This window comes from Microtus oregoni, unplaced genomic scaffold (genome assembly GCF_018167655.1).
Source record: "Microtus oregoni isolate MIOR12 unplaced genomic scaffold, Mior012 000047F_ref0000412, whole genome shotgun sequence".
NCBI lineage: Eukaryota > Metazoa > Chordata > Mammalia > Rodentia > Cricetidae > Microtus > Microtus oregoni.
The window spans coordinates 2,246,767-2,318,855 of NW_024543221.1; the positions used below are offsets into that span (position 1 = coordinate 2,246,767).

At 41.7% G+C, this 72,089-nt stretch overlaps 1 protein-coding gene across 1 annotated transcript; it reads left to right on the forward strand.

Annotated features, from left to right (window-relative positions):
• Positions 1-1,222: 1,222 nt before the first annotated feature.
• Desi2 (desumoylating isopeptidase 2) lies at positions 1,223-47,119 on the forward strand. Its single transcript, XM_041635324.1, has 5 exons — positions 1,223-1,511; positions 30,934-31,006; positions 36,804-36,897; positions 37,817-37,958; positions 43,775-47,119. The coding sequence occupies exons 1-5, from the start codon at positions 1,470-1,472 to the stop codon at positions 44,006-44,008; spliced, it is 585 nt and encodes a 194-aa protein (XP_041491258.1). The 5' UTR covers positions 1,223-1,469; the 3' UTR covers positions 44,009-47,119.
• The last annotated feature ends 24,970 nt before the right edge of the window (positions 47,120-72,089 follow it).

Below are 72,089 nucleotides of genomic sequence, written 5' to 3' on the forward strand. Positions count from 1 at the left end.
TTTCACACACTCATCTCACCCTTTGACCCAAACCCTACTACCAAGTCTTCACTTAAAAATCCATCTCAGGGGTGGGAGAGAGGGAACACCCACGAAGAGTCCTTGCTGCTCTTCCACAGGACTTGAGTCTGGTTCCTGGCACCCGGATCAAGTAACTTACAACTGCCTATAACTTCAGTTCCAAAGAACATCAAAGGCCTGTATGCTTCCTTAGGCACCTGCAGACCTACCTACCTTCTTCTCACTCTCTCTCCCTCCCTCCCCCATCTCTCTCTCTCTCTCTCTCTCTCTCTCTCTCTCTCTCTCTCTCTCTCTCTCTCTCACACACACACACACACACACACACACACACACACATACACACACACACAAATCTGAAATAGATATTCAATCTCAATCATAAACTGAAACCTCAGGACCTGGCATTCCTCGGTCTACCCGATTGAATGGCTTATAGCAGGAACACACACACACACACACACACACACACACAAATATTTGCTTGCTGAATGGGTGCACAAACGCTTTCTGTGTCCTATGACTGAGCTGATCTATGAATTGCTACACTCTTCCCACGTGAGCAGGATACTCACAGAAAACGTGAATTCCATATTGAGGGTAAACTGGGTGTTTCTTACACCCTACCTTACAACAGTAACCTTCCTTCATTTCCTCACTCCTATACTTGCAAAAAAATTAAAAATTAGAAAGGTTTTGGAAAACTTAGTCATCACTTCTTCACATTCCGTCGGATTCACGTCTCACTCTACCACTCACTCTACCAGCACCAGACGTAGCGCTGAAAGATACAAGGTATTCGACTTTTTCGCTCGCCAAGGACGAACAGTCAAGGTTCCGCGGACAGAACTATAGAACGGCACGCTGGGAGCTGTAGTCTCCCTGGGAGACGCAAGACGGGGGGGGGGGGGGGGGGGGGGGGGGGGGTGTGTTCCTGGAGCATCCTGGGAGATGTAGTTAAGCCTATACGTCCAATAGGGAACGAGATATTACGCGCTGCATTCTGGGAAGTGTAGTCTTCCTGCAACCTCGCGCCTACGAGGCGAAGAGGCGCCCAGCCTGCCGCCATTTTAGGTCTCGAGGAGCGGCAGCGGAGAGAGCCAGCGCGCAGGCGGGCTCAACCCCGGTGCCGGGCGGGCCCCGCCTCCAGAGCTCCTGGAGCCCGCCCCTCGCCCAGGCTCCGCCTTCCCCCACGTGTCTGCGGCCGAGGGGAGGCGCCTGAGCCGGAGCGGGCTCTCCACCGGTCCGGCCCGGTCCTCACACAGGTCTCCGTCAGCGGCTCTCGGGAGCGTCCCCGGCTGCCGGATGCTTCCGCCCCGGCTGCGGCGGGCCGGGCTGGACGCTTAGTGCCCGGCTCGTGCCCTGCCAGAAGCGCCCGCGGGGGTGGCAGCGGCCTCCGCCCCGCGGAGACCGAGCGGCTGGAGGACGAGGCGGCGGCCGCGGGGAGGAGGATGGGGGCTAACCAGTTAGTGGTGCTCAACGTGTACGACATGGTGAGTGCGGCCCCTGGCGGCCCGTGCGAGCCGGCCGACCGGCCCGCTGGGACAGGCTGGGACCCCGGCCCCTTCCTGCCTGGCGTCCCCGCCTCCGGCTTAGTTCTCCGGGGGTGGGGGGAGGGGACCGTCGCGCTGTCTTCTAATCCCCAGACTGGCCGGCGCGCCTCCGGGAGAAGCCCAGTCGGCCCGAGGGAGGGCTGGGGCACGACCCTCCTCCGAGCTCGGGCTCCCCTGACTGTGGGCCCGACCCCTGGGCGGGTGAGCCGTGTCCCCTCCGAGGCTTCCGTCGCCGTGCGACCTCCGCGCCACCGCCTGGCCTCCGAGCTGCCCGCTTGCCCCCTCTGCCCTGCTCCTGCTGACCCTTGGCCGCCTCCAAGTGCTCAAGTCTCCCACCAGCTCCCAAGCCCCTCGAGTCTAGAAAGTCACAGCTGCGACGCGGACGCTAGCGTCTCCCCAAAGGTGAACCGGAGCCAGCACACCCTCGCCTCCGAGGCCGCCTCATTAAAATGAATGAAGCTAAAATTTATCTAGAAAATAGCCCGGTTGAATTATTTAGAGACCACAGAGGTGCTCCTGGGCTAAGATTCTAGAGACCACTTTGCAGGTGACGCAACAGGTGGATGACATGACCACTAGAGAGGGAAGGGAAGCCCTGTTTATTGTGTCGTCTAACTTTGAAGAACTGTAGACCCCCAGAGCAGGGGCCAAAGACTGGCCCCCCGTGGTTGCACTTGCAATACCCATAGAATGGTCGCCACAGTGAGATGCAAGTTTGGGTTTGTTCCCTTGCCTTTGGTGACTTCATTTTTTTTGTTTTTTGTTTTGTGGAGGATTACCTTAGCTTGAAAAGCCTGAAATTTTTTGTATGTGCATTGACAGATGAGAAATTCTCCGTCATTATTTCTGTTGGCTTAAAAAATACTGAAAGAAATTCGGCAGTAGGGAGTCTTGGTTCTTATTTACAGCTCTAAGCTCTTTGTGTTGTTTATACACGTTTTTTAATGAAAAGGGAACTATTGATAGCTAGGGATGCCTCATGCCATATCTAGGAGTCAGCATTGACAGCCTGTAACTACAAGTGAGGCTTCTAGGAGGTTCCAGTGTAAGTCTGGAGATGAAAGAGGTGGGTTAATAGACGAGGAAAAGTGAATCATGATTGAAAAAGTTGAATAACAAGAGATTCTAGAAGAGCATATGACTAATAGCCTACACTACTGGTTAAGAAATTATTCTCTGGATTTAAGCTTTTTGTGTTCCATTCCATGGGAATCCTTTCTTCACACTTAATATTGCACTTTTATTATTTCAGTGCCTTCTGCCTATCAGACTCTGAATTTTTTTTAATTGATGGAAACTATTATATACTCTCCTTCTGGATATGTTTGACTCTGGAGAATATATATTGAGGTATCATCTCTATTTTTAATAAATTAGGAGTATACAGTGGCCATGGTTATAGAGTTTTGCTTTTTAAATTGAAAATGCATTACATGACATAGTGTGTGTGTTCTGTGAATTGGGAAAATTGTTACTAGTTAGTGAGGGCTAGGGAAGATACTCAAACTATGTTTCTTAGGGGAAGAGTGTTTTAAGTGATGATAAAATATGAAGCAATTAAAAAAAATTATTGCTCCTATCTCTAGTTGCAGAGAAAGCAGACAGAAAAAAAGAGTGAGTGACCTTCCCAGGTGACTAAAAGCAGGGTCTAGAATTTCTAGATGACAGTCTTGATTCAGTATTGTCTCTGCTGAATGAGTCCCTTAATTATTTCTTACATGTTGCTTTATTTCATCAAGAGGAAGAGAAGCATTTGAATAAAAATGTTTTAGAAACTTGTCCTTGGGCCGGGCGATGGTGGCGCACGCCTTTAATCCCAGCACTCAGGAGGCAGAGGCAGGCGGATATCTGTGAGTTCGAGACCAGCCTGGTCTACAGAGCTAGTTCCAGGACAGGCTCCAAAGCCACAGAGAAACCCTGTCTCAAAAAACCAAAAAAAAAAAAAAAAAAAAAAAAAAGAAACTTGCCCTTGTATGTTCTTTTGAGGAATTTTGATCTATGACTGCTTATATCACTAATTCGGAAACTTACCGTTACTTAATTTTGACCCTGTAGAATCCACAGATGGGATCTGTTACCTCTCTGCTCTAAGGAATTTGGGATAGCATAAGGAAGACACAAGAAGGGTTATCATTTGAAGCAGATGAGCATTATTTTACTAAGAGCAGAAGAGGGTGCAAAGGAGATAGTTTTGTAGCTGTAGAATTAGGAAATGCTGAAAGAGAAAAAGGGGTGAACTAGAGGCAGTGGTCGGATCAGTCAGCATGAAAAGGACAAGAATAGGGAAGCACAGGCTGACCTGGGAACTTTTAGCTGGAAGGTAGGATGCTTGAAAGAAAACAACTGGAGTGAGGGAAGGATTGTGAGGACTCTGTGAGCCAGGGAAAACACTTGTTTTCCTCGAGGGGATCGATGTGATCACAGACTTTACCACAAAGCCAAGTGGATTAAGGTGTACATTTTTCTCATATCAGTTTTACTTTTTGATGTGTTTTGCTTGATGTTCAGGGTAAATTCCTTTTATCTTTGGTTATAATTTCTGTTTTTTGTAGATGCCTTTGATGATAATTGTGTTTGTTTATAAGTTTGGTATATCAACTCTTCCAAAATCAACCACTGGGTTTTCCTGTTGCAACCATTGATCAGTTGCCATGTATCCTTGTATCTCTTTGTCACCTGCTTCAGCTGTGACCATTTTTCCTGTTCACTAGATTGGATGGCTGTATATCCTTCCTCCTTTTCTACACCTACCACATATATGTAAATAATGAGCAGGGTTGCATGCTGCCTTTCTTTTTGTGGAGGACTAATATGGTCCTCAAGAGCTTATGCTAAATTGTTACTTATTTTCTTTTGGTGATTATAGTTTTCTGTATACTTTGGGGCAACCTACTACCAATTAAATAGGGCCAGGTGTAATTCTCTGAAACTTGAGAATGGATTATTCATATATCCCTAATTTATCTGTATTTATAGAAAGTCAGGCAAATCAGATTTCTTTCCATTACTGGAATAAGTCTGTTATATTTGCTTTAACTTAATCTTTATTTTTAATAGCTCCAAAATTTCTGTATTTCAGGCTATGTTAGCTACTAAGGAATTTCTTAAAAATTAAAATTTGCAAGTGTTTGTGTTTATCAATTCATCCTATATACAAGTTTCTTCCTTTTAAAAAATAGTACCTTTAAAAAACAGAAAAGAAGCCTGGCAATGGTGGCGCATGCCATTAATCCCAGCACTCAGGAGCGAGAAGCAGGTGGATATCTGAGTTCCAGGACAGCCAGGGCTACCCAGAGAAACACAGTCTTAGTGTTTCTAAACTAAGAAAAAAGAAATAAAAATCAAAACAAAATGACAACAACAAAAAATAGGAAAGAAACATCCTAGAAGTCTTCCAGTTAAGGCATTTTTATTTGGCCTGATTCACAAGCTCCTCCAAGAGAGGAGCAAGTATGATAAAGCCTGACTTTTCTTTCATACATTTGTTGATTTAGTTCAGGCTTTTTTGGCTTGTTGTTGTTTGAGACAGGGTTTCTTTTTTTTTTTTTTATTTTCGAGACAGGGTTTCTCCGTAGCTTTTGGTTCCTGTCCTGGAACTGGCTCTTGTAGACCAGGCTGGCCTCGAACTCAACAGAGAGCTGCCTGCCTCTGCCTCCTGAGTGCTGGGATTAAAGGCGTGTGCCACCACCACTTGGCTTAATTAAGACTTTTAAAATGACATCCATGTACACTCATTTATTATATACTGAGTACACTCTTCACTGTACCATCTCCATACAGTCTGAGTCCATATATATAGTAGCAGACTTTGCCCTTCCTTTCTTTGCCTCTTCTATGCTTCCCTCTCCCTTCGTGTACAACCGTACCCCTGCCAAATCCCACCACTGCCACTTTTGATAGCCAGTACTCTACTCAGTGTCTCAAATCAAAAATTTGGAAGTAAACCTAAATCTCTCTTTTTTATAAACCCTTCTTCAGTCAGTCACCTGGCCTGGTCCTGCTCTTAGTTTTGGTTGATCTGTGTGAAAGTAACAGAACTTGACAATCAGTAGCTTAAATTGGCAAGATAATGTCTTAAATCCAGAGATTAAAAAGCCCCTGAGATAGTTCAGCAGCACAGTCATGTCATTAAGATTTTGCAACCTCCTACTCTTCTGTGCTCAGCTTGCTGGCATTTGTCTTTGTGTCCTCAGAGTTGCAAAATCACTGCCATAGTACTAAATTTGGTGTCATCATAGAACAGAATGTGGAAGTAAGATGTAGTGGGATGCAGGGAGGGTTCTACTTGCACCCACACTCTAGCAGAAAGGAAAAGCTTTGGCAGAGCTACCCTCTTTCCCTCCAGAGAGTGTTCAGAATTGGCTCACATAAAACTATACTGAACCTGAATAAGTGGATCCACTGGCTTTCTAGTCTTTATAGGCAAGTTGTAGATAGTCGTAATTTAATTAGGGTGTCGGTTACACATTTGACTTTCTGAATTATTTGTCCATGTGTGGAAATCAAACAACCTCAGGTGTTTCTTGGGTGCTGTCCACCTTTTTTTTTTTTTTTTTTTTTATTTCTGATGGGTTTCTAACTGGCCTAGAACTCACCCAGTTGCTAAATTGGCGAGCTTTTGAGCCCCAGGAATCCACCTGTTTCTGCCTGTCCTGTGCAGATATTACAAATACTATCATGCTTGGGGCTGGAGAGATGACTTCACAATTAAGAGCACTGACTGCTCCTCCAGAGGACCCAGGTTCAATTCCCAGCACCCACATGGCCGCTCACAACTGTCTGTGACTCCAGTTCCAGGGTATCTGACAACCTCACACACACATACACGCAGGCAAAACACCAATGCACATATAAATAAATATTTAAAAACAAAACAAATACTATCGTGCTGGACTTTTTAGGGGGGTGGGGAATAAGAGTCCCTCACTATGTAGCGTTGGCTGTCCTGGAACTCAAAGATCCTCCTTCCTCCGCCTCAAGAGTGTTAGGGTTAAAGGTGAGTGCTGCCATGCCCAGAAGCTTTGTTTTTGGTCATCATTTTGGGTTTTTTCCCCAGAACATAAATTCTGGAGATTGAACTCAGAGACTCATGTTTGCAAGGCAGCCACTTGATCAACCGAGCCACCCTGCTGTCCCCAACTTTTTTAACGTTTTAAAATTTTTCAGATTAGATTAATTCATTTTTCAGTGTGTACTTGTGTTTGGTTGTTCTGTTGTTTAGTTTGTTGATTTTGAGACAGAATCTTATGTTGACCATGCTTGCCCTGAATTCCTGATCTTAATGCCTTTGTCTTCTGGGCCTTTCCTCTTTAAGTTGCTATGTCTTTTAAAGGCTCATCTCACTAAGTGGGAACTCAGGCAGATATTTCAGTCACTTAACTATTTTAAAGTTAAGACTTTTAGTTACATCTATAGTCTTCTGCCATATTATATAGTCACAGATTCTAGGCATTCGGTTGTGGTTATTGTGTGAAGTCATTGCACCTGCCACAGCGTCAATAAAAGATACAATTATAATCCTCCCGCCAATGATCAGTGTTTCCTCTTAGCAGTTCCTTGACTTTGCATAGAGTAACTGTTAACTTAGTGACTAAAAATAGAAAATTTGAAGCATACTAACAGTTAAGTGTGGAAATCTTTTATGGTTGGGAAATACTCAGATGTCAATTAGATGCAAGCATATTAGTGACTGAAGGTGTAGGGGTCTTTTATTAGTTAGTTTTCCCATTGCAGTTTAAAATTCCTAACAAAAGCAATGTTAGAGAAGGATTTATTTTGGCTCACTGAAGATACAGTCCCAGGCATGGTGGCAACGATGTGAGTGTCTGGTCACATTTCATTTTCAGAAAGTAGAGAGAGTGAATACTGGTGTTCCACTTCTTTTGACTTGGTCCAAGAGCTCAGCCCAAGGAATGATTCTGCCCACTTTAGAGTGGGTCTTCCTTCCTTACTTCAACCTCTCTGGAAATGCCTTCAAAGATGTGCCCAGAGGTGTAGCTCCTAGCTGATTCAAAATACTCTCAAGTTTTGATAATCAAGATTAACTATTACAAGTCTACTTTTTGTCAACATGACACCCAAACATATGTCATAGCTTTCTACTCGTGGAACCCATAGGCTCATGCCCACCTTAATGCAAAATGCATTCATTCTGATTTCACATGTCCCGTAGTCTTAAATTTCAAAACTGTTAAAAAAAATTCTAAAGTCTCGAACCTGGTGTAGTAGCTCATGCCTTTAATACCAGCACCTGGGTGTAGCACAATTAATAAAAACCCAGAGATATATTAGGGTTCAACTTGAAGATCAGAAAAGCAAAGCAGTCAGCCATTGGCTCTTATCTCTACGTCAGTCCAAATTGGCAATCCTGCTTCCAGAATTCTCAGAATGAGACTGTGTGTGAGAGCTATCTCCTCCTGTCTTATATTCCTCTCTACTGCTGGAATTAAAGGCTTGCACTACCACCCAGTTTCAGTGGCAAATTAGTGTGGCTACTGGGATTAAAAGTATATGTCACTATTGCCTGGTCTGTAAGACTGACCAGGGTGACTGTTTTACTCTCTTATCTTCAGGCAAGCTTTATTAAAATACAATGGAATGTCACTACACTTGGGAGGCAGAGACAGGTGGATCTCTGTTAGTCTGAGGCTAGCCTGGTCTACAAATTGAGTTAAAGGACAGCTAGGGCTCTTGTTACACAGAGAAACCCTTTCCCCGCCCCCCCCCCCAAAAAATTCCAAAGTCTTTTCCGAGACTTTTGATTATTTTGTGATCCCCCACAAAGTTAAAGAACAAGCTATATACTTATACTTCCAATAAACAGTGGTACAGAGTTAAAAAAAAAAAAATCCCTTTCCAAAAGGAAAGAATGGAGCACAGCAAGGAAAGATCAGGCTAAAGCAATACTGAAACCAAACACCAAGCCCTGAGGCTCTGTTCAGTGTCTGGAGATCTGCTGGCATCATATAGTGGCTTGATTGAGATGATCCCCTCCCCCATATTTTGGGGCATTTGAATACTTGGTCCCCAGTTGGTGATGTTGTTTTGGAATGTATAAGAGGTGTGGTATAGTTAGAAGAAGTATGTCAGTGGAGGTGGGCTTCAAGAGTTTTAAGCCTCATGGCAGATTGAATGTGCTTGCTGCTTACAGTTTTAGATAATGAACTTTCAGCTGTTCCTGCCATCCATCCTGCCTGCTACCAAACTCCCCCCCCCTCCCCCCCGTGATGGTAATACACTCTTATTCCTCTAGAACCATAAGCTCAAATAAACCTTTCTATAAGTTACCTTGGTCGTGGCATTCTATCACAGCAATAGAAAAGTATCTAGTATAGAACAGAATTTGGTGCCAGGGGATGGGCTAGTACTGCAAAGAACCTGACAATGTGGAGTCTGGGTGGAATGAGGAAGACTTTTGGACATTGTACTAGATAAGCCATAGAATAGAATGCTGTAAGCAAGGCTTACCAGGTCATCCTGGTAGGAACCTGGAAGGTAGTGCATAGAGCTATGCAGACTATGGAGGTCCAGCTCAATAAGTTTCAGAAGGGAACAGTGTAAATAATCATTCCTGTGCTATTTTGGGGGATGGTGGTGGGAGGACTGCTTTCTGCCCATGTCCTAAAAACTTACGTGAGGTTAAATTTAAAAGCAATGGACTAATTTCTTTGGCAGAGGAGCATTCAAGATAGCCTAATATTGACTTTGTCATGCAGTTATTAGTAATTACTCTTAAGCAAATCTACAGTGAAAAAAAGCAACTGAGTAAAAAGAAATACAAAACATACTCTTGAAGAGGAAAAAAAAGCACCAGCGAGACTTAATGTTTCAGCATGTGATGAAGGAGATAAGGGGGTTAATACCTGATCTGCATTGATTGAATTGAAGGGAGGGGTACCAACTTGTAAAATAAAAATGCATAAGCAATTTTCTGCTCCTAGAAAGGATAACGAAAACTTCTGCATTTTAAGGGACAAATTAGCTATCCCAAACCAATGCCACACTTGGCAGTGTCGTCCCTGTGGTACTGCTTTTAGAGTAATGAAAGATAAATGGCACGATACTGGACTCTTCCTCCACAGTTTGAAAGGTCAGTGAGGTCAGGCAGTATGTGACAAAGATGTTCTGTTTGTTTGAAGCTGTGGAAGTGGAGCTATGTTGTGTTGGAGATCCCCAGATTTTGGAGCTGCCAGAGCCATGAACATCTTTTCTTAGAGTTACAAGTGGCAAATCTGGAAGGGCAAAGTAATGTAAACCCTTTGACATCAGGCATGGAGCTGCAGGACTTGGAGTTTGGCCTGCTGGGTTTCGGTTGGTCTTCCTTTGGTCAGTATTTCTCACTGTGTCATGATCCCTCCCTTTCGGAATAGTAATGTATATTCTGTGCCATTGTATTTTGGAAGTATGTAATTTGCTTTTTGATTTTACAATTAAGAGATTATCTGGAGTCTGAGAAGAGACTAGACTTAAGCAGTGTTGAGACTAAAAGACTAAGGGGACTTTTGAAGTTGAACTAAGTATCTTTTGCATTATGAAATGGCCATGAGCCTATGGGGGCCTAGGGAGTGGAATGTGGTGGTTTCAATGATAGATGCCCCTCCATAATCTTAGTTATTTGAATACGTAGTCCCCTTCTGTGGCACTGTTTGGGCAGGATTAGAAAGTGATGTTGCTGGAGGAAGTATGTCACTGGGGGCAGGCTTTGAAGTTACAAAAGCCACATGCCATTTCCAGTTTGCTCTCCCTGTTTCCAGCTTAAGGTTCAAGATGTGAATTCTCAGGAGCTCCAGTCACCATGCCTGCCTGCTGCCACGCTTTCCCACAGTGATGGAGATGGAGTCTTATCCCCTGGAACCATAAACCCAAAATAAATGCTTTCTTCTATAAGTTGCCTTGGTCATGCTGTTTTATCACACAATAGAGAAGTAACTAAAGCAATCTGGGTTTAACAACCTTGAGTAGTCCCTTCCTTCCAGTTCTGCCTACAGCTTATATGACCTTTTTCTCTTGGGCCAGCTATACTCTGCCTGCAGCTTTCTTTGGTGGCCATCCCATTGTCTAGGGATCTCTATTGGAACTAGCTCCACCTTCACAGCTTTGATACTGTGACCTCTCGGGGCCTTGCAGAGACTCCAACCCTGCCACACAATTGCCAGGCCTCGGGGCTTTCTGAAACCATGATACTAGTCTCATATTGCTTTCTTATTTTTACATGCCTACAGAACTAGTAGATAATGACGCCAAGTTTCAGGTATAGCCTGGGCCCCTTCTACCACAGTTCAGCCTGAGGCAGCTATTTTCTTGATTTTGATCAGGAAACCTCTTCCTCATTCTCAGTTCAGACTCTCTTCTATTGAATTTGCATTTTTCACAATAATCTTCAATAGGCAGAGGTTGTTTATTATTATCACTGTTATTATTATAAACCTTTCCTATTGCGTCATTACATAGTGCAAAGTTTCTCTTAAAAGGCACTAGTCTCCAGCTCCTGCTGTCTTCACACATGCCTTTTCTGCATCTTTATCTATTTTTTAATGTGTGTGTGTTGCATGATGGGTTGCATGTGGTGGCATGTGCCACCACACCCAGCTTTAATTTTTTTTAATTTTAATTTTTTAATTAAAATCTTTTAGCTTGCCATAACCTGTAGTCAACTGAGAAGAGAGCCTCAGCTAGGAGGAATTAATTTTCTAGATCAGTTTGTCTTGTGAGCATGTCTGTAGAGATTATCTTGTTTGTCAGTTGAATTTGAAAGATAGAATTGTAGGGTGACACTGTTCCCCTTCTGGTGGTCCTTAGCAATATAAATTAAAGCTAGATGAGAGCAAGCAGATTATCCATGTGTTTCCTCTGCTTCTGACTGTAGATGTGTGTGAGTTCCTGCCTTGACTTCCCTGAACCTGGGATTGTAAGCTAAATAAATAAACCCTTTCCTCTATGAGGTGCTTCGTGTCAGGGTATTAGTCACAGCAACAGAAATGAAAGTTTTAGAAATAATCTGTATGCTTATCCTCAAGTAGGGTACCACTTGTTTCAAACTGTTTATGAAATAATCTATACCCTTATTAACATGGCCATAAGCTAATTGAAGAAGATCGTAAAAAATGAAATTTTAAGTGTAGTAATATTTAATGATTTGAGGAGGGAGAGAATTGATAGATATAGGACATTGATTTTTCTTATTAAAAGAACTAAAATATTTAAGGGGTTTTGTTTACCAGATATTATAAGGAGAAAGGAAGTCACATGATACCTCTTAATAACAAAGGAAATCAAAGGGGAAGGAGAGAGAAAAGAGAAAAACCTGCCCAGAACGTAAGTGGTAGAAGAGCATAGACGTAACTAAGACTAAGCACTCTTAACACTTCAGCTCTACTCTCATCCAGCATGTTTTCTCCTTATAAGGCTAGGGATAGTCTTAACAGTGGTTCTCGCCTTCCTAATACTGCAACCCTTTAATACGGTACCTCATGTGGTGACCCCCAACCATAAAATTTTCATTGCTACTGTTATAAATCGTAATATAAATATCCTATATGCAGGGTATCTGATATGCAACCCCCAAAGGGGTCATGACCCACAGGTTGAGAACCACTGACTTTGGGCATCTGCCTAACATGTGCAAGCCTTGACTATCCTTTGCACTGAAAAAGGAAAGGACTGTGTTTCTCTGTCCTGTTCTCACATTTCCTCTCTGAACTTCAGTTTCCACAGTGTTCTTTGTAACTTTCATGAATGGACAGTAACCAATTGATAATGATAATAAAGTAATAAGATATATCCTAAACTGTTTTTGTGTGATGGTTATTTTTGTCCCCCTGACTAGGCCATGGTAGTGTTTTATGTTGCTGCCCTAGGTCCCGGACTTGCTGGTCTCCACAGTCTCATGAGCTAGTTCCTTTAAATCATTCATTCTACCCCACAGTCTGGGGTTAAATTCCAGTCTTTCATCAGTCACTCCCTGCCACACTTTTGACTGCTCCAATTCAAATAATTGTATCTCCTCCACACCTCAGAAGCTGAGTGTGGTTAGAGAGAAACACAACCAACCACTCAGACTGATCTCACTTAGAAGTTGTGACCACATATCCCAAGAGGGCCCTTCATGCTATCTGGCAGTGCTTCCTCCTTCCTCTGGTCAATTGACTTTTCCAGTCTCCAAGACAGCTACAGTATTTCATACCCTCTTTCCTACTCCTTATTCTCAGCTCACTTTCCAGGATGACCTCACAGTTTATGTCACTGAAGGGTGAATTTTTTAAAAAATGGAAATGTTTTCTCCTCTTTCCACTACCACTGGCCTGTTATTACCCTCTTTGTTTCCATTGCATGGAGTAACGGACTGCCTATGCTGGGGCTGGAACATGGCCCCTCTTTCAGTTACATCTTCACCAACTTTCTGTTTTCGATGGCTGCCTTCACTGCCTAAACTTGGCTGTCCTTGAACTTGTTCTGTAGACTATGCTGGCCTCAAACTCAGAGATCTGCCAGCCAATGCCTTGAGTGCTGGGATTAAAGGTGTGCCCCACCACATGTGGGTAGGGTCTTTATTCCATTTCTTAATCCATTATCTCCTTGAGCATAGAATTTAGCTCTGTTCCACTTCTAGTGTTTGCTTTCTCCTCCAAATTTACATTAGGTAATTTACCCTGCTCAGCTTGCTCCTTTTCATTATAAATCTTCATTAGAGTTACCACTAAAACCTAGACTTTTGAGATTTCCTCTGCCAATGGAATTAATCCTAATGTTTCATGTTAGCCTCAGGCAGACTTTTTGGACAGGGGCAAAAAAATATCCATATTCTTTACCAAAATCTCACTAGACCAGTCTCTAGACCACATACTAACATTCTTCTTTGAAACCTCTTTATTCGGCCTTCCCCTCCCTGCAACAGTTTAAATCACATTCAGCACCACTGTCTTCCATGTCCCTGTTCATAAGGCCCATTACACAGCACTTAAAGCATTCCACTGCTTTCCTAACCCACAGCCCCAAGGTCCATATACTTTCCAACAAAAGCATGGTCAAGGTCTAACACACTAATGCCCCAGTCCCTGGTACTGCTGTCTTTAGAGTTTTTATTGCTGTGAAGAGACACCATGACCATGATAGCTCTTATAAAGAAAACATTTAAACAGTTCAGAGGTTCAGTCCATTATCATCATGGTGGGACATGGTGATGGAGAGAAAATTCAAAGTGCTATATCTTGCACAGGTGACAGGAAGAGGTCTGAGACACTGGGTGTGACTTGACCATATATAAGACCTCAAAGCTAACCCTACAGTAATACCCTTCCTCCAGCAAGGCCACACCTCCTAATAGTAGTGCCTCTCCTTATGAGCTTATGGGAGTCAGTTACATTGATACTACCACAGGCAGAGAACTTGAGGGCAGAGCCCAGATCTTAACTGATCTTTTTCTTCCTTAAAAGGGTTTGTTGGAGGCAGATATGGCGTGCACTTATGAGGCAGATGCAGGTGGATCTCTGTGACACAGGCCAGTCAACCAGCCAATGCCGTACTGTGAGACACTATATTAAAAGGAGTGGGGGCTGTTGGGCTTTCTCCTGAAGCTTACAGAAGAGTAAAGCAGGCATGCTGATGGAGACAGGCGATGGTGCTGTTTTTCTACCGTCTCAGCTATCTGTTGTTTTGATGGGTCTTCCCAGTCTGTCAGATGGGAAACTGAAAGCCGTCAATCATCTTTGTTGATTTGGTCTAAGAGGAAGAACTGAGAAGGGAGCAACAGGTAACTATATTTGATCTCCTTCTTAGTCAAGCTTGCTGCCTGGTATCTTATCAGGAGTAGTATAATACAGATCTTTGTAAATAGCCTAGAATTGGGCAACATGGTTCATATCCTTAGGTTTTATGGTTGTGTGGCCTCAGGGAAGTCAACTTCTGTGTCTGTGTTCCTCTCCAAAACAGGAATCACAGCAGTGTCCACATCATGAAGTTATTACAAGGATCATGAGTCGACTAAAATGCTTAAAATGATAGCTGGCACCTAATAAGCACTAGAAAGTGCTAGCTGTTATTAGTAGTGTTATCATTTGCAGGTCTATGTAAGCTAAGTAAGCCACCATTTATCTGCTTCAGCAGTTACTTAGTAACTGCAGTTTAGCTATAGCTCAGTGATAAAGCATTTGCCTAGAACGTGAGGCCCTATATTCAATCTCCAGTGCTGCCTGGGAAAAAAAATCTTAAAAGTGCAGCTTAACTGCACTTTATTTAAGGAAATGTTACACTACAGAGAAAGAACAGTGCTAACCAAATTGAAGTACTAAAGGTATGATTGTTATTTTGGACGCTACCTTCAAAGTCTCCATAATACATGTGCAAAATTAGGGTTAATTAGGCATTATAATGTTCTCAATGAATAAAATGGTTCAGTGAGTGTGGTGGTTTGAAAGAAAATGGCCTCCTAGGCTCCTAAGGAGTGGCACTATTAAGATGCATGGCCTTGTTGGGGAGTAGCTTGGCTTTTTGTTGGAAGAAGTTCATCACTAATCACTAGCAGGTGGGTTTTGAGGGCTAAGTGCTCAAGCTAAGTCTAGTGTGATGTTCACTTCTGTTGCCTGCCAATTGGATGTAGAACTCTGAGCTACCTCTCCACCACCATGTCTGTCTGCATGCTGCTATGCTTCTTACCATGATGATAATGAACTCTCTGAAACTGTTAGCAAGCCCCAATTAAATGTTTTTTATTGCTGGGGCACAAGGGATGACTCAGTGATTAAGATCACTAGCTGTTCTTCCACAGGACCTGGGTTCAATTCCCTGCATCCACATGGCAGCTCACAACTGTCTGTAACTCCAGTTCAAGGGAATCTGACACCACCACAAAGACATACATGCAACAAACACCAGTGCACATAAAATAGTTATAGGTAAATGTTTTTTTTTTTTTAAAAGTTGCCATGGTCATGGTGTCTCCTAATAGAAAGTGCTTGCTATGCACTTGAGTGTGCTATGCACATGTCAACCTAAGTTCAGTCTCCAGAACCCATAGAGGAAAAAGAGAACTGACTTCCAAAAATTATCCTCTGACCTCCGCATACACCATTTTACATGTACACTCTTGCACATCATACACATAGTATTTTTTAAAGGAAGAGGAACTTAGCCTGAGAAAAGCTCATAATACTATAAGGTAATTATGATTTCTAGTTTATTGTCCAACAATGTGAAAAAGAACTATTGAGAAGGATCTAACATGTTTATTGTCTCTAGCAGGTCTTAGTGTGGCTGAATTATGTGAAAGTTGTATGGCTCACATACATTTGAAATTCTAATTTCCAAAAAGATGCCTTCTTGGTTTTGCCTGCTTTTCAAATTGGAATTTAAGTACAGTACTAATAATGGTGTTTCTCCGTTACTGAGTTAATGACAAAGTGAGCACATTGTGTGATGTTCAAGCAATAGAAAGCCATAGCTGTTTCTTTTTTTTGTGGTAGTACCTGAAGGCGCACCATAATTTCATGTTTTAGGAGGAGTGATAAATAAACCTCCTCCTAATTCTGAAGTTGTTGAACACATTTCAAGATCATATAGAAACATGGGGGCCAGTGAGGATGTAGAGTTGTGTGAGAGAGGATAACAACTGGGGTCTGTATTGACAGCCACTCATTTCCCTAACATGGTCTACATTTCTTTTTTCTTTTTTTCTTTGCTCTCCCCCCACCCCCACCTTTTGGTTGGTTGGTTGTTTGAGATGGGGATTTCTGCATATCAAGCTCCAAGTCAACCATGCTTGGATTACACAGGATTTCTCTGGGTATCTCTGGCTGACAAAGCTGCATCAAACTCAGAGACCCACCTGCCTGCCTCTGCCTCCTGAGAACTGGGATTAAAGGCTTGTACCTCTTCACCTGCCTTACAGTTTACCTATTTCATACAGAATAAGTGAATGTATACTTTAGAAAGGCCTCTCAGAAAATTGTCCTGTGTTTCTATTAACACCAAATTGTAACTGATGTATGCTCTTTTCTTTGTTGTTGTTTTTTTTAACAGACTTAATTCACTTTTATTTTCCTTGTATAAAAACCGTTATGTGGTGGTGTTGTTTTTATTTTTATTTTTTATTTTTATTTTTTTTTTAGAAGACGTTTATTTGTGTAGCATTGGCTGACCTGGACCTTGCTTTGGCGGCTCACACCTGGAGTCCCAGTACTTGAGAGGCTCTGGCTCACCCATGAATTCGAAGCCAACCCTCACTACATTCTGAGTTCTGAGCTAGACTGGGCTACAGAGTTGAGAACCTATCTCAAAACAATATAAACAATGTAAAATAACGTTTAAACTGAGGTACAATTTAGAAGCCTCTTCTAGAACAATGTTTCTCAAATTTATCCAGAATCAACTAAGAAATACATTTTATATAATAACCACTGTGCCCACATGTAATTAAGACGATAGATAGATAGATAGATAGATAGATAGGACCTTATCACATGTCTTCAATGAGTACTACTGTGTGGTGTTCATTTAAAATGCTGGTGTAACCCACTGAAACCAATTCAGGAATTCACTAGTGACTAGGAATCTTCAGTTTAAGATATAGTCTCAAAATCAGAAAAAAAAATATAAAAGTTTTTCAGAAGCTTAAAATACTACAAGAAGTTGCTTGCTAATCCTTTATAGGAATATAGTACTTTTAAACTTCAAGGCTTTTAAGTATTGACTGCTATATAAGTAGAATGAAATGATTTTATGTAATGACTGTAAAATAATGCTTTGATCACCAAGAACAGCTTATAAGAGACAGTACTGTGTAGTTTCCGTTATTCGTGGTTTATTTGAGAATTTAAAACTTAGTAAATGATATACTTTCTATTTCCTGAGCACTCTTTTTTGGGGGGAGAAACAAGTCAAGCATCCCACTCAACATGTTACATAAACACTTGCTGTAAATTTGGAGGAAAACAGCCATGCTTTACACTTACTCACTTGTTTGACACTGTTGTGTGCAGAAGTTGGTGGTTGTATTAAGTATTCAGGTTCCAGACCAGGGAAATAGCACTTATCATTGTTGATCTCAAACTGGAAGCATAAGGGTTTATTAAATTGATAAGACAAGTTATTAACTAAAGTGAAGTTTAGTGAAAGGTCTCTGAGAAGGTGGTCAATAACTCAATTTATTTGAGTATACAATAGTTTAAAATAATAAATAGTGTTTAGGCCAGTTTTTATATTGAAGCAAAATTGAGCCCTAAGTAATTATATATATTGTCTTCCTACATAACTTTCCCATTGTTTCCTTTCCATTTGTTAATACTATGGGATGCTTTTTTAAAGGTTTTCTAGATGTGAATAAATAAATAAGATAAATGTCAGAGGAGGTAAAATGTACATCAGTGGCCCTAGTCTGTGTGTTTACCATTTCCTTGGACATTAGGAAGTAAAGATCTTGGGGCTGGAGAGATGGCTCAGCAGTTAAGAGCATTGCCTGCTCTTCCAAAGGTCCTGGGTTCAATTCCCAGCAACCACATGGTGGCTCACAACCATCTGTAATGAGGTCTGGTGCCCTCTTCTGGCCTTCAGGCATACATGCCAACAGAGTATTGTATACATAATAAATAAATAAATATTTTTTAAAAAAAAGAAGAAGTAAAGATCTTGTGCCAAAATGAGATTTGGGTCTCTAGGCCTCTCATGGCCCTCACAAATACAAACATCCTATAAAATACAGCCCTCCTTCAAGAGCCCATGCACTCACCCCTGTGCTGCTCCAGAATATAAATAAATCTTGTAGGAGTCTGAAAGTAGAGTTATATTAACGCTAGCATTGTTTTCTCTTCAATTTAGTGAGTCATCACCCTGGTAATTTGACTTCAGCTCTGAAAGAATCATGAAAATTGTTAAGAATTCACAGATTGGCAGATAACCAGAACTAATCTACTTGTTTACATATGCACTTTCTTGTCTGCTGAAAAATCATAGTCCATTTTCTTTAGTAGATAAATGTTTAGTATAGAAAAAATTACTATCCTTTTTTTTTTCTTAATCATCCTCCTTCCCCTTGTTTGTGACTGGCTTTGTAGCCTCAACAGCCTTAAACTCTCCTGTGTACTGGTAGTACAGGTTTGAGGCAAGTTCTCTATTTCTGACACTAATGTTTTCTAGGGCTCATGCACTCTTCTGAACACACATGGTGTTGATTCATTTAACCCTCACAGCAGTCTAAGATAGATTCTGTTTATTACCTCATCATATACACATGGACATCAAGAATCAGAGAACTTAGATACACCCCCCAATTTGAATTAGTGAATAATTAAGCCAATATTTACACCAAAGCTCCAGAATTTTGAATTAGCACCACATTAGCTTTCTTTCCTTTTCTCTTTCTTTCTTTCTTTCTTTTTTTTTTTTTTTAGACAGATTGAATACCTTAAAAAGTTACCAAATCCACTAACAAATGAAGGCCAAACAGCTGAATCCTCACAGAATCCAGAGTCTTCTCTGCTATTTCTGTTAGTGGTAATATTTGGATACATTTTCTAACTTGATCAATTCAAATACAGTAGAAGAAAGTCCCCCATGTTCCAAACTAGAAGATCGTCTAGGGAAACTGTAAGTTTCAAATTAAAATGTTTGCCACCCTCCCCCCGCCCCAGTATAATTCCTGGGTGATCATGTTGTGAAGCCAGCACTGTATAAACTTGAATCTGGAGCCTCCTTACTTGATCTGCCCCGAGTCCTGGTTCATCCCTCCCTTGTATACAGCACACCTCTCTGCTGGGTTTTGTCTGTAGGACTGACCCTGGTGTCACATGTAACTCATCATCCCACTTTTGACAGTTGTCTCAGAGCAGGTGTTCTTAGTCCACTCAACTCTGGTGGGCTCACACCCTGGGAATAGACGTGGCCTTCCCTGGTTCAAGTAAAAAGCCAACTTCTAAGACTTTGTTTGAATAAAATATCCTGGATAATCCATTTTTCCCTTGTGTACGTTATGTTTAAACTTTTGGCATCTGTTACTATTTAGACAACAAAATCAATAAAGACACATTCAACACAAATTAACAGAAATCTTGCTAACATTCAGTCATAATCTAGTTCAGCAGCTTGTTTTGTTTTTCATAGATGCTTTTTCTTGGCTGTCATTTCATTTTGCATATTTATAATATTTTCTGTTAGAAAAAAATGTTTCTAGTTTATAAAATGGAATTAAACAGATACATTATACTTGCTGTTCTACAAAAGCAGGAATTTTGCAAGTTTAAGAAGCTCTGTGAACAATGGCAGTGGGTTTTCGATCCTACTGCACGTACTGGCTTTGGGGGAGCCTAGGCAGTTTGGATGCTCACCTTACTAGACCTAGATGGAGGTGGGCGGTCCTTGGGCTTCCCACAGGTCAGGGAACCCTGATTGCTCTTTGAGCTGATGAGGGAGGGGGACTTGATCGGGGGAGGGGGAGGGAAATGGGAGGCGGGGAGGAGGCAGAAATCCATAATAAATAAATAAATTTAAAAAAAAGAAGCTCTGAACTTTGTAGGGAGATTTTGCTTTAGATGCTATATAAAATAAGTTTTGGAGGTAGCAAAATAATTTTTTAAAAATAATGGTTAAAAAAAAAAAACTGTGAAGCCAGGCAGTGGTGGTGCACATCTTTAATCTCCGCACTCAGCAGACAGAGCCAGGCCAATCTCTTTAAGTTCCAGACTAACCGGGCTACATACACATAGACAAGGAAACCTTGTTTTAAAAAGGGAAGAGTACGATTTTAGTGGGATGGCTTTGAGTTTTTCTCCGTTTAATTTAATGTTAGCTGTTGGCTTGCTGTAAATAGCTTTTATTATATTTAGGTAGGACCCTTGTATCCCTATTCTCTCCAAGACCTTTATCATAAAGGGGTGTTGAATTTTGTCAAATGCTTTTTCAGCATCTAATGAAATGATCATATGGTTTTTTCTTTCAGTTTATTTATATGGTGGATTACATTGATAGATTTGCGTATGTTGAACCAGCCCTGCATCCCTGGGATGAAGCCTACTTGATCATAATGGATAATTTTTCTTATGTGTTCTTGGATACGGTTTGCCAGTATTTTATTGAGAATTTTTGCGTCGATGTTCATGAGTGAGATAGGTCTGTAATTCTCTTTCTTGGTTGGGTCTTTGTGTGGTTTTGGTATCAGGGTAACTGTAGCTTCATAAAAGGAATTTGGCAATGACTCTTCTGTTTCTATATTGTGAAATACATTAAGGAGTATAGGTATTAGTTCTTCTTGGAAGTTCTGGTAGAATTCTGCATTGAAACCATCTGGTCCTGGGCTTGCACGAGCAAGGAACTCAGGACCACGAGGGGTGCACCCACACACTGAGACAATGGGGATGTTCTATCGGGAACTCACCAAGGCCAGCTGGCCTAGGTCTGAAAAAGCATAGGATAATTCCGGACTAGCTGAACATAGCGGACGATGAGGAATACTGAGAACTCAAGAACAATCGCATTGGGTTTTTGATCCTACTGCACGTACTGGCTTTGTGGGAGCCTAGGCAGTTTGGATGCTCACCTTACGAGACCTGGATAGAGGTGGGCAGTCCTTGGGCTTCCCACAGGTCAGGGAACCCTGATTTGCTCTTTGAGCAGATGAGGGAGGGGGACTTGATCGGGGGAAGGGGGAGGGAAATGGGAAGCGGTTGCGGGGAGGAGGCAGAAATCCTTAATAAATAAATAAATTATAAAAATAAAAAAAAATAAAAAGGGAAGGGGCGGGGGGAAGAACTGCTTGCAATGGAAGCCCAAAGACCTGACTTTATATCTCCAGCACCCATGTAAAAAAGCCAGGCATGCATGTGTAGTTGGGGCTCAGAGACAGGCAGGTCCCTGCTGCTTTGTCAGCCTCGGCACATTTGTGAATTCCAGATTCAATTCAGTTCCTATCTTAACACACTGCCTCTGATCTCTTCATATACCATGCACCCACACACATGCCATAAAAGAAAAAAACAAAAAAACACTGCACACAGAGACACATGCATATATAAAATAATAGGAGTAATAAAAGTAGCTGAGCAGTGGTGGCATACACCTTTATTCCCATCCATTGGGAGGCAGAGGCAGGTGGATCTCTGAGTTTAAGGCCAGTCTGGTCTAGAGTTAGTTCTAGGACAGCCAGAGCCACACATAGACCCTGTCTGAAATAATAATAATAATAATAATAATAGTAATTAAAAGAACTGGGCCTGGTGGTACATACTTATAATGCTAACACTCCAGAGGCTCCCTAGGCTACCTAGTGCATCCGAGGAATGTGAGGCTTGCCTGGAGTCCATAACAAGACTGACTCCATAAAAAAGAACCAAAAATAGTGACAACAAGGAATAAGCACCACGTTAGGGAAGCATTGGAAATCACCACTGCTAATTTTACAAATCTTACCTGTGAAAGGGTGTTAGTTACTTCAGCATGAATAGTTAGTGATGATAAATCACTGTAGGAGAATTTCACAACTGATCATTCAGTAAAAGGCTCAGTTCTCCTAGCTTGTTTACAGTTATCTCAGGAAATTTCAAAAACAGGGCCTTATCCGTGCTGTCTGCGCAGCAGAGGCAGGACTTGATGAAGCATGCTGACCTTGAATTAAATTCCTGTCTTCCCAGGCAGCCTCCCCTGTAAGTAAAGAGTGAGCTCTCCAGGCTTGTTCTCTAATAATAGATCAAGGAAGCCTGAACAGGGGCAGAACATTTGGAGGACATCACGCTCTGACCAAACCTCCAAGGAAGGGCTTGCCCTTCTGTAATGAATATATTCAGGGAAATGCTCACACAAAGAAAAAGCATCTGTTTACTCTGACTCATTTTGTGATGAAAACTCAGTTTCTTCAGAAATGTCCTGCTGTTGTGTATGAAGAGGTGGTGACCAGACTATGTACTGAGTTCTTTCCTGCTGCTGTTGAAGTAAAAAAGTGCTACTTTTTTACATCCTGTTTTCCTTGTAACCGAAAGTACACAAACCTAGAAGGCAGCTTACAGTTAGATATGCACACTGTGATTTAAGAAGTAATTTATTTGAAGTTTGGTTAGGAATAGAAAGTTCAGGAACTAACTGTATTTCCTTTAGTGTAACATGAATTCTAATTGGTATTAATTTTATCCCAGAGTCAGATACAGGGGTTAATTCTAAAAGATCAGAGAAGCAGAGCAACCAGTCACTATATAGTTCTTACCTCTACCAATGCTCAGACCAAGGAGCAGTTCTGTCTCTATTTATCCTCAGACTGCATCTAAACCCTGTCTCCTCTTGTCTTATATTCTTCTCTCCTCCCAACTATATCACTCCTGTCTCCATTCCCTAGTGCTGGGATTAAAGACGTGGAATGCCAAGTGCTAGGATCACCTTTGTGTGAGTTGTTTTTCTTTAGACAGATTCACTCTTGTGTGGCCCAGGGCGGCCTTGAACTGACAAGAGATCTGTCTGCCTTTGTCTCCTGAGTGCTGTGGTTAAAGGTGTGTGCCACACTACCTGGCTTCTGTGGCTGACTAGTGTCTTAGCTCCGCACTCTGATCTTAAGGCAAGCTTTATATGTTAGATCACAAACAAAATATCACTACACTTTATTTAGTGTTGCCCGAAAAATTTTTAGGGTATCTAAATGTATTTTGCATTTTTTGTTTGTTTTCATTGAGAGTCATATCCATAATCTATATAAAGAGAAGCATCAATTAAGGTAGGACATAAATCAATTACCTATTTGTTATCAGTTAATTTTTTTGTACATACTTCATAGAATGTAGTTATACAAACCTACACGATATCGTCCGGTCACCTCACGATGGCCTGGTGCTGTGGTTGAATCCCAGTGCACAGTGCATGTGACCTATGAATACAGTAAAAGGTGAGATAAACATGAGGTGCTAAAAAAAACCTCCTGCCCTCCTAACACAGCATCTGGCTTTACAGGGAGCTTTTCCTCCCTTTTCTTTAATAATATGAGAAGTACATTGTAAAATAACAGCAAAAACCAGCAACATTTATTATTATCAAGTCCTTCGTACTATAATTATATATACTATAGTTATATAAAATGTTATATCTTACATATACTTCTAAGTTTGTTTATACATACCAGCATCACCACAAACATAAATAATGTGCTGCACCATTACCTTAATTATGTGTCATTAAGCAATAGGAACTTTTCAGCTGTTATAATCTTATGGGATCGTCATATATGAGAACTGTCACTGACTAAGAATCATTGTGGCATGTGAGTTCTACATGATGAGATGTTCCTCTCAAAGTTTTACTGTATATCATCTCAGAATAAGGAACAGAAACTTATTTCCTCGTTAATTTCTTTGTTCTCAGTTTGCTAACAAGGAAGAAATTGGCATTGCCAATTAAAAGAATAAAACCTGTTTTATACTTGGAAAAATTGCTGTTGAGGGATTCATGGCATATATAAAATAGTTTTTGTTTATTCAAAACAGATAACTATAATTTATATCTATGAAACAATATACGCGCCGGGCAGTGGTGGTGCGTGCCTTGAGTCCCAGCACTCAGGAGGCAAAGGCAGGCAGATCTCTGAGTTCGAAGGCCACCCTGGTCTACAGAGCAAACAAGTGCCAGGACAGACTCCAAAGCTATACAGAGGAACCCTGTCTCATAAAACCAAAAACCAAACAAAACAAACCATACTCAGCCAAGTATAGTATTAAAATACATCTGTAATCTCCCTACTCAGTAGGCTAAGGAAGATTCTAAGTTCCAATTAGGCTGGGTAACGTAGTAAGACCCTTGTCTCAAAATGTGCTTGCAAATGCATTCTTGTGCCATTTGGTAGAAATTAGTGGAGCCTTTACTATATTGAGAACATTACAAAATTTCAATTATTATAAGCAGAAAACACATACCCGTCAGCAGTGACACCTCACATTGCCAGTCCCATAGTCATAAGCAGTGTGTGACCTGCTGTCTGTCTATAGATTTGCCTGTTATAGGCTGTTCATATGAGTCGTGGAATGTGTTATGTGGTTACTGCAAGCAGTGTTTAAGCAACAATATTAGTTATTGTGCCTTACACAGTATTAAAAGCCTTCAAAGAAAAAGATGTTAGGAATGAGAATTGTACTTGTTATTTAATTCTGTCCAAAGGAATATTTTCGCTTTAAAAAAAAATCTATTCCTAGCAACTTGTGACTTTCTAGAACCTTGAGCAAAAGCAATTGGATTGTCTGATTTTCCATTTGAAAGAAGCTACCACTTGCACAGAAAGCTACTGGTATTGGTTTATCACTGTGCTGCCTCAGCAGTTCTCCAGGTGCTTTATATAGGCCACATTCATTATTGTGAATTCCAAAGTTCTGATCAGATTTTGAAGTGATACATGATTCTTCTTTTTAAGATTCTCTCATTTTATGGAAAAATGTGTCAAAGCATAGCCATTTACTTTTAGTATATAAAGACTTGAATTTTAGACCGAAGTAATGAATCCACAAGTACATATTAGTTCTAAGTTTTTAATCCTTAAGTATGGAAGGAATTATTTTCATTTGTGAAAAGAGAGAGTTCAGGGGCCTTATTCTGCCAAGTGCCTCCCGGCCTTACTCTCTTGTCAGCAGTCATCATTTAAGTATAATCTTTTTCATAAAATTGTTTCTCTTTTTAATAAAACGCTTAGATTCCCCATTCTAGAAATGTGTTTCAAAGCACTTTTGGAAGACTATTTACTGTCTACCTAAAAGAAAAGTTATAATTAATAGTGAACATTAGATAGAAATATTCCATTTAGTACTTGCTTAAAATCTTTTTGAGTGATACAAACATATCAGCGGGCAACAGAAAAAGAAAGACACTGGGCCTGGACTTGGTCTTTTAAACCTCAAAACCCTCCCCAGTGACACTTTCTCCAACAAAGCCACACCAACTCCAACAAGGTCACACCTCCTAATCTTTTTCAGGTAGTACCACTCCTTGATTAACTAACCATTCAATTACACAACCAGTTGAGGGCCATTCTTATTTAAACCACCACTAGCCGGGCGGTGGTGGCGCACACCTTTAATCCCAGCACTCGGGAGGCAGAGGCAGGCGGATCTCTGTGAGTTCGAGGCCAGCCTGGTCTACAAGAGCTAGTTCCAGGACAGGAACCAAAAGCTACGGAGAAACCCTGTCTCGAAAAATCAAAAAAAAAAAAAAAAACCACCACAACTCCACGGTTCACCATTAAAGAGTTTCTGATAGTCAAGTCCAGAAGCAATGGTGCTTGCCTTTAATCCCAGCCCTCTCGAGGCAGATCTCTGAGTTCAAGGCCAGCCTGGTCTACTGAGTAAGTTCCAGAACAGCTAGCATGGCATAGTAAAAAAAACCCTGTCTCAATTTTAAAAAAAAGTTTCTGATGTTCAGATTTTCCTACAGTTGCGAAATAGAAACCATCTGTGGTCAATTTCTGTATCATTTTTATGTGGTTCCATCAGACAGTGCCCCAATAAAGCTGCTTCATCGGTGAGTTTTTGAGTTCACAGTGGTCAGTGGTGCAAAAGCAATGTACAATTAGTAGAAACTAGACTTGAAATTTTGAACTTTCAACAAATTGTAGTAGGCCAAAACTCCAACCATTCAAATGAACCTGTGACTGTGGCTAAGCTATTATGTTCTGGAAGATAGGATTATTCAAAATATTACTAAATTATCAGAAATTGAGCATTTGTAGTATTCGACTGTAAAATACCTAATTTAGATTCTAAAGTTTAGAACCTTTTTCAAAAAATTTCCTCCTTTCCAAAACAGGGTTTCCCTGTGTAGCAATAACAGCCCTGGCTGTCCTGGAATACTCTTTGTAGACTAGGCTAGCCTTGAATTCAGAGACCCACCTGCTTCTGCCTCTAAAGTGCTGGGATTGAAGGCATGCACCAACCACTATGCCTGGCACTTTTTCCAGTTGTTAAAGTAATGCATATAACACCTATATAAAAAGTCCTGATATAATTAAAAGTGAAAAGAGATTCCTCTAAATATCATTTCTACCCTAGCCGTGTCTGTGTTCATCACTGAACTGCTAACAATTGGATATATTTCAAGTCTTATTTATTTTTGAGACAGGGTCTCACAAAGCCCTGATAGCCTCAGATTTACTATGTGACCAAAGATGACAGTGAATTTATGGTTCTTCATCCTTGTGCCACCATGTCCAGTGATGCTTGGGATTAAACAGGGGGCTTGTGCACATACCAGACTCTACCAACTGAGCTACATCCTCAGTCCATGGCCCTTTCTTTTGGTAGAGCTTGTTAATCGAGCTACAAATATTTATAACTTGCTTTTTTTTTTTACTTTATATTAGTTTTTAAATTTTAATACAGAGTATTGGGACAAAGCTCCCAGACAACCATGCAAATGAGCAACAGCCAATCTGTAACTATATATATTCTATATATTATTATAGAATAATATTATAATATATAATATAATTAATATATATAATTATATATATTCTATAAAGCATTACCTTTTTAGTAATTGTTTAATTCATAATACAGATTTTTTTCTAGTTTCTTTAACCATTTGTCTTAATTAGATTTCTATTGTTTGGATAAAACAACCATGAGGAAAGGGTTTTTTGACTCTTCCATCACTGTCCATCATTGAGGGATATCAGAGCAGGAATTCAAGGAAGGAACCTAGAGGCAGAAACTGAAGCAAAGACTACTGAGGATGCTGCTTGCTGGCTTGCTCCCCATAGCTTTCTCTGCCTATTTTCTTACACAGCAGAGAACTACCAGCCCAGGTGTGACATCATCTGTAATAAGCTGGACCCTCCCACATCAGTAATTAGTCAAAAATTGCCCTGCATACTAGTTTTATGGAAGCATTTTCTCAGTTGAGAGTCCCTCTTCTCAGATGACTCTAGTCTAGCTTGTATCAAGTTGACAAAAAAATTAAATACACCATTCCTCTTCTGATACTTGTTATATCAAGTTTTTTGGGGCATTATGGACAATAATAAGATTTTATAACATTCTTTTGTATATGTATAGGTATTTCTATAGAGTAGATTTCTGTGAGTAGAATAATTAACTACCTAGGTTGATTCATAAATGTGCAATCTTCCTCTTCCTCTTCCTAACAAAGTTTTGACAGTCTTAGGCAAAAAAAGGATAAATTATAATGAGTATTTTCCTGTTTACTAGTGAGATTATTCATGTTGGTTGACTACAAATTGTTTCTGTGGTTGCTTACACATCTTTGGGGATTCTTTTTTTTCAATGGAACTTTTGTTTATTAGTATACCTGGCTGTCCTGAGCCTTTGTTTGCTTGGACTGTAAGGATAGATATATTTGGGTAAATGTTTTTTGATCTCTTGAGTTTGAGGCCAGCCAGGGCTACACATAGAAAATCTATCTTGAAAAAGAAGGGGGATGGGGTGAGGGTGTTCTTTGCTTTTTGTTGTTGTTGTTGTTGTTGTTAGATTAGCATGTAAAATAATGAGTTTCATCTGGTATCTTCATATGTTCTTGCTTCTCGCTCGTTACCTTCCTCGCTGCCCTCTCCTCTGTCTCCTACCCACCCCTAGCTGGGTACATTCTTTCCCTCCTTTTTGCTTTCTTGAGAGGGTTTTGTTGTGTTACAATCCTGGTTTTATATTCACCAACGTCTGCCTCAACCTCCCAAATGCTGGTATTACTGGCAGTCACCACTAAACTTAGTTTAATAATTTATCCACTGTTAATAATTGGTTTTAAATACTACCTTTGTCAAACAGCAACTATTTGCATATATAAACATGTGTTTCAGGATATTCTTGTTATATCCTGTATTGTCGTGATTAATTTTTCAGTGTTAGGAACCCAGCACAGGACCTGGTACATGATCTGGGGTTCTACAATTCTGCTACCTCCTCAGCTATAGTGAATATTTGCAGCATAAACAAATGTTACACCTTTACACAGTTAAAGTCATATTCTGCAGCATAAACAATGTAACACATCTTTACATAGTTAAAATAATATTCCACAATACTACATGCCCCACAGACATAAAATAGTTAAAAAATAAAGACAAATTATCAGTCATCTAACCCAAGAGAAGTCCAGTAGGTTTATAACACTTGGAATTACTGCCTATGTATTTGTTTAATGCATTAGTAACTCATTTACCTCTTTCTAAGTGCAAGCTTCGCTAGCCTACCCTTTTAAACCCTTTCACAGTCATTCCCTGTAGTTTCATACCATGATTCTGATATACATCTCCTTTCCCCTTCCACGGTTTTAGACTTTTCCTTTCATTTTCTCTTCCCTGCCCAGTCCAAACTTGGTACCTGAGAAAATCTTATTTGTGCCTATAGACCCATTTTATATACTAACTACCTTCTCTAGGAAGTTTGTCTTCATGGCGCCTGTAGGAGGGTTGTTCTTACCCTCAGTGTTCCTATGTGCTTCATAGTACTTATTCCTAGTTTCGAACTTCAGGCTGAATTGGGGTAGTAAACAAGCCATAAATGTTAACAAGGAATAAAGTATGCCTACTTGCAGAGAACTCACTAGAGTATGAAAAAGTTTAGAAGAAAAATAGATAGGAACTAAATATGCATGTCTATATGTGGTACTTTATGTTTGGGTTTTCTTGTTGTTGTTTTGGTTTGTTTTTTTTTGGGGGGGGGGACACAACAGTTTCTTACTGTATAGCTTCCGCTAGCATGGAACTCACTTTAATGACCATACTGGCTTTGAACTCATAGAGACCCATCTGCCTCTGCCTCCCAAGTGCTGGGGATAAAGGCATGTGCCACCATGACCTGTCAGAGGTCATAAGAGTTACAACAGGTGACAACTAGTGTTTAGATATCAACCCACCAGAGGAATGGTTATCTGATGGAGGTTAATCCTGTGCAGATGAGTCTGCAGGACCATTGACTGAAAGTGTTGCTAAGGCACTTGGTGTCACCCCAATGTCTGCACTGTAAAGTATAATCTCATGTGATGTGTATATTTAATCTCATGATTGCATCTCAGTCTATTGGGTACATATGTCTGGGGAAAAAGGCTTCATTTAGCTATATAGCCTTGATATATAGAATATATACTGGGACATGCTTTATAATTGGATCTATTTGTCCTACAAGGACTATGAAAACTTTAAAAAACTGCCTTGTTCTTTTGCTTATTGGGTGACTTTCCCCCAATATGTGGGACCCCAATAAGAAAATTTGGTCACACAGTCAAAAACCTTGGTTCCCACAGTCAAATCTCTGCTTCATTCCCTGTTATAAAATTTATACGCCAGCCGGGCAGTGGTGGTGCACACCTTTAATCCCAGCACTCGGGAGGCAGAGGCAGGCGGATCTCTGTGAGTTTGAGGCCAGCCTGGACTACAGGAGCTAGTTCCAGGACAGGATCCAAAGCTACAGAGAAACCCTTTCTTTAAAAAAAAAAAAAAAAAAGCCAAGTCTTTCAAATAGATCGCATTTGGGACCTTCAAAGATATGAGTATAGCACATCCACGCTTGTTTGATTCTTAGTCTTTCCTGATAAGGAGATTAGGTGTCCCAAATTCTCCTACAGCTGACTTGGGAAAGTGCTAACCTCAGTTGACCCCCAGCTCTAACCCTACAAAAGTTATTAAACTCCCTACACTTACTCGACTTACCGATACAGGATTTTAGTATAGAAATGTAGTGCCGCACGTGAACTCCCCCTCTCCCTTCCTATAATTTAAAGTCTCCTAAATCACCTTTTTTGCCTCTTAGTGCTGCCCAGGCTTCTCTCTAGCCACGCCTCCCTGAAGCCATAAAGAAGCTAACTGTCACTTGGGACAGCTCTTATCTGTTTTATGACTTTGAGAAATTTTGGTTCTGTCACTTGGTGATTACCAGAGAATTGCCTTTGTTTGTGTGTGTGTATAAACTGGAAACTTTGCAGCGGGACAGAACAATAAACTGGCATGAAGAAGTACAGAATGGGAGAGTTTGTTCATTCACCTTCAGATAGCCAGAGGAAAAAGAGTCCTTTTCACTTCTTGTAGATTCTAATCTGAATCCTGAGAGGGCTTCGAGGTTGGCTCTCCAATAGCCCTTGTTAGTGACCCGCTATGTGTGTGCTATTTTAATCACTAATGGCACTTTTATGTCAATTTTTGTTACCAGCCTGATCCAAACTTAGATTTCACTCATTTAAATTTTATTTATTATGTGCTGAACCTTAAATAGTGTGCTGGACTTAAGTTGAATATTTGTCTAGACACAGGAATGCCTTCCAGATTAGATGTGTGAGAGCCGACTAGGCTACTCTAAGTAATGTTTCATCATTGTAAGGCAAAATAGCAAGAATTGGGTTTCTACTCCACCTGTTCTATACAGTTGGACTATAAATGAATGGATATTCAAAAGTTGTTTTTTTTTTTTCCTCTCCTTAGTACTGGATGAATGAATACACATCATCTATTGGAATTGGAGTTTTTCATTCTGGAATTGAAGTGTATGGCAGAGGTATGTGTGCACATAGTTTAAATATGCTTTCTGGGGTTTCTTCCAGTTTAAAACAATACAGAATCAGTTGGGTGTTATTGGCACACGCCTTTAATCCCAGCACTTGGCAGGCAGAAGCAGGCGGATCTCTGTGAGTTTGCTGTCAACTTGGTCTACAAAGTTCCAGGACAGCTAGGACTGTTTCACAAAGAAACCCTATCTTGAAGAAAAAAAGAAAATACTGTTAGATCTTTTTCTTTGTCCCCTTTCTTTGAAGTGACTTACATATGTTATTGCAAAAAGTAGAATAAAACGCATTTGTTTATACTGTGCTTTGAAAAAAATGCCTGTGGTAGAATATAAAAGAGTACATTCATTATATTTTTTTCTAATTATTGTGTCTTTTAAAACATTTTTTTAGCCAGGCTTGGTGGCAAACACCTTTTTGCCCGGTACTCAGGAGACAGAGGCAGGCAGATTTCTCTGAGTTCAAGGCCAGCCTGGTCTACAGAATTTCAAGACAGCCAGAGCTACAAGTGAGACCTGTCTCAAAACCAAAGCCTGCCCAGACAGTGGTGGCGGACACCTTTAATCTCAGCACTCAAAAGGCAGAGGCGGGTGGATCTTTGTGAGTTCGAAGCCAACCTGGTTTACAGCTACACAGAGAATTCCTGTTTTGAAGAAGGAAAAAAAAAAAAAAAAACCAAACGCCTTCTTTCTGAAGTTGTTAAGTCATGATTGTTTTTCTCTAACATGTGTAAGAGTTCCTAAGAAACTTTTGCACTTTGAAAACTGCATAACAAAAATAATCATTTTGGTTAGTGGTAGAAAGTGTCAAATTGTTTTTTGGGTTTTTTTTTGTTTTTGGTTTTTCGAGACAGGGTTTCTCTGTGTTTTTGGAGCCTGTCCTGGAACTAGCTCTGTAGATCAGGCTGGTCTTGAACTCACAGAGATCCACCTGCCTCTGCCTCCCAAGTGCTGGGATTAGAGGCATGCGTCACCATCGCCTGGTGAAAGTGTCAAATTTGAAATACCAATTCCTTAGGGAATTTCAGTAAACATTGGATTTTGAAGGTCTATGAGTATCGATAGTCTATGCTAAGCACTCTTGCCTTTAGTAACATCTACCATTTTGCTCAATTATCGTGATATATCACTATGAATTGTACGCTTGCCTTTTATCGAAGTTCCTATATTTGCATAAGATAGGCAGTCTTTGTAACTTCCTAGAGTACATTATCTAATTCACCCAGGATAAACTATGTACCTTCTTGTTCACTAATTTTAAGTAAGCTCCATTTACTTAAATATTTCAAGAAGATGTTTCTGCTGTCTTTGTATCTGGGTAGAGAAGTGCTGATAATTAAATCCGTAGCCTCAAACTTGCTAAGCAGGTGCTGCACCTCTGGACTATGTCCCTAATCCCTATCATTCATATATATATATGTATAGGTTGCTTCTAGCTGCATCTCTGGACTATGTCCCTAATCCCTATCATTCATATATATGTATAGGTTGCTTCTAGCTGCACCTCTGGACTATGTCCCTAATCCCTATCATTCATATATATGTATAGGTTGCTTCTAGCTGCACCTCTGGACTATGTCCCTAATCCCTATCATTCATATATATATATGTATAGGTTGCTTCTAGCTGCACCTCTGGACTATGTCCCTAATCCCTATCATTCATATATATATATGTATAGGTTGCTTCTAGCTGCATCTCTGGACTATGTCCCTAATCCCTATCATTCATATATATGTATAGGTTGCTTCTAGCTGCACCTCTGGACTATGTCCCTAATCCCTATCATTCATATATATATATATGTATAGGTTGCTTCTAGCTGCACCTCTGGACTATGTCCCTAATCCCTATCATTCATATATATATATGTATAGGTTGCTTCTAGCTGCATCTCTGGACTATGTCCCTAATCCCTATCATTCATATATATGTATAGGTTGCTTCTAGCTGCACCTCTGGACTATGTCCCTAATCCCTATCATTCATATATATATATGTATAGGTTGCTTCTAGCTGCACCTCTGGACTATGTCCCTAATCCCTATCATTCATATATATATATGTATAGGTTGCTTCTAGCTGCATCTCTGGACTATGTCCCTAATCCCTATCATTCATATATATGTATAGGTTGCTTCTAGCTGCACCTCTGGACTATGTCCCTAATCCCTATCATTCATATATATATATGTATAGGTTGCTTCTAGCTGCAGTTTAGCTTATTCAGTCTTGGCTATAAAGACTTGTCATTTAAGCTTTACTTGAAATGAGTGCGCTTGCTAACTCCAAGAAACAATGAGGGGCTTCAGCTGAAATCTTCAATGATTAGAGTATTGCAGGTGGATGAGATTATAGCCTGTGGGTTTCCTATCTGACCTTTGGCCTAAGTTGTATTACTTTTTTTTAGTTAAATTTGAATAGTGTGTTATGGTTTCCTTAGTGCTATGAACTTTGAGACCATATGATCATGCTATTTATAGAGAATGTGGCATTTTTTAATAAAAAGAAATTAAGGCTCTAACTTGTCACCACTCACACTGCTAATAACTATCAGAACTAGAATTTGAGCCCAGATATTCTTATATGCTATTCCAGTGCTCTATTAACCTGCACAATTTTTACTCCCCTTCATAAAATAATTTAAAAACAAAAACATGATTCAAAACATGTTCGTGGAAACTCAGAGAAATTGTAATTGTTTCTTGTACAAAAAAAATAAAAACTAAAAGGACCTTTGTCTTCCCTTACTCTACTTAAGATTAAAATCCATGTGGGGCTGGAGAGATGGCTCAGCATTTAAGAGCACTGACTGCTCTTCCAGAAGTCCTGAGTTCAATTCCCAGCAACCACATGGTGGCTCACAACCATCTACAGTAGGACATGATGCCCTTTTTGGCATGCAGGTAAACATGCAGAGCACTCCTACATAACATAAACAAATAAAAAATTAAATCCATTCGAGGCCAGCCTGGTCTACAAGAGCTAGTTCCAGGACAAGCACCAAAAACTTGAGAGAAACCCTGTCTCAAAAATCCAAAAAAAAAATTAAATCAAAATAGGAAGCCAGGTGGTGGTGGCAGTACATGCCTTTAATCCCAGAAGGCAGAGGCAGGTAGATTTCTGAGTTCAAAGCCAGCCTGGTCTACAGAGCAAGTTCCAGGACAGCCAGGGTTACACAGAGAAACCCTGCCCCCAAAAAACAAAAACAAAAAACAATGATTTTTACCAAATCCAATCTGATTATATACAATATTTTAATAAAAATTATATAGAACTATTTATTGAATCTTTTGGGGTGTTTGTTTGTTTGTTTGTTTGTTGCTTGTTTTTGGATTTTCAAGACAGGGTTTCTCTAGTTTTTGGTGCCTGTCCTGGGACTAGCTCTTGTAGACCATACTGTCATCGAACTCACAGAGATCCGCTTGCCTCTGCCTCCTGAGTGCTGGGATTAAAGACGTGCAGCACCACCGCCCGGCTATTTATTGAATCTTAAAGAGGAGCAGGGCATGGTGGTATATGGTTGTATCCTGGTACTTAGGAAGCTAAAGTAAGAGGATTGTGGGTTTGAGGCCAGAATGAGACCCTACCTCAAGACCAGATAGACAAACAAAATTTAGGACAGGCATAGAAGTGGACCACCCATAATCTCACCAATTAGGGAGCAGAGACTAGAGCATTATTAAAAGTTAACCTGGGCTGCATTGCATAGTTAATCAGGTCAGTTTAGGGGTAACCAAATCGTTTCTTTAAAAAAAAAAAAAAAAGTTTATGTTTCTACAGAATCTATCTGAAGAGATACCCTTGGAGCTCAGTGGTTAAGAGTACTTGTTGCTGTTCCAGAGGACTAGAGTTCAACTCTGTTGGCTGTAGATGGAGGGAGACTAGAGTTAATAACCGTGACTCTAGCTCCAGGGGATCCATTGTCTTCTTCTGACCTCTGTGAAATCCAGCACTACTTGGTAGCATATACACCCAGATACACACATGACCAAATAAAATATAAATGAGAAAAACTAAACCTCATCTACCTCGTTCTTTGCTGTGTTTTGTCTCAAAACTTAAGAGTGTGTATTTAACAAATATGTTCATTTAAATAAGTATTTTGAGTCAGGCTTGCTATATAGCATGGCTGATCTGGAACTCACAGTGTAGACCAAGCTGTCCTCAAGCTTATAATGATCCTCCTGCCTCCACCTCTCTAGCACTGAGATTATAGGCATGTACCACCATGCCTAGTTATTTAGTAAATCTTAAGTGATAGGACTAACTTACTTAAACATTTATTTGGAATTGCTTATATCTACTAAGACTTTAAGAAAGAAAGAGAGAGAGAGAGAGAGAGAGAGAGAGAGAGAGAGAGAGAGAGAAAGGAAAGGAAAGAAAAAGAAAAAAGACTTTACCACTTAATATGAGATGCCAGAATTGAAGCCAGAAGCTCTGGTTCTTTCCTGTTCTGAAGCTATCTGCATTTTTGTTGTAGATAAGAGCATATAGCTGGAAATACACGTCTTAGGAGAACGTACAAATAGTGCCCTCCTAACTACAAGACTTGCTGTGAAGAATGTGAAGATGGTTGTGTATATTTTAATGTTGGTATTTTACTGTGCTTCAGCTTTGATGTTTTTTCTCAGATAGGGTCTCTATATATTGATGGAGGAGTTACTTTCATTTAATAAAGAAACTGCCTTGGCCCATTTGATAGGCCAACCCTTAGGTGGGTGGAGTAAACAGAACAGAATGCTGGGAGAAAGAAGCCGAGTCAGTCAGTCACCATGATTCTCCCACTCCAGACAGACGCATGTTAAGATCTTCCCTGGTAAGCCACCTCGTGGGCTACACAGATTATTAGAAATGGGTTAGATCAATATGTAAGAGCTAGTCAATAAGAGGCTAGAACTAATGGGCCAATCAGTGTTTAAATGAATACAGTTTCCGTGTAATTATTTCAGGTAAAGCTAGCCGTGCAGGAGCCGGGCGGCCGGAACGTAGCCTGCCGCTCCATATCTTCAACAATATATAGTTCAGACCTGCCTGGAATTCACTAGGAATAGCCCAGTCTAGCCTAAAACTCATGATCCATCTGCGTCCTGCGTGCTAAGATTACAGACATATACCCCTATGCGTGGTGCAGTGGTGTTTTCACTCCTAATCCAGTGTAAATGAAGAGTCTTCAGGTATAAGTGGATGCATGCAGCATGATGACAAAGTACACCAAAACAGGACAGCTCTCCTCAGGAACTGTGAAGACTTCATTCTCACTAGACAGTTTCTCCAGTGACATGCAAGCTTGAAAAGTGGCCAAGTCCTGAGCTGTTGGCCTCATGGTGTGATGGTGCCACAGAGACCGAGCACTTTTAAAAACTGATCACTCTCCTGAAGTACATGTAGAGCAGTCTATAGAGCAGTCACAGGCATTTTGGAGTGTCTGTAACTGTTACCATTTCAGAGCTTTTAAAGACAGGTATTCTCACCGCCGGGCAGTGGTGGCAAACTCCTTTAATCCCAGCACGGGAGGCAGAGACGGATCTCTGTAAGTTCAAGGCCAACCTGGTCTACAAGAGCTAGTTCCAGGATAGTCTCTACAGCTACAGAGAAACCACGTCTCAAAAAACCAAAAATAAAAAATAAAAAGACAGATATTCTGTACTGGTAATACCCAAACAGGACCTTGCAAAGGGCACTTTAGAAAAATATTTAGATAACATTATCTTTGTAGTATTTTAAAGCTGATTCAGCATTCTGATTATATTTTATTATATACTAAAAATTTTTACTTTTATCTTTTCAGAATTTGCTTATGGTGGCCATCCTTACCCTTTTTCTGGAATATTTGAAATTTCCCCAGGAAATGCCTCTGAACTAGGAGAAACATTTAAATTTAAGTAAGTAGGGAGAGTAATTTCTGTCACACTGTTGTGGATGTCAGAGCTTGGTTTGTGGGCATAAAGAATTTTTAGATTTAAAAAAATCTAAAAAGTTAAAATTTTAAAATTGAATTAAATTGTTATATAAGAATGGGAAATCAAATAATGTGTGAAATAACCTGTTTATGCTTTTTGTTCAGGATCTCTGTAACTTTCACAGCTCCTAACTCAGCACTGATGCCCCTCAGTCTCTGTTTGTGCTTGATAAAATGATTTTCTAATAATTTGTAGCTGTCTTTTACAACTAGCTTATATCTAAAATTTTATCTTTTATTGAGTAATATCTGTTACATTTTCCAGGAAATATATTGCAGTGTTTTTATTTGATGTTTTGAATAATATATTTTAAAATTTAGTCAAGTTTCATGGCTTGTCTCAATGCAAACACAAGGGTGATTAATACCAGGAATTTTTTGTTTATTTTTTTTTTATTTATTTTTTTTATTTTTCGAGACAGGGTTTCTCCGTAGCTTTTGGTTCCTGTCCTGGAACTAGCTCTTGTAGACCAGGCTGGCCTTGAACTCACAGAGATCCGCCTGCCTCTGCCTCCCTAGTGCTGGGATTAAAGGCGTGCGCCACCACCGCCCGGCTACCAGGAATTTTTTCTTTAGTGAAAATATGGCCAGCTCTTTGCTATGAATATTTAGCAAGGTTATTTTTACCTTAAATCTGGTTCTCTAATAACAAACATGTTTCATAAAGCAAAATGGAAACTAAAATCATTGAAATTACTAAGTATCTCATTTCCCTTAGTCTGAATATATTAGCCCTGATTTATTTATTGTAATATACCTGTAAATAAGCAAGTATTTAATAATGCTTATTATAAATAACCTGATTGAAACTGCTTTGTTTATTTTGTTTTTTGTTCTTTAAGAGAAGCTGTTGTTTTAGGGAGTACGGACTTTCTAGAAGACGATATAGAAAAGATTGTAGAAGAACTGGGGAAAGAGTATAAAGGCAATGCCTACCATTTGATGCACAAAAACTGCAATCACTTTTCTTCAGCTTTATCAGAGGTAAATTCAATTTCATCCTAAAGTTCTGCAGATAGCACTTTCCTGGTGTACTTTCTGTGCCACTATATTCAATCTTGGTGTTTTTTTTTCCTGATTCTTCCTGTCCTGGAACTAGCTCTTGTAGACTAGGCTGATCTCAAACTCCCAGAGATCCACCTGCCTCTCTCTCCTGAGTGCTGGGATTAAAGATGTGCACCACCACTGCCCAGCGGAGTCAGCAAAGTTTTAAGTAGTGATTCTGCTCATTCTTTTGTAGTGGGTAGAATGACTACAGATAATTGCCTCTTACTCAGTTGGTTTGTATCCTTATGTTAGCATTTTATAACTGACAAATACATAGAAAAAGACATATTTTCCAATCAGAGTGGATTACCATTGGTTGGAGCCTGTGCACAGTGTGTCTTGGTGGGAACTACACAGAAGAGCCAAGCAGCTTACCATCTGTCACCAAGAGAGAAACAGGGGAAGGAGCTGGTGCCTGGTATTCTTTCAGGGGCATTCCTGCTACTCCAGCCACACTTCCTTTCACTAAACTACCCCTTCAGAGTTCTGTACTTTTCCATTGTGCCCTGAGCTAGCAACCACACTTAGTACATGAACCTTGGGAGAATGTTTTAGATTTAAACCATAAGACACTGAAATTCTTAACTTTAAAAAAAAATAAAGGTTAAGAAACTGTTAGCACTGGATAGTGATGGCACACACCTTTAATCCCAGCACTAGGGAGGCAGAGACAGGTGGATCTCTATGAGTTCAAGTACAGCCAAGGCTACACAGAGAAACTCTTATCTTGGAAGAAAAAAAAAAGAAGAAGAAAAAAAAAACTTCTTAGCTGCTGAGACTTTTTGTTTGGTAAATTTTAGTTGCCTACCTGAATTTTCCTGACTCTTGTTAATAGATAACTTGTTTTGTTTATTTGTTTTTTAAACAGGCACCATATCTGGCTTGTACTATAGTTTTTGTATGTATGATATACTAGTTACTTTTCTATTGATTGATAAAATACCATGTTCAAGGCAACTTAGAAGGAAGGGTTTACTCAGCTTACGGTTCCAGAGGGTAAGAGTCCATTGTGGTGGGAAAGCATGGCAGTAAGTAGCAGGCATGATGGCGGGAACTGGATGCTGTGAGCTCACATCTTGAACCACAAACTGCAAGTGGTGACTAGCACACTAGGAGGAGGTAAGGTCTTAAGCTCTAAACCCCAGTGGCATATTTCCTCCATCAAGGCCACACCTTCTGAGCCTTGAACCTTGCCAAACAGTGCCACCAACAGGACTAAGTATTCAAATTCCTGAGACCATAAGGAACATATCTCATTCAAACAACTACACATAAATACCTGCAATAAAATTTAGCAGCGAAAACATCACACTGTGCTATAACAAAAGTTATGCAGACATAGTTTTTGTTTATTTGGTTGGTTGGTAGAGTATTTTTTGTTTGTTTTGTTTTGTTGTTTTTTTGAGAAAGGGTGTCTCTACTTAAATTGGTTAGCCTGGAACTCACTATGTAGACCAGGCTGGCTTTGTGCTCACAGAGATCTGCCTGGCTCTCTGCCTCTGCCTCACAAATGCAGGCATTAAAGACTTGATGTAGTCTTTCTTAAAAGCATTTTTTAGACTAAAGATGACCTATTATAACTTAAAGTGCAGCAGTAAAATTACTGATAAGAGGGCCCATTTCTGTCCTAGAGTCCATTCTGGGTTTGTTTGTTTGTTTGTTTGTTTGTTTTTGGGTTTTGTTTTTTTTTTTTTTATTTTTCGAGACAGGGTTTTCTTTTGGTTCCTGTCCTGGAACTAGCTCTTGTAGACCAGGCTGGCCTTGAACTCACAGAGATCTGCCTCTGCCTCACGAGTGCTGGGATTAAAGGCGTGCGCCACTACCACCCAGCCTAGAGTCCATTCTGTAGTGATAGTTGAACAGTCTTCATATGACAATATAATATTGTCAACTAGTTTCTTATTTCTGGTGCTTGAGTTAGCCTAGTCTTGTTGATATCAGAGTGTTGTGATGAACTCTCCATGTGTACCTCTTCTATTTTTATTAGTAGATCACTGAGCATCCTAGAAGGGTTGCTGGATCTGTGAGTTTGAGGCCATCCTGTTCTACAAATCAAGTTCCAGGACAGCCAGGGTAGTTGCACAGAGAAACCGTGTCTCAGTGGGGAAAGAGAAGTATAACTGTAACTCTTAACTGAGCCTTTCTCACATCAAACCAAGTTACCTACTTTCGGGATCCAGTGGCTCAGAGAAAACATTCTATTTTAAAAGGTAGAAATGGAGCACAACAAGGAAGGAATAGACCAAAACAAGACCAAAAACCAGACCAAGGAAAACACCAAACCCCATAGCTCCATATTGGCATATAGGGCTCCTGTTGGACCCATTTGTGACCTAAAGGGCTTGGGGTAATGCCACTGCCCAAGCTCTTGTTGCCTCAGCACGTGCCAGTTCCACTTCATGCGTGCAGCTTTCCTTGGCAGACAGCCATGATTCTGACCTCTCCAACTAACTGAGGTCTCCATTTCAAACTGGGGTTCGTTCACTCTCACAGCTTCACACAGTTGGCCTCAGGAACTGCCAGTTTTTTGCCTATTCAGCAGTTTTCTGACATCATTGTGTAAGATGCCATGATTCACACAGTTTTATATCTTTTATGCCTCAGAAAGCTGTTCTATGTAGATGATACTACCAAGTTTTACTGCCAGCTCAGGATGTAGCCTGCCTTTGGACCACAGTGCAGCAGCTTGAGTGTGTCCTGCACAGACACTTCCCTGGGCATTAACGCCTTCAGTTACATTCTTGGTTTAGACTTCCTTCTGTGGGACGTCTTTGCATTTTCACAAGTCAGAGCCTTAGATGGGTAGGGTCTTGTCCTCAGGGCACCTTTTCCATTGTTCCAGTGTCGAATAGGTTTATCTTCAATACTTATAGCCTCTCTACAACAAGGGCCTCTATGCAACTTTAAACGTGCCCAGGCTCTCTCCTGGACATACTGTACATTTCTAATGTCTTTGCTTCACATTTGGTCTCTCTTACCTAGATCTAGATGACAGCAAAAATCGGTGGCCACACCATAGCCATCAGACTACCTAGTCCATTACTCCTGTATTTGACTTCACTCAGGTTCTCATGACATTCATAAAATGCAACCAAATCCTTTGCCAGAATAACATGTGGATGACTTCTAGCTCAGTTATTGATAGAGTCAGTGGTTCCCTCTGAAACCTCCTAAGCTGGGACTCCACTGTCTCCTTTTCTCTCAACATTCTTATCTTCCCAGCTCTCACAGGAATGCCCCATGAAGATTTGCTTACAGTGTTTGAGAGTTTTTCTAGCCCAGAGTTCCAAAGTCTTTAATATTCCTTCCATAAACCAGTTCCAGTGGCCCAAAGAACCACAGGTTCAGGTCTGTCAGAGCAGCAGCCCCCTCCTGGTCCTGCTTTTTTATCCATTAATTGTCTGGTTGTTGTGACAGGATTCCTGAGAAAGGCAATTTTAAGGACCAACAAGATGGCTCAGCAGGTAAAGGGGCTTGCTGCAAAGTCTGGCTGCTTGAGTTTGATCCCCAGGATTCACACGGTAAAAGGAGGGAACTGACTCCAAAAAGTTACCACTAACCACACTCATCATGGCATATGTGTACATATATACAACAAACACAATTTTTTCATTTACAGAATAAAAGAAGGGGAATTGGAAAGATGACAGTTAAGAGCACTGGCTGCTCTTCCAGAGGTCCTGAGTTCAATTCCCAGCAACCACATGGTGGCTCACAACCATCTGTAATGAGATCTGGCGCCCGCCTCTGGCCTGCGGGCATACATGGAGGCAGAATGTTGTATACATACTAAATAAATCTTAAAAAAATAAATAAATAAAATTGTGGTTACAATGCTAAATAACCTACTAATGGGCTTTGATTCAGAGTTTTCAAAACTTAGACCCAAGGTTGTTGAAGAGATGACTTAGCAGCTTCTGGCTGCTCTTCTAGGTAACCCTGGTCCAATTCCCAGCACCCACATGGTAATTTACACTCCAGTTTTAGGGAGCTGAAGCCCTCTTCTACACACATAGCATACAAATGTGCATGCAGGTAAAACACTTGTACATAAAATGCTTTCTTTAAAATGGAAATTTAGAAAAAAGTCAAACATCAACCCAAGAATTGCTAAACATTTTATGAAAGAGTCAGCTAATGGATGTTTTAGGCTTGCGAACTATTTATGACCTTATTTAGTTCTGTGTCTTCTCGTAACCAAGAGCCATAGGCGTATATCTATGAACACAGATATACTGTTTTATATATATAAATATATATAGCAGACTCTTTTAGGTTGATCAGTCCTCAACCCCAAGAGCTGGGTGAAGTCAGCTTCCCTGAAACACAAAGGTATGTCGAAGAGAACAGATTGCTGAATGGAATCAAAATTTGAGAAGGAGAATATGAAATGGGTAGCAAGAGGCTGCCATGTTAACCTAATTTTTCTTAACTAGTTCATATGTGGTTAATCTCTATGCAGATACTCCTAGGTCTATCTCAAATATAAGACACAATGTTGCTAGTGCATTCAGGAGTAGACAGATGGGAACTGTGTCAAGAAGTTCATTGCTCAGCCTTCTCCCACATTTTATCCAAGTAAATATTATTTAAACATATTTAAGTACCCATCTGCCTCACTCTGTGCCCTTAGGCACTGTGATAGATGCTGGGTAATCAAAAATGGTCAGAACACACTACCTGTTCGTAAATGAAGTCACCTCATTTTCCTTTTAGCCAAGCTAGAGAACGGATTAAGGAATGTTGCTGTATCCTTAGGGGAAAGTGTTGCACAGTTGCCAACTTTCTAAATGCTCACTACCTCTTTGCTGTAAGAAACTTTGAAGCCTTATTCCAAAGTCATTAACCTAATGTTTGCAGATATTTTAAGATACTAGTTTCAGATCACATGATCATAATCTCTAGCATGACTAGAGGCAAACCATCAAAGTGGCAGTGGAACATGGATTCAGTTGAGCCCAGTTTTTACAAGAGCCAAGATGATACAGGGTAAAGTCAACATTGTTTTGAGCTGCTTCTCACTATCTAAAATAGGAAGAGGAAGACTCCCAGTCCTAAGGACTCTAAAAGAATGAGAAGTGGGCAGAGAAATGTAGCAGGATTCCAGCCGACACCCACTCCTACCCCAGTTAGTCCCCCTAACCAGGCCTCCATGCTTTATTCTGACCATAGTCCCTGTGCCAGGGTATCGTGGAGCTAGTCTTCATTTGGGCACACTTCTTTCTGGACCATCTGAACATCCTTGAACAAGTGAGAAATACATAGAATGCAGCCCAGGAATAAGTGGGGTGGTAGAGACTGGAAGAGAGTAGAAAAGATCCTGGGAAAAGATTTGACAAGAATACCCAAGACTGACTCTGCTAACAGCCTGGGGCTTCTCTTACTCTAATAACATCTTGTGCTATCAAGTCTTTTTCTTCTGTGTACTGTTCAAAGTAATTTTACATGTTTCAGAGTAGCTCAAGGATCCAAGACAGAAGCCAAGCAGAATTAGCTTGACTTGACAACTGTAAAAAGAAAGGAGGAGAGAGGGGGAGAGAGAGAGAGAGAGAGAGAGAGAGAGAGAGAGAGAGAGAGACAGCTGAAAGAAAGGAAGGGGTTACAGAAAGGTCCTGGCTCTTGAGTTAAGGCACTGCTTGTCAGCAGCCTGGAATAGTAGCACCACAAGCTAGTCTGCAATATATTTTCTCACCCTTTAGCAGGACAGCCAGCATTATTCTCTTCTCCCTAACACAGAGCTGTCTCCTCCTTAGATTCTTTGTGGGAAAGAGATTCCTCGCTGGATCAACCGACTGGCCTACTTCAGCTCCTGTATACCCTTTCTACAGAGTTGCCTCCCAAAGGAGTGGCTCACTCCTGCTGCACTGCAGTCTAGTGTCAGCCAAGAGCTCCAGGATGAACTGGAAGAAGCAGAGGATGCAGCCGCATCCGCTGCCATGGCAAGTGCTGCAGCTGGTGCCAGAACTGGGCGTCACACTAAACTATGAGCATCTCCAAAGTCACACCTTCAGAACTGTCTCTGGCAGTTGAATATCACTAGAGAAAAGAAAATAGAGTAAATGTCCTTTGGATATTTTGTATGCAAAGATGGCTCTCCCCCAAATCCCAGTTTTTCAGCTCAGGATTATATTTGTAGTCAAAAACAAAAACAAAAAAAAAAAAGAAGAAGAAAAATCACTTGGCTCTGGAGGGAAAACTTTATATGAAGCTGCCCTCTTTTTTTTTTTTTAATCCACTTGTAAATTTGGATTCACTTCCTCTGTTTTATATGAGCTCTGTTAAATTACGTTTACAGTATTTTGTATCACTGTTTACAAATCTTGCATGGACTTCTGCCACCATGAAAGAAGAAAACCTTCATCTTCAGAAATTAGGCAGGTCATCTTTGTACACATCCCGAAAATCGCCAGAACTACAGCATAAAAAGTAGGCACTTGAAGAGGTCCTTACATGGTTACAGTTCCCATCACCTGCTTAAGAGCTGTATGTTAGATTTGTATTTGTTATGTTACCATTTTTGGTGCCCAGATACAGGGATCCAAACTGGCCTGACATGAAGGAGCACACACAGCCCGAGGGCTTGGAGCCTGGGTCAGTTCCACTCCACCCCTTCCTAGTCTGAGTAGCACATTTCCCAGGGTGCCCGTGGAGCAGCTGGTTTCATCCCAAATAAGCCCACCTCAGCAGGGTGGTATTCTTGTATCTGCCTGGCTTGATGCCTTGATTCTATAATGAAGATGTTTTCATGGAAGATACTCTTACAACTGACGAGTGTTTTTGCACATGTGTTGGGGAGGGGCTTCATTTTTATTTTAATACATACTAAACTCCTCCCTGCCCAGGATGTTTTGGGTGGGGCGGGAGTATCCTAACCTAGCTTCCTGAGCAGCAGTATGAACTGACATTAAACTGCTTTTTAACTATCCAGGCTACCTTTTATACTAGACGTTGAAAACTAGAGTCTAAAGAAACACCCCCCCCAAAGGTAATTCTTTAATATTTAATACTTTGTGTACACCATACCAGAAATGGCTTGTTGGAGTTTATTAGTTCATGATGAGAGTAGTTTCGCCTCATAATAGAAATTCTATTTTCATTGATCTCTTGTTGAAAAATCATATTTTTGTGTGTCTTAAATTCATCTTTTTATGTTCTCTCAAATGTGTCTCTTACATAACATAATTGTAGGAATGACGTTGTCGCTACAGCTAAATCTTCTTTAGTAAGGAAGTTGTTTGCTAGAGTCTACCCCCAGTTGACCCTTGGATGTAAAAACCAATCATTACATGTCACAATCAATGTTCTGCCTTAAGAGAGTGTGTCCTGTGTAAAGTAATGGATGCAGCATAGAAGCATCCAAGGTACTGACTGCGGCTTTAGATACTGCATTAGTGTGAAAGTCACATTTCTCTATGTGAGGATACATATCTTTGAGTAAATTACATCTTTAACTTTGCCATGAGCTGATTTTGATTGATACTTAATGTAAGCACACCCTCTTTAGGGAAAGTAAACCTTGGGTTATAAACACTGGCCTGAGGAAAATGAAGCCACTTTGTGCTGTTTGACTGTTCTGTGTCCAGAGAGGAAAGCCGGTGCAAGTCGCTCTGCTCCGTGGCGGGCAGAGCCTGTGTTTCAGGAACCGTGCAGCAGGACAGAATATGTGGTCTTTATGAAGAGTTGACTTAGTTCAGGTCTGAAAATGAGACTTAGGACAAAACACTAATGCTCTCCAGGAGGTTGTTCACTAACAGAAGAGACCTAACCCTCAGGCCCAGGTTAGTAGGTAATGCTTGATGGGGTTCACTTGGAGTTTTTTTATTAATAATATGGATCATGATGTTTTCTCACCCATTGAGATATGTTCTGAATCTGCTGTTGACCCAAGGGAATGGCCCCTCAGACATTTCTGGGTAATTAACCAGGAACAGCTCTTCTGTGTTCACCCATATTTCAGCAGCTCAACACACAAGTGACTTGCTGATGTCTGTAGCATTTGAAGAGATATAAAGGTCTTCTGGGAAATAAAGAATGCCTGCACCAGTTACCTGACAGTGAGCAGGTCAGAGTCTGGACATGAGGTTTCCTGCAGTCTAGTGTACTTGATTGAGGTTGAAAGAGAAAGAATCTCATTTAGTGAGGACCTTCTCTACAGTACAAATTAAGAATGGGTTTTATTAATTTTTCTTCTCTTGCCCTTGGATGAAAGCAATCTTGTTCTCAACCAGAACTCATAAGAAAAAAATCCCAGGTCAGAACTGCAGTCATGAATTCATATGTGATCCATGGAGTCCAGTATAGCTTCTGTAGTTGTAACCAAGTGAAACCGTTTCTCCTGGAGGGTTGAACAGTAATAGCTGTAAAGGATCAGACAGCTGGTTTCTGGTACTTGTTTTAAATATGCTTGGGTTTTTTAACCCACACTGGGGGCATCAGCTTTAGAAGTGTAACATGGGACGGTAGCAGGTGGTGATTGTCCTAGAGCACCTCCAGGCCTGAGCTCCAGCCAACTATTGCTCTGACTCACAGCAATAGCATCTTACCCATCACCAGCATCTTACAGAGCAGGGAATTCCAGGTGTAGTCCATTGATAGCATTGTGTGTAGAGATCACACCACGGACAGCTGCAGAACTCTTTCCATGGCTTCTTCTGTCACAAGACGGGTAGAAACACATTCACTGCTTCGGGGCTCTAACCCATGTGTCGTCTTACGACTCCATTATCTGTTTCCTGTAGCTTTGGTATATGCTATGTTTGCTTTGAATGACTAATTTTAAAAGTTAGTTTTTGTCAGCATTTGGCCGTCCTGCTATTACACCTCATTCTTGTCAGTATGGGTTCGAGAGTGTAGCTCGATTGTTAGACTTTATCTGCTCATTCTATACCCACACATCTCCACTGTCAACAGTTGGACAGCTGTCAATGAATCTTCCTGGACCTGAAGAGAATTTCCTGTGAAGTGGAATGCAAGTGTACTGTCATCCAGTGTTTATAAAACACCAGGAACCTTCACTTTTGCTACCTTGATACAACACTGAGTTATCATGTTACAACATTGAAATACATCGATTTATTAAAAACTACTTTTATAAGAAATGTTTTATAGTTCTTTCTGACCTCTAAGAGACAAGGCTGTTCTGTATTTGTGCTGGGAAGGGTTATTTGTCCAATCCAGGAATCCCATCTGCTGTGCAGGAACGCGGCCAGCCCTTCTGTATCATGTCGTTCTTGTGGTCACCGCTTCCCTTACTCAATGATAATTGCTCTTGTGCACAAGCAGCAGGTAGCAGCTCAGATGGCTCAAAAATGGAGGCAGAGTGGACCGACTGGAAGACTTCCCAACCCCCTTTCAGGAATTAAGTAGGAGCCTGTGTGTTTCTGCTCCTTATTCTCCATTAGCCTCTTCTGCTTGGTACCTCCAGCCTGAACCTTCGCCTTCACCTCCATCGGCCTTTTTGTACCTAGTGCAGTGTTTTCTCCCCTAATTTAAACTCTTCCCCTCGAATTAAGTTTTGTCAAGTAAATTAATAGTTTTTATGATCTACCAAGATTTGTCCACTCTGCCAAATAAGAGTGATCTACTATAACTCGGCTGTTCTCACCTCAGGGACACTCCGTGGAACTCTTACCATAATTCCGTAATAGATTCAGATCTGCTAAGAACAACTTAGAGGCCCTCCATCTAGGAAGAATGCCAGTAGTACTAGGGAACGGCAATCTCTTTTTTTAATTGTCCCTGAGTTTACCCGTGTATTGGCCTTGTTCCAGCTTTTTGGAAGTCTGTGCTAAGGAAGGTTAATGACTTGCTGTAGTTTCTAAACAGTAAATGAGAAGCAAACAGCTACTGACGTTACTGGTAGGAAACAGAACTGCTGTCTTCCATGTCAGTGTCTGCACTTTAAACTACTAACAGCCCTGCTGCTCAGGCCATAGCCTAGGGGACTTCTGTGGCTCTGCTGCTGCTGCTGCCAAAGGCAGCTTTAACTCAGTCTCTCTCAATCTAATAAAACTTGAGATTCAAAGGCTAGGGTGAAAACCTGCCAGCTCAGAGTAGCAACTGGCTAACGTTCTCTCTGTGCTGGCATCCAGGAGCCTCTCTCCACACCGCTCCAACTAAAAACCCATGCCCCCCTCCTTGCTACTTCCTGTCAACTAGATGCCAGTCTCGCCTCTCTGAGCCCAGGGTTTTTTGGTTTTTTGAGACAGGGCTTCTCTGTGTAGCTTTGGAGCCTGTCCTGATATTCGTTCTATAAAACAGGCTGGCCTCAAACTCACAGAGATCCACCTGCCTCTGTCTCCTGAGTGCTGGGATTGAAGGTGTGCACCACCACTGCCCGGCCAGGTCTTTTAATGCAAATATAACACATCTTTGCCTAGTTAAACAAATGCAGCATAAACAAATGTAACACGTCTTTGCCTAGTTAAACAAATATTCCACAACAGAACTGCTAAGCATTCTCAAAGCTAAGTCCTGTCAACACACCTTGACTTGAACTGCAAATGTGAACTATTTCCTTCCTGTCCAAACCAAGGGACACTAAAGAAATGTTAGAGCCACCTCTCCACTGACTGAAAGACCAGATGAGCCTCCGTGTGCTTTGCGACCCTGCTGTGACTGAAAAAAGAATTCAGTCTCAGTTGAGAGTGACCCCCTCCCATGCTGTTGAGGGCTGCCATTTCAAAGCCTTTCCCTGGCCCCTCACGCTGGGTAGCACTTACTTGAAATGGGCCTCCTGGTGGAGGAAGGCCTTGGCCATCACCTTGTCTTCTGTCGTATCCGAAACTCACAGGCAAGCAGTGGATCTCATGTCAGGACAGTCATCTGCTTCTGTGAAGTCCTCACAGTGTCTCGGGCTACCCTTCAAACCTCTGAATTGGAGGACTTGGGTATAGTTACCCAGGCTGCTTAAGCCAGACTCCTCAAAGCAGCTTGAATGTGGCTTGCTTGACTGTTCAAATACACGTGTGATGTGTTTACGAAATTAAGACAGTTTGGAGCTGGAGTGGTGGCTCAGCAGTTAGGAGCATTGACTACTATTCCATAGGACCTAGGTTCCTGTAACTGTGGTCCCAGGGGATCTGAAGTCCTCTTCCGCCGTTTTAGTCTCACATGATACACAGATATATGTGTAGGCAAAACATTCGTCTAAAAGAATATTTTAAGGTAGTTTGGCCCACCTTGGGTGGGGATCTCAGTGCAGGTGGCCTGTCCTTATCCCCTCAAATATGATGTGGAACTTTCCAGTGGCAAAGCTAGAATATGGCCTGAGGGAGCAGAGGCAAGTGCAGATAACGTATACCTTCCTCTTCCGTGCGCCATCGGTGAGCAGACGCCACAGGAGTACCCTAGCATTGCCCTCCACAAATATCAAAAAATTTCTACCTTAGACTGAAGACAAAATAAAAAGCAAAATCTGTTTGTCCTACCTCTCACATGTTTGGGGCTGTACTAGATCACTTAAATACACTTCATCACAACATCCTGTGTGCCTCAAAGACAGTGGAGAGGTCAGTCGCCTAAAATCACACAGAATTCCTGGATAAAGTGACTGGCAGCATGGACAGGTGAACCACTGGAAGCCTTAGTCACTGGTTCCCCTACAAAATTCAGTAGAGGTGGAGGCAGGATTTCCCAAGATTTTGGTGGGTTTGAGTCAACCTATACAAATTATTCAAAAGGTAACCACAAAATAAAACATGAACCTGAGCACTTTAGAGAGAATTGTCTAGGAACCTGTAGTCCATGGGCTAAGGCTGGGCTGTTTTATCCGAGGACCACCTTGCCATGAGAGGACCACCTCCATCAGTTAGCCATCCGTGTTTATGTCAGTCATCACTAAAGACCCAAACTGCTCAGACCTTCATCCCCAGGGGCCCTGCACAGAGCCTCATCTGCCAACTGCTCATGTTTACTGTCCCCTCTGACACTTGAAGTGTGGCAGGCAAAACTGCTCCAGGTGACTCTTGGGATATTCCAAGAAGCATCTCTCAGCCACACATTGTCCCTTGAGAAGCCCTCTAAACCTTTGTGTTCTCCATTTCTGCTTCTGTCATTTCTCTACTACAGAGCCTGCGCTGTCCAGTTCTGCCAGATGCTACGTGCTGCCTCACACTCTTCTGCTCTTAATGTCTTCCTCTGCAGCCTTCCTCATTCCCAGTGACTACACCACACAGGTGACCCGTGCCATTTGCCTCTGTCATCTTGGCACCCTTCCCCCCAGTTGCCAGCCCCCCCCCCTCAGTCATCGTGCTTATCATTATTCTACCCCAAGTCTCACCACCCTTCCCCAGCTAATAACCACTGTCACTGTCCCAGTCTCCCTGTCTCTTCAACCCTGAACTGAAACCTTAGCCCTATCACTGGGAATGTTCTAAACCATTTCTGGAATTTTCTGTTTCAAGACAGGTTTTCTCTGTGTAGTCCTGGCTGTCCTGGAACTCACTTTGTAGACTCAAACTTAAAGATGGACCCTGCCTCCTGAGTGCTGGGATTAAAGGCATGAGCCATGGCTGGTCACTTCTGGAATCTTTGTTCCAAGCATTTCTGACCATTAACTTTAGATTTACCCTGGTCCACTGTGCTACAAGAAGTCATTGGCCTTTGCAAGATCCCAAAGCCATTATACGTAGCACTTACTAACATCCCCTCCCTAAACCCACCTATTTCTCCTCTCACCCAAACTAAATCCCATGGCCAGCAACTAAGTCCTTTGCTCCTTAGGTCCCTCTGCTACTTCAGTGCTCCTTTATTATCTGGCTGGCTAGCCAGATCGGGATCTAGATTCCCAGTGTCTAACTGCTACTCCGTGGGTTGGCTTGGCCTTACGTTTCTGTCCACAAAGCAGCGGGCACTCATCACTGCACCATGACCTACTTTCAGTTCCTTGGAAGTTAGCTTCCCCTTGTTGTAGGCCCTCATGCCTCCTCCCTCCTTGTGGCCCCGACATGTTCCACATTTATCTCTGTTGAGACCCTCACTTGATGCCTCAGTAAAAAGATGTCAGGCCAATTGGCCTCTCATCTCCCAATCTACAGACTCACTAAATTTGTCTCCAGAGACACTGTGCTAATATGGGAGGTGCTTCCTACTTTCATCAAATGCCCCCCGCCACCTCTCCAAACTTTGTCTCCAACAGTTACTTCCCACACCCCTCTTTCCTATCAGTAGGTGACACAGGGGATCTCTACAATGTCCCTTGAGTCCTGCTATGACTAAGTGAAACCTTGCCTGTCTCCACAACCAAAATTTGCCAGCTCCATGTCCCAGGCACTGTTTTGAAAATCACCTTGATTTTGAATGATGTATACAATAGAATTTAGGGCTGGGCATGTAGCTCCCAGTGTAGCAAGTGGTAGAGCACTTACCTAGTATTTGCAAAGCCTGGAGTTCGTCCCAGCACTGTGTGAAAAATGAAGGGTGGGGTGTATATAATTGTATGTACAGTTTAAAGGATAATAAAATGAATAACACTCTGTACCTACCACTCGACTTAAATAACAGACCTGGAAAACATGTCTAGGTCCCTCTCCCATCACTACCTCTTCCTTCCACCAGAAGGGGAACCACCATCTTGAAGTTTGTGTACATTGTCCCTTCAGTTTTTTCTTTATGGTTATCACCTGCATACGCCTATTTTTGAGCTTTGTATAAATGAAATCATATATATCCCATGGTTTTAAAATTCTCTATTTTTATAACTCATGCATATTAATATGTATAGTTCTAACTTGTTTCCACCACTGTATTGTAGCCTACTGTACTGTACACGCGCACCATGATTCTGTTTACACGTTCTCCCTTGGATGGATGTTTGAACTGTTCCAGATTTCTCACTCTGATGAGCAATACTTTGTGAACGCTGTAAGGCATGTCTGCGGTTGTGAGGATCTCTCTAGGAACTGCTAGGAATGTATGTGTTAAAACTTACTGATGTAGAAAAACAATATACTCTTATTACACGTTTATTAAATAAAATCCTGTTCAGTCCTCTCTCCATCTGCTAATCAAACAGAACTCCATGATTCAATTTTTCTCTTCTAATATCACATAATGAAATTTCTCAGAGCTTTGCCTTAAAATATTTTTCATAACTAAGGGAATCAGAGAGATGAAAGTCATACTAACCTCTCACACAGCCAATGGGAAAGATAACACTCAACATTGAAAAAGTAGTTTAAAAAGAGGAAATCTAGTAGAATGACACTTGTGAATATTACGATTCAAAACTGTGAGCAGCAGAACCTAGTGAAACTTTCAAAGTTTGAAGGAATAAATTCAAAATTAAAGTGTGAGGTGGCTCAGCAGGTAAAAGAGCTTGCTGCCAAGCCTGACAAACCAAGTTCCATCCCCTGAACCCTCATGATGGAGAGTACTGACAAGTTCTCCTCTGATGCGCACTGTGGCACATCCGTCTCCCACACAGGTACAAACCAATGTTTCCACAAATCTGTTAACTCTGGAGAAGCCTGTGACCATGTTTGTCCTCTGTGATGATAACATGCAGGCTCGGCTGGAGTGTTGGACATGACACCAAATAGTCCTAAACCTGGCACAAATTGGAAAGTTTCTCTCACGGGTCAGCTGAGGACTGGCTATTTTTCTTCCCCAAACAGGCCAGAAAGATCAAAGCACTTCACGTCCTGCAGGATACACGATTTATCCGAACACCAGAGTCCATACTTTATCCATGCCCTGAGGCAGTAAATGCTTTGCCGTGTGGATTTGACATTCCCACTGGGGTTTAGTTCTTGTTACTCACATCTTTTGTCAGGTGGCACTGCCCATGTCTGCTGCGTGTAGACAGACCTCTCCCACTTTTGATGTATATCTTCTGATTATTGACAAGATGTACTCCAGCAACTATTACTTCTGCCTGCACATTGTCAGAACCTCCCTAAACATTGCCACCAGCTGTGGGTCCAGGAAGCAATTGCAAGTCACTGGGAGGCACTTCATACCTATGATGGTTGCTATTGTCTATTTGATGAGTTTGGGAATCACTCGGAAGACACGATTGCAGGTGTCTGTCTGTGAAGATGCTTTCAGAGAAAATAAACAGATGAAGGCCTGCCCCCACAGCGGGCCATAGCTTCCAAGGGGCAGCCAGATACAAGGGAAGGCAGTTTGTCCTGGCCCTCAGACTTCAGCTCTTAACCTTCTACTGTGGACTGTATCTGCAGCTCTCCAGGGAGCTCCAGGCCCTGGCATTAGACTGGGACTAGAGGCATCCAGCTCCATAGGCTGTGAACTACCAGGTTACCTCCTTCTACAGTATGTAGAGCTACACAGCCCTTTAGTGCAAACTAATCCGGTAAATCTTATAGCTACATTATGCTAGTTCTGGTCCTCTGAAGACCCTTCCTAATATAGATTTGAAGCTGGGTGGTAGTAGTGCATGTCTTTAATCCCAGCACTTGGGAGGCAGAGGCAGGTGGACCTCTCTGAGTTTGAGGTCAGTCTAGTCTATAGAGTGAATTCCAGGACAGCCAGGGCTTTTTCACCGAGAAACCCTATTTAAAAAAAAAATGTACTGGTAGTAGGCAGGAATTGAACTCAGATTGCCAGGCCTACACACAACCACCTTTTCCTAGTGAGCCATCATGCCAGCCTGCTCCAGTTAAACTCTTGACTGACGGTGTGAATTCTTCCCTTGCAAGAACATAAGAAAAAAGATGCTTTAGAATCTGACCGGAGGAAACTAGAGGCCTCTGCTCTTGTGAGAAGTCCTTCTCTGGGGAGGTGTAAACATCAACCTTCTCCTTACATGGTCCCAGTGTGAAGTACAACTCCACATTCTGCCTGGGGAATCAATGAGTTCACTGGGCTTGCTCACGTAAACATGGCCAAACAGCTGCTTACAGGAGCCTGGGGAGCCCAAAGCAGCTCCACTTAGAAGCCTTCAGTATGTATAAATGTAGCGGTGTAAACGAATGCAGACAGAGTGTAAAAATATATATATATAGCTTTAATGTAGAAATAGACTTACAGAACCACCGTTCCCGCGGAGACCAGGAAAGCAGAAGCGAGAAGCTCGGAGCTTGCTCGCCAAATTTATAGGCAGACATTAGCCCGAGGCGAACACGCCCCTTAAGGGGCGGGACTTATCCCTACATCTCCCCTTTTTGTCTAAATAAGACAGAACTAAACCAAATACAACTACATACAATAACAACAAATAATAAATACAACAAACAATATTGAGAACAAAAGCTTTGCTAAACATTCTATCTCAAGAAGTCCAAATAATGTAAAGAGTAACTACAATTATATAATCTTCAACTCAGTCAAAGATCTGAGAAGGGAATAAACACTACTCAACAAACGAGATATATCCAAAATGTGCAACAATTGACAGAGACAACTGACTACCTGGGCAATCACCCAAAGTCTCGTTTGCAACGTTGAGTCAACCAATTTTGGCTAAGGCCTAACATAACTGACATACCATTATTAAAGGCAAGGAACTTTTCAAAACTATCTTACCCTGTCTTGGCAGGATATGACAGTCCTGTTTTACCCATTGATGCACGCTCTGTATCTGTGTCAGTGGTTGAGGTATGGGCATTTCTTTGCCCAAAGGCCAGTTCTGCCAAATAGAAAGGCTCCAGGTGGAGTGTTTTTGGTGCTCAACATTCTCTCGGGAATAGAGCGGTGTTGCCAGGAGCAATTGTGTCTCACTATCACGAAACTCTGAGTTAGATTAAAGGCCATTTTCTACAGCTCTTTGAAGAGGTTGAAGATTATCTATCTATACTGAGTATAATCTCTATATATCTAAAGAACCTGATTAGTCTAATTATAAATGACAAACTTAGATGACAATTAGTCTATATAATTCTCAATATCTATCTAACTTAAAGACTAAGACAATAAACGACTGTGAAACAAATGAGGACAATGACCTCCAAATATAAACAATGTACAAATATACATTGCAGTAGGTAAATATATATCAATACACAAATATTATATAAGTATCTTAATCAGAGGTAGAAATGTACACTGCAATATGGTAAATATATACAATATATATATATCAATACAATATATGTCAATACATAAAAATGTTTTAAACAGAGGTAGAAACATGCATGCGTACAATAGTCAATATAATTTAACTTTGTATCAATATACAAGAATCTATACCAATATATTTGTCTATTATCCCATCATCCCTCTTTTTTTTTTCAAAATGATCCCTGAGCTTATAAAATTCCTCCCCCAACCCTCAATCATATACTAATTATAATCAACCCCTAAATGATGTCCCTAAACCCAAGGGCAAACTTTACTGGGAGAGGGGACGTCGTTCTCTAGAATTACTTCCAGCTGTCACAGGGGCAACGCTCTTTCTGGGGGATCCTGTGAAAGTAAAATGATGGTTAAATTTCAAGATAATGTCTTTTAAAATTGCAAATAGTCTCTGAGTATTTTCGTGCAGGTCTGGCCAAAATGTTGTATAAGATGTGCACCATTTCAGCTAACCAAGTTGGAACTGTCTTGTGCAGCTGGTACCGAAAGCAGGTCTTGTAGTAGCGCTATCAGTATCATGACGTCATATCAACCAGGTGGAGTTGTTGTTATGGGGCCCCATCTTCTTCCTGGAAACTTCAAATGTCACTTCAGGAAAAACTCATTGTTCATTATGAAAAACTTAAACATTAATCATATAGACATATATATATTCAATGAAAGACATGATAGATATATTCAATGAAAAGTATGATAGATATGAAGAAAAGCAAAGATGTTTTCTAAACTCATATTTCTTTCTGTCCCATATCATGGCTCTTGACATGAGACAGAAACTCCAGAAACTCTGGGTTTTTCTCTTACTAACAGGCTTGGAATTGGAGAGGGACTGAGCCAGAGTCCAACTTCAAAACCAGCTTTATAAATTTAGAAATATGGTTTAATATTACTTACACAACCCATTCAGTTGTCTTGATATTTCCTATTGGGCAGGTATTTTTCCATCTGTCAGTACCCAAACATCCAGGGTCCCTTGAATTTCTCAAAGATGAGTGTTTTCCTGTGGAGATAAGAACAGAACCCTGCCCCCATTCTATATGTTTTTCTTACCACCTGTATGAATATCATCGTTGTGGATGAGTTGTCATTTCTCCTTTCCAAGAGGTTTCTCCTCTTCAAATCGAAACTTTATTAATTTTGATGGTATCCACAATTTTTCTTCTCCTGTGGAAACAAGAGCAAAACCCCTTCCCCAACGTAGCACATCTCCTGGCTTCCACTGAGAGGTCAGCACATCTTTGAAATAAATCGGTTGATTTAGTTCAGCAGACTTTTCCATTATCCAATGTCTTTCTGCTGCTGTCGTTCCTTTCTCATTAGCGTTAAGAAAATTCAAGGTTAATAAAGCATTATGTAATCTATTTCTGGGGGTATTTTCAGTCCCTTTCTGTTTGTTCAGCATATCCTTTATAGTACGATTTGATCTTTCTATAACTGCCTGACCTGTAGGATTATTTGGTATACCTGTAATGTGTTTTATATTATAATAATCAAAAAAGCGTTTCATTTTCTTAGATACATATGCTGGACCATTATCTGTCTTTATTTGCGCAGGTATACCCATGATGGCCATAACTTCCAATAAATGTGTGATTACTGAATCAGCCTTTTCTGAGCTCAGGGCAGTAGCCCATTGAAAACCTGAATATGTGTCTATGGTGTGGTGTACATATTTTAATTTGCCAAATTCTGCAAAGTGGAACACATCCATCTGCCAGATTTCATTCCTTTGGGTGCCCTTTGGATTAGCCCCTGCAGGCAGTGGCGTTTGGTTATAGAAAGAGCAAGTAGGGCATTTCTTTACAATCTCCTTAGCTTGTTGCCATGTAATTGAAAACTCTTTCTTCAAACCTTTGCTATTAACATGATGTTTTTTATGAAATTCAGAGGCTTGTAGCACACTACCAATCAATAATTAATCAATTTCTGCATTACCTTGTGCTAGAGGACCTGGCAGACCCGTATGGGATCGGATGTGTGTTATGTACATAGGGCAAAGCCTGTTCCTGATCAAATCTTGAACCTGGAGGAACAATGAGGTTAGTTCAGTATCATCAGGTATAAATTCAGCAGTTTCAATATGTAAAATAACTCTTTCTGCGTATTGTGAATCTGTAACTATATTAATAGGTTCTTTAAAATCCCTTAGCACCATAAGAATGGCATATAATTCCGCCTTCTGGACAGAAGTATACGGACTTTGTTCCACCTTATCCAAGTCTTCTGATTTGTAACCTGCCTTCCCTGATTTATTGGCATCAGTATAGAATGTACGGGCTCCAGTTATTGGAGCATCACGGACGATTCGAGGAAGAATCCAAGAAGTTCTCTTTATGAAGTTAAGCCACTTGCTTTTTGGATAGTTGTTATTAATGTCTCCCAAAAAATTAGCACAAGCTCTTTGCCATGGTTCATTATCTTCCCATAATTTCTTTAGTTCATCAGCAGTGAAAGGCACTATAATTTCTGCTGGGTCTATGCCTGCTAGTTGACGAAGTCTCAGCTTGCCTTTTATAATTAACTCAGAGACTTTTTCCACATAAGTTTTCAGTTTCTTACTTGGTTTATGTGGTAAAAAGATCCATTCCAAAATAATATCATCTCTCTGCATTAAAATTCCTGTAGGAGAAATTTTTGATGGTAGTATGACGAGAATACAATCGAGCTCTGGATTCACCCTGTCCACATGTGCCTGTTGTAATTTTTCCTCAATCATTGTCAGTTCCTTTTCTGCTTCAGCTGTTAATTCTCTGGGACTGTTTAAATCCTTATCACCATCCAAGGTTTTGTTCAAATGAATTATTAGATCAGGTGTTATTCCAATAGCTGGTCGTAGACTGGAAATGTCTCCTAACAGTCTTTGAAAGTCATTAAGAGTCCGTAGGCGATCTCTCCTAATTTGTGTTTTTTGTGTCTTAATTTTTTGCAAACCTATTTTATAACCTAAATAATTAACAGAATCTCCCTTCTGAATCTTTTCAGGAGCTATTTGCAATCCCCATTTAGGTAAAAGTATCTTTATTTCTTCAAACAGTCTGTTCAAGGTATCCATGTTTGAATCGGATAACAAGATGTCGTCCATGTAATGGTATACTATAGATTTGGGAAATTTCTTGCATATTATTTGCAATGGTTGGTTCACAAAATATTGGCACAGGGAGGGGCTATTTAACATACCCTGGGGGAGAACAGTCCAGTGGTACCTCCTCGAAGGTTGAGAATTGTTGTAAGTAGGCACTGTGAAGGCAAATTTTTCTCTATCTTCTTTTTGCAAAGGTATAGTGAAAAAACAATCCTTTAAATCAATAACTATGAGAGGCCATCCTTTTGGTAATAAAGAGGGCAAAGGAATTCCAGATTGCAGAGGGCCCATAGGTTGAATAACCTTGTTGATGGCCCTGAGATCTGTCACCATTCTCCATTTACCTGATTTTTTCTTAACCACAAATACAGGAGAATTCCAAGGGCTGGTAGATTCTTCTATATGTCCAGCATCTAATTGTTCTTGTACCAGCTGTTCTAAAGCCTGTAACTTTTCCTCAGCTAAAGGCCATTGCTTTGTCCATATTGGTTTCTCAGTCAACCATTTTAGAGGCAAGGCTGTTGGTATCTCTGAAGGGACATCAATTGCTTGTTCTTGTACAGCCCGAATGGCCGGTTTTCTCCATTTGTAATATCTTTTAATATTATTCTCAGAAATATAGGCTCTAGATTTAGCAGGAATGTTAATTTCAGTATTCCATTGTTGTAATAGGTCACGACCCCATAAATTCATTGCGATATTGGCTACATATGGCTTTAATTTTCCTATTTGTCCCTCTGGCCCTATACATTCAACCCATCTCGTGCTCTGCCTTACTCGAGATAGGGTTCCAATTCCCAGGAGCTGAACATTTACATTCTGAAGAGGCCAATACGGATGCCAAGATTCTGGGGTAATGATACTTACATCAGCACCTGTGTCCAGCAGGCCAGTAATAAAAATGCCATTTACACACACTCTCAGTTTAGGTCTTTGATCATTTATAGAAGTTTGCCAAAACACACGTAACTTATCTTTCTGATCATTATTGCTTGTAACAGTAGGCATGGGGCTTCCTACTTGTCCTGATGAGGCACGTTCTCTGCAGAAACTGGATATGACTGAACCATGTTTGCCATGGGGGCCTGTGAGGCCCCCCCCTCTCACGTTTCCCGGCTGTATCAGGTTGCCTTGTCTATCTCTTGTAGACCTGCATTCATTCGTCCAATGTCTGCCCTTTCCACATCTTCTACATAAACCTGAAGGCTGAGTCCTCCTATTTCTGTTATTTCTAGAAGATACATTATTATTATTATTTCTGAAAGATGCATTATTATTATTATTATTATTTCTGAAAATCCGTTGTCTACAATTCCTTTTAATATGACCCATTTTTCCACAATTAAAACATTTGGTATTCTGGTGTCTCCTTTTACCATTGGAAATTGCTTCTTCTACCCATGCTTCAGTGCCATAATCAAATGTATCAACATTGAGTGTATGCAAGACCCATTCTTCCAACGGCGTTGATCTGAGCTTTAAAGGACCCAAAATCCTTTTGCATTCCACATTTGCATTTTCATAAGCCAAAGACTCAATCATTATACGTCTTGCTTCTGGGTCAGATATTCCTATTTGTACAGCCTTAGTTAATCTTTGTAAAAAGTCACTAAAGGGTTCTCTCTGACCCTGTTTAACTCTGACAAATGATTCCATTCTCTGTCCTGGGTCTTGTACCCTGTCCCAAGCCCTTAAGGCTGCTGTAGTACACATGGAGAGTGTGTTTTCATCCAAATTAGCTTGTTCCTGAGGATCGGAAAAGAGCCCTTCACCTAGCATTTGATCTAGGGAAATGTCAATTCCCTTCGCTTTTTCCTGCTGTTCTAAGAGTCTAGCCTCTTGCCTGAATAAGCATTTCCATTTCAATTGCGGTCCACTCTCGAGTACCGCAGAGCTCGGCTGGAGCCAGTCTGAGGGGGTTGCTCTGCTTGTCGTGGCCCAAGATCTTAGCATCTCTTTAACAAAAGAGGCTTGCATCCCAAAAGTCATGACAGCCTGTTTTATTTCCTTGAGATCATTCATACGCACAGGCTCCCATGTATCCTCCTTGATGACCCTAGGGTTTTTGGAACCAATCACCTTCTCTGTTGTTATTACTGGAAAGGCAGGTAGAGCTGTAGGTAGAGCTTTGTGGAAATTGTCCCGGAGAGACTTACCCACAGATGTAGTTAAAATTTGCCTTTCTACCCTTTGCTCTTCCTCATCAGAATTTAGAAATTCCTCAATCTTTTCAATTCTATTCACCATTGCCTTCTGCAATGTCTGAATCTCCTGTCCAGAATTATGTTCCAAAGCCTTCATTGAGGATTCTAAAGTATGAAGTTTGTCCATTAGAGATAACATCTCATCTTTGGACATAATTTTTATGGCATAAACCGTGCCTTCTTGTATTGACAATCTTTCCGTCAATCTGTCATAAGCTTTAGACAAAATCCGATTGTCACATTCAGCAGTTTTGATTCTCTCAGTTAATGTTTCATTTCCTACAGAAAGGGACTGAATCTTATGGTCCAGATCAGCTGTTCCCTCTTCCATAATGATGAATTTCTCCTTAACATCAGCCTGAAGAACTTCAACCTGATTCTTGAGAAGATTGTTATCAGCCTGGAGAACTTCAACCTGATTCTCGAAAAGATTGTTATCAGTCTGGAGAACTTCAACCTGATTCTCGAAAAGATTGTTATCAGTCTGGAGAACTTCAACCTGATTCTTGAGAAGATTGTTATCAGCCTGGAGAACTTCAAACTGATTCTTGAGAAGATTGTTGTCATTCTCAATTGTTTTTAAGCGTTCAATCTCTACCTTAAGAATCCTGGATTCGTCTCGTAAAGACTTTATCATATTTCTATTATCAAACCATTTGGTGCCAATGAAAACTACGAATCCCAGAAGGATCCATATATGTGGGGTGATAGACACCTCTTGTAAAATCTCCCACATGGTACAATTAAAAAAATCATTAAATTCTTGAACAGTAATGTGTTCAGACATTTTATTTATAAAAGAAAATTTTTTTTTACCTGCAATGATCGGTTCCTGCCAGTGGTGGTCTCTGTGTTTTTGGAGCCTGTCCTAGAACTAGCTCTTGTAGACCAGGCTGGCCTTGAACTCACAGAGATCTGCCTGTCTCTGCCTCCCAAGTGCTGGGATTGAAGGCGTGCACTACCAAGGCCTGGCAGGCCTCAAACTCACAGAGATCTGCCTGCCTCTGCTTCCCAAGTGCTGGGATTAAAGGCGTGCTCTACCACTGCCTGGCCGGCCTCAAACTTGTGATCCTCCTGCCTCTGCCTCCTTCAGCAAATCCTACCGGCGTGGGCTACCACAACCGGCCAAGTCACTTTGTAACAGACCAAATCTGACGCTGTGACAGCTTTTGTTGCAAAACCGCAAGTACTTGAGCTTCTGCTAATTCAGGCAGTGGGGTTCCGCTGCAAAACTTAGCCAAGGCAGGCAGAATGGGCCTGTGTCGCCGAGTGTGTCTCGGACTCGGCACTGGGGCCGGAGTCACGAACTGAAAAACAGCACCCGGGAGGGTGCTGTGTTAGCTAGAGGGCTACCCGCTTGAGTCGGGGGCAAAATAGCCCGACGTTGGACGCCAAAATGTAGCCGCGTAAACGAATGCAGACAGAGTGTAAAAATATATATATATATATAGCTTTAATGTAGAAATAGACTTACAGAACCACCGTTCCCGCGGAGACCAGGAAAGCAGAAGCGAGAAGCTCGGAGCTTGCTCGCCAAATTTATAGGCAGACATTAGCCCGAGGCGAACACGCCCCTTAAGGGGCGGGACTTATCCCTACATATGATGGCTTCCCTATAACTAAAAAGATGCAATCCTTTCTCAGTTAACTTTCCTCAACCTAGATACCTAGCACCTCCCAGACACCATGCAAATGCAGTCAGGGTTCGCACAATCAGAATTGCAGCTCTTCCCCCTGGTTTTCTGAAGAGGTAAGTCTCAGTCTCTCTCTCTCTCTCTCTCTCTCTCTCTCTCTCTCTCTCTCTCTCTCCTCTTCTTTACCCTTCTTTCAATAAACTCCACACTCAAAAAAAGAAAATCAGAATTGCATACAAATGTGTGGGAGTTGCTGACGTCTGAGAGGGGGCTGTAATGGCCCCACCCCTTCCTTCTCTGGAGGACCATCAACAGCAGGCCCGATGGTGGTGATCTCCTGCAAGCAGGCATGGCTGACCTGACGAAGACGTGACTGTGTTGCTCTGGAAATAGCACTTCACAACATCTATGCATCACCATGGTCTAGGAAGAGCTGTAAGGGTGGCCTTCTCTAAAGGGTTGGCGGGTTCTCTATGCTACAACCAACATTTCCTAAATCTTCCTCGTAGTCTAGAGTTAATGGGTTACACACAGTCTTAAAAGAATCACACAGAGAAAAATGCATTCTCAACTCCTGATTCAAGATTTGTGAGAGGCAAGGAATTTAACGACTCCATATCATCTGTGGAACACTCTGGGGAAACTAAGGATATAATTGCTGATTGCTGACAGAATAAAAAAACAAAGGAAGGAAATAAGCTTAGAGAAGCAAGTTTCCCAGCTCCAGATGAAGACATGGCCAACCATAGTTCATGAACCTCACGTGGCCAATGATAGCTATGAACACAATCCAATACAAAATCATAAACTTACTTAAAACTTTGAGACATTTTTGTGGTTGGTTTGTTTAAATGTTCTTTTTTCCAGGATGGACTTTGTAGGTGAGGTCTTGTGGCAGTGTCAAAAGGCTGGCCATACCCCCAAGGCTTCAAAGTGTATCTTACAGAGAGCCTCTCCTGCAGCCCAGAGCTGAAGCTGCTGACAAGCAATCGGGTGTCCTGCCTTCATCATGCAGCCGACTGATCTGCTCAAAGCAGCCACATAAAGTGAAGATATTGGAAGATTGGGGTCCTGTAACTGGGGAAAGGCTGTGGCCATCGGACACTCGGTGGCTGATGAGTTTACCAGAAGTGACGTCCATCCCAGTCCCACGCCCATCTGGTGCAGAATCACCCTCTGTCAGTGTGTGGGCTGATACTACTGCATTATATGTGGACACAGCAATGACCTTCCTACACATCTCTCTTTGCCTCGGCCCTGGGATGGCTATTCTTGGTTGTCAACTTGACTATATCTGAAATGAACTACAGTCCAGAAATGGAGGGCACCCTTGTGATCTGGACCTCGAGGCAGGGAGACAACATGCCTTTGATTCAGATCTTGAGGCTGGAAGGCACACATTTAATCTGCCAGAAGCCTATGTAAGGACAGTGGAATAAGGAAATATTCTTTCTTCACCTGCTTGCCCTTGCCTTGTCAGCACATCCGTTCCCTGCTTCTTCAGGATTCCAGAATATGCAGAAGACCAGCTGAGACACCCAGCCTCATGGGACTGAGCAGCTACTAGATTCTTGGACTTTATATTCATAGCTAGCCATTGTTTGACTGAAGCCTGCAAGTCATTCCAATAAATTTATATATTTATATGTGTGTGTGTATAGTATATGTATATATACATAGAGAGAGAGAGATTTATTCCATAAGTTCTGTGATTCTAGAGAATTCTGACTAATACAGGCCCCTAGAAGTTAGGTACAATGTGACCCCTATACAGGAGGACTACACCACAAAAGAATTTTTGAGCTCTGGGGAATACACATAGGAATGATTTTTAGGGGTATGGTGTGTTGCCTGCACCACGGGACAGTTCGAGAGACTGAAACAAACAGAGAGAGAGAGACAGACAGACAGACAGACACAGGTCATCCTTGAAACAAGAATGCCAATTTTATTGTCTTCCAGGGCAGCTTATATAGGGCTCTCATTGACTAATGGCCACGCTCTAGCTCTCGGGATCTTTTAGCTGCAAGCCCACCAGAAACCACTCCCCTGCCATCAAAAACTCCTGAGGGTCTCGTGCCCAGAGCAGCTGCAAGGACAGGAAAACAAGTTGTTTACTCCGGCAGGCAAGGGGTCATAGAAAATTCAGAATCTGAGAGTCTGCAGTCCCCAACAGTATGGGATAAAGGAGGAAGAAACATAAAATTGAATTAAGCTAGATTTATCATTGCTTCATTGAGCAGTCTGAGTTTAGCGTTAAAGTCTCTCAGTTTAACAAACAAAACAAAACAAAAACAAAAACAAAAACAAAAAAAACAAGGTGCCTCCGGAAGTATGGTGCATGCCTTTAATGCCAGTGCTTGGAAGGTAGAAGTGGGGCAGATCTCTGTGAGTTCAAGGCTAGCCTGATCTACCTAGTGAATGCCAGGGCAGGCAGGGCCATGTGGAGAGAGACTGTCTCCAAACAAAAAACAAAGTGCCAATAATCTCAATGTGATGGCTCAGCTATATTTGAAGTCGAGATCCAAACACCGATTATGAGTGAGCTGGAAACACTGGTGCCATAGGCTTAACCGTGGCGGGAGGCAAAGACCAGAGAACTTGAATGCTGGAATGCATTTTCTGGGTAAAACACACTACCCCAGGAGGGAAGACATACAAGCAGGCACCAACACACCTGAGCTCTGCCCTATATGCCAGGCGTTTCCGTGGGAACTGCAGCTGCGTAACCAGATAATGTAAGTGAAACGGAGTCCAGAGTGGCCAGGGCCACGTGGCAGCATAAGATGAGCAGACTTCCTACTGTACTGGCAATAGAGGCCACTCGGTGATCGCACTGTCTGACTCATGTAGACTTATGGCACTAGCTGGTTGATCATGGTGTCCCCAAAATGACACAGATAGGAGCCTACAGAAAAACTCCAAAGCAAATGAACCAAAGCGACCATACATCACAGCAATGGAGCATCATGGCCCCACAACCAATTTCCACACTCGAGACTTTTTTTTTTTTTTGGCAGGAAGAGGGGTGGCAGGGTTTCACTGGGTAGCCCAGGCTCTGACTCTCTTGGAACTCACTGTAGATCAGGCTGACCTTAAACTCAGAGATGTGTACCAAGCTTTTTTGGAGGGACCACCAATCAGCTCCCCAAATCATGACAGAGACTTCCTATTAATTTTGAATGCTCGGCCTAGTTCAGGCTTGTTTCTGGCAGCTCTTTTTTTTTAAATTTATTTATTTATTAAGGATTTCTGCCTCCTCCCCGCCACCGCCTCCCATTTCCCTTCCCCTCCCCCAATCAAGTCCCCCTCCCTCATCAGCTCAAAGAGCAATCAGGGTTCCCTGACCTGTGGGAAGCCCAAGGACCGCCCCCCTCCATCCAGGTCTAGTAAGGTGAGCATCCAAACTGCCTAGGCTCCCCCAAAGCCAGTACGTGCAGTAGGATCGAAAACCCACTGCCGTTGTTCTTGAGTTCTCAGTAGTCCTCATTGTCCGCTATGTTCAGCTAGTCCGGTTTTATCCCATGCTTTTTCAGACCCCCGCAACTGACAAAGGTCTGATCTCTGGCAGCTCTTTTATCTTAAATTAGCCTGTTTCTCTTTATCTACCTTTCACCCCTGGGCTTTTTATCTTCTGTATATCTTACTTTCACTCACTGCTTCTCTATGTCTGTCTGCTGCCTGGCTTCTGGCCCAGGACTTGTCTGCCCCTCACTCTCTCCTCCTTCTTCTCTTGTTCTTCTTGAGCCTTGATTTCTCCTCCTATTTACTCTCTGCCCACCAGTCCCACCTATCCTTTTTCTGCCTAGCTATTGACCATTCAGTTCTTCATTAGACCAATCAGGTGCCTTAGGCAGGCAAGGTGAAACAGATGCAACACATCTTTACATAATTAAATACACGTCCTTACATCGTTAAACAAATGCAGCAGAAACAAATGTCGCACACCTTTACAGAGTTAAAGTCATATTCTGCCGCATAAACAAATGTAACACATCTTTACCTATTCCACAACAGAGATGCTCCTGTCTCTGCTTCCCAAGCACTGGGATTAAAGACTTGTGCCACCACTGTCTGAGCAGATGTCGTAGTCAGCATGTCCATTGCTGTGAAGAGACACCATGACCATGGTAACTCTTATAAAGGAAACCATTTAGTTGGGGCTGGCTTAGAGTTTCAGAGGTTTAGTCCATTATCCTCATAGTAGCATGTAAGCTAACCCTAACCAAGAATTCTACGTCTTGATCTGTAGGCAGCAGAAGCACCTGTCACATTGGCCAGACCTCAAAGCCCACCTCCCCAGTGACACACTTCTTCCAACAAAGCCATGCCTATCCCAACAAAGTCATACCTCCTAATAGTGCCATTCCCTATGTGCCAAGCATTCAAACACGTGAGTTCCTGTCTCCGGAATCCTGCCCTGTTTGAGTTCCTGTCCTGACTTCCTTCAGTGATGAACAGCAATACTGAAGTGTCAGCCAAATAAACCCTTTCCTCTCCAACTTGCTTTTTGGCCATGGTGTTTCATTGTAGCAATAGAAACCCTAACTAAGGCAATGTCCAGTCAGGATTTACCAACTCACCCTAGCACAGAGTTGACCCTTTCTCCTTAAAACCTGCCCTTGCGAAAACCACCAGATTGCTTGCCACTGCTGCTTGCTCTCTGCCTTGGCAGCACCCTCCAGGACAACAAGGTCTCCTTTGGGCTGAGAATTTGGTGTCTGGCTTTGTCCTGCACCACCTCTGAGGGGGCCGCACTCCCTTATACACAGTATCCACCATGACTTGAATTCGGTTGAAACTTAAGTTCGTCTCTTAACTTCCATAAGCTCCACCTTGATTAGAAGGCCATGATACTTTTGGGGGTCCCCTGGAATTAACATCAATTCAGAGCCAGAGTTTAGTAGGCTCCCAGAAGTCTGATCATTTTCTTTCTGCTAACACTCAGTTATCTTGGTAGAAGGCAGTAGGTTCTTCTTTTCTGTAGTGTAGCAAAATCCTTTCTCAGAGGAACTTGACTTCCCCTTACTCAGTGGATTTCTGGTCCATAAAGGACTTAAGTCTGCTTGGTGGGTTGAATGCAGAGGCCATGAGGGTGTTGCTGCTTACTGGCTTGCTTCCCATGACTTGCTCAACCCACCTTCTTATAGATCCCAGGACCAGCAGCCCAGGGATGGCATCACCCACCATGGGCTAGGCCCTCCCCCATTGATCACTAAACAAGAAAACACCATATAGCTGGATCTTAAGGAAGCATTTCCTCAGCTGCAGCTCCTTCCTCTCTGATGACTCTGGCTTGTGTCAAGTTGACACACAAAATCACCCGGTATAGACATGTTAGCCAAATAATGAATTTGGATTGCTGGGCCTTGGTGTTTTGTCTCAGAAATGAGTCAGTGGCCAAATAAGGGAATGGACCCTGGGGACTAGCTTTAGGAATGCAATCTAATGGTTTTTAGCAAGGGGGAAAGGGTGAAAGACAAATCCTGTTGGTGCCATGTTTGCCATGCTCGGGCCTACTAAAAGCCATCATTCCCACCTTTTTGAGTTTTGCTGTTGGATCACTGGGTGTTAGTTAAGTGGGCATCATTTCTCTGGCTTCTTCCTGCTGATACTGGGGTGTGGTTGTTAGGGACTCGGGGAGCTGGATTGTTGGTCAAGGAAGAACAGGCTGTGTCAGTTGATGTCTATATTTTGGGGGACCATCTGGGACTACGGAAGCAGTTAGTGAAGGTGGACTGTCTTGAGCTAGCCACTTCAGGGCTATCGGGAACGCACATTTAGAGGGAACATCTGGGGCTGGCAAGTTGTTCCAGATTTCTTTCTTTCCTTCTAGGCTATTGTAGGGATTCCCAAACTTTTACAATGGCCTGAGCATGGCAAACAAGGCACCAACAGGCTTTGCCTTTTACCCTTCTCCTTGCTAAAGACCATTAGACTGCATTCCTGAAGCTAGCCACCAAGGTCCACTCCCCTGCATGGCCACTGACTTGTTCTTGACACAAAACACCAAGGCCCAACAATCAAAATTCATTGTTTGGCTAGTATGTCCAATCAGGACTTAGCAACTCACCCTAGCACAAACTTTTTTTTAAGGACTTTTTGTCCTTAAAACCACACTCCTGCTTGCTTGTTTGCTTGCTTGCGGCTGTCTGCTGCTGCTGTCTGCCTTTGCAACAACCCCCCCCCACACACACACAACTCTACCCCACCCTGCTTGTCCTCCCGGGGTAATAAATCTCCTTTGTTCTGAGACTTTGGTGTCTGAGTGTGTCCTGTACTGATTCTGCAGAGCCACCCTCCCTTACATCGTGGGTCCCTGAGTTCATCCTGAGGTGGTTGCTTCTTCAGTCCTGAAATGCATAATAGGGACAAATATACTTAAGAGTTGGCAGAATCCTTGCATTGGTTCCCCTATCTGTGGAGGGAGTGGGGATTCTTATTATTGAAAAGGCCAAAAGGAATCCATTAAAACTGCTCTGCCCTGGAAAACAGTGAACTGAAGTCAGTATGGAATCCCTGCAAGGACAGAAGAGACCAGCGCCAAGAGACTTGGAAGATGAAGGCTTGGGGGTTTGCCACCAAATCTCTACCTAACCCTGTCTCCTATTTGGCCTGTGCAGAAGATGGCTGGATCTGGAGAAAGACAGCCAATTATCCTAAGTTTAATCAAGTGCAGTTCCGGTGCAGCTGCTGCCCCAGATGTGGGGCTGTGCACTGCCCCAGCTCCTGGCCTCTGGTATTGTCGACTGATACTACAAATGCTTTTTCTCCGTAATTGTCCATAACGCCTACCAGAAGCAATTTGCTCTCAGCTGGCTGGTCCAGCAGTATGCCTTCGCTGTCCTTCCTCAAGGGTATGTTAATTTTCCAGCCCTGTGTAGCAACTCAGTTCAAAGAGAACTTGACTGTTTGTCTCCTCCACAGTGTATAGCACAGATCCATTTCCTCATTGACAATTGTGTTTGTTAGAACACGAATCAGCCCCTTTAAGAAGTCAGTCAGTCACTCCTAGGAGGCTAGATTTCCCAGCCTGAGGAAATCAGGCCACACCCCCTTCACTCTCACCCTGGGACAGAGAATTAAGAAGGTATTCTGGGAGCTGGAGAAATGCCTCTACTGTAAAGAGTGGTACTGACTGCTTTTGCATAGGTCTTGAGTTCGATTCCTAATGCCCACAGTGGACAGTGTCTGCCTGTAACTCCAACTCCAGGGACACAGCACCCTCTTCTGGACTCGGCAGACACTGCACTCGTGTGCATGTGTGGACATCCCTCATGTTTGTGTGTACGCACACACATGTGAAGCATCACAGATCCTTGTCTTACAGTTTTTCAAGACAGTTTCTCCGAGTAGCTCACCCTGTCCTGGAATTCACTCACTTCGTAGATTGGGCTGACCTCAAATTCACAGAGATCCACCTGTCTTTTCCTCAGGATCAAAGTTGTGCACAACCACCACCCAGCAAATCTTTTTTCAAAGCTGTTCTGTACTGTGGGATTTATTCCTGACTCCTCTATGCGGTTTGTCAGGCATACTATTGATGGAGGAAGATCATTGGTTAAAAAATAAAGAAACTGCTTGGCTGGCCCTAATAGGTTAAAACATAGGTGGGAGGAGTAAACAGAACAGAATGCTGGGAGGAAGAGGAAGTGAGCTAAGACTCAACAGCTCTGTGCTCTGGAGCAGAGATGCCATGCTCCTCTCTCCCAGGTAGATGTGATAGCTCTGTTCTCTGAGGCACACGCGATGAAGCTCCGACCCAGGATGGACTTAGGCTAGAATCTCCCCGGTAAGCGCACCTTGGGGTGCTACACACAGATGATTAGAAATGGGCTAGTCCAGGTGCGAGAGTTAGCCTAGAAGAGGCTAGATAGAAATGGGCCAAGCAGTGTTTAAAAGAATACAGTGTCCGTGTAATTATTTCGGGGCATAAGCTAGCCAGGCGGCTGGGGTGCTGGGGACGCAGCCCTCCCCCGCTCTTATCACTACAAATGGCGCCCACGTGGACAACTGCTTCCACATAAGCTTGGGAAGTAATTCTAGAACAAAATGACAGCTTTGTGCATGGTTTCTTGGTAGCAGCACTCTCTCAGGTCTACTCTGCTTGCTAGAGGCAAGCAAGCACTCTTATCTAAGAGAGGCTTCCTGACTCAGCTTTAGCTGCAAAACCCTGCAGCTCATTAAGAGGTCCTGCCACGAAACACTTAAACGGTGTTGACGAAAAGCTGAACGCATGCTTTTCGGTTTTCAGCCGTAGCAGGAAAAAAGCTACGCCGTTTAAAAATGTCGGCTTTCTGGGCCGTCCTGCCAGGGCAAACTCTGACTGTTTGAGGCAGGAGGGCCAGCTACAGAGAGAGGACTTGAGTGTTGTCTGTTGCAACTTGTTTGATGGCAAGGACCTTGAAACATTGTAGACTTGTGGCACTGAATGCGGCTCTGGCCGGTACCTCAGCCACAACAAGGTTGGAATGGCAGAAAGCTAAGGAATGGGCTACATCTAGCCGGCAAAGCCACAGCTTTAGTCCTACTGAGATTGCTTGGTAAATTAAAGACTCATGTGGTCAGAAAAAGAGAGAGAGACACAGTAAAAAGAGAGATTCAAAGACAAAGAAAAATTTTAAATGATTTACAGCGTGTTAAAAATATATGCAGACTAAAAGTTGAAGTTCTTAAAGTAAAAAACAAAACAAAAAAAAGCAAGAGAGTTGTTGTGTGTGGTAGTACACACCTTTAATCCCAACACTTGGGAGACAGAGGGAGATTGACCTCTGTGACTTCAAGGTGTGGTAGTACACACCTTTAATCCCAGTGCCTAGAAGGCAGAGACAAACAGATCTCTGTGAGTTCAAGGTGTAGTAGAGTACACCTTTATCCCAATGCCTGGGAGGCAGAGACAGGCGGATCTCTGAGAGTTCAAGGACAGCCTGGTCTACAGAGTTATTCCAGGTCAAAGATACAGAGAACCTGTCTCAAAAAGCAAAAAGTTAAAAGTAAAAATAAACAAAATAGAGTTAAAATAAAGCCATACAAAGATGGAAAATAAACAGAGAATTTTGATACTGTATGCTATTATGCTCTTTTTTGAATTGTTTGAATGCTGAGGAAAGAGCAACAGCTGTTAAAAGATATTTGTTTATAAATGCTGCTGAACTAATCCAACATAGATATTTTGAAAATGCCTTGACTTTGAAATTTGGATCTAAGGACATGATGCTTTGGAAAGGAGTTTCTTATTTTGTTTTCACAGAGGATGAGACCCTGTTCATTTCTTCTATTCCGATATGGTATGATGGACCACGCCCTCCTGAAGGGTTGCAGTGAACATCTTCAGAAAATTGCTTCACTCAACTGCCAACTGAGATGAAACTAGCACAGAGGTTATACCATGAAAGACCTAATTAACGATGCCCCCATTCAGCAGGAAGCAGTTTGGAGAGAAAAAAACTGCGCCCATGTTCCCAAATATGGTTTATAAATGTTCTTTAACATTTAAAGGGGGATATGATATAGATATGAATAATTTGTATTAGTATAGATTTTGCTTTATTGATAGAGATTTAAGGTCAATTTTGTTATATGTATATGCATATTTCTGCTATTAAGATATTGTGATTGTGTAGTTCATTAAAAAATGTAATGTATAATTAAGAAATATAGGTTAATGGATAATCATCAGTAATAGTCAAGCTTGTAGTCATGTTAGTTAGATTTTCTAGATATATAGAGATACATTTCAGTTAGATAGACATTCTTCATATCTTTCAAACACTGCAGAATATGGCATTTAATGTTTTAATAACTTAGGACTTTTCTTGACAATGAGACACTCTGCTCCTGGCAGCACCAATCTACTTCAAGAAGAAGATGGGCATCGAAGAGGATCCTTATGGAGTTTGATAGCCATTTGGGCAAGAAACTGTTCTTGCCTGGACTATTGCATAAACTGGACACAGAGAACCCGCAGAGAGAGGACTGCTAAACTTGCCTAAAGGTGAGATGGTCTTTCAGGGTTCCTGATTCATGAAAGAGTCTGCAAGACATTCTTCAGGACAAGCAGATAGTGACTGCCTTTGAAATTTCCTGCTTTGTGGAAATGTCTGCTGGAAACTAT

What these genes read in the sequence shown, in the direction of transcription:
- Desi2 (XM_041635324.1), top strand. Translation starts at nt 1,470, where the DNA reads ATGGGGGCTAACCAGTTAGTGGTGCTCAACGTGTACGACATG. An exon ending in TGCTCAACGTGTACGACATG is followed by an intron (nt 1,512 to 30,933) that starts GTGAGTGCGGCC and finishes TCCTCTCCTTAG; the next exon opens with TACTGGATGAATGAATACAC. An exon ending in GGAGAAACATTTAAATTTAA is followed by an intron (nt 36,898 to 37,816) that starts GTAAGTAGGGAG and finishes TTGTTCTTTAAG; the next exon opens with AGAAGCTGTTGTTTTAGGGA.